Below are 72,089 nucleotides of genomic sequence, written 5' to 3' on the forward strand. Positions count from 1 at the left end.
GGGTGTGGCCACAAAGGAGTGCTGATGCCCGCACTGTCATAAAGGATTTGAGAATTTTTGCATGTTGTACCTTTCATTCGGACCAGGGTCCAGCGTTCGCCTCTAAGGCGTACAAGGATGCCGGAACTTGCTAGGCCATCTCTATAGAGTGCAACGTGCACTTAATAATCTCGATAGAAGGTCTCTGGGTGGGCGGACCCCATACAAAATGCTCTTTGGCATCAAAATGTTTGTACCGGATCGTGAGGGTCTAGACATGGCAGCATCTGCCGCATCCTTTGAAGTAGATGAACATTCCGATGTTTTGCAGAATCTACAAAAAAACAGAGACAGTGTTGCAAAGGAACATTTGCCCTCCCCATCTGATGCTGCACTTCAGATTCCGGTAATTGGCTGGCTACCCCAAGTTGGTGATCTTGTCCGTGAGAAGGAGTTCGGTCTCTAATATTGAGCACCAGTTCCTGTACTTGGCGTGCAGGGCACAAGAACAGTCATTTTACCCCACTTCCTGGTCGCAAGGAAAACGGGTACATCTCCATTGACAATGTCAAATTACAGCGAGTGGCCGATTCTTCTTAGTATGACACCTACAGTCTCTTGTCAAGCGATGCTGAGAAATTCTGTTTTAGCTCCGGCAAGTAACACTGGACCTGACGTTGCAATTGAGATGCCTACAGTTACAAATCCTTTACTGAGTTCACCGGCTGGTGATCCCTTGATGATACTGAGTATATTTACCCCACAGATTTGTCGATTCCTGATTTGCAAACAAGTGCAGTTAACCAGTCACGTTTTTCATTTGACACTGACTCTGAGATCTTTGTTGCTGCCACTGTGGATAGAGTTACCCTTGCTTACTGGCCAAAGGAGGAGGGCTGCTGAAGGACGCTGCCCTGCTAAACCTGCTGCAATATCAGCGCTCGAGGCCACAACACCCGAGGCGAGGACTTCAGCCCCCAGGGAGCACCAGGCAATCTACAACTGCTGCAAGGGAAGGGGAGGCATGATCATCGCACTTAAAGCGCTGTCTCTCCCCCCGCGGCGCAGGAGATCTTTTCTGCTGCCACCGCGGATAGAGTTACCCTTGCTCACTTGCAAAAGGAGGAGGGATGCTGAAGGATGCTGCGCTGCATTGCCCTACTAAACCTGCTGTAATATCGGCACTCAAGGCCACAACACCTGGGGCGAGGACAATCTACAGCTGCCGCGAGGGAGGAGGAGGCGTGGCCATCGTGCTTAAAGTGCTGCCTGTCCACCCGCGGCGTTGGAGGTGCGCGGGAAAAAGCGCGGGAAAAAGCACGGACGAAGCCCAGACCAATGGCTGAAAGAGGCTGGGCTGGGCCACCTCTCTTTATTCTGGGTTTTGTTACGAACTAAGAGTAACATTTACCATGTACAGGGTACCATCGGTCAATTGGGACTGGGATACTATTAGTTCTAGGCCTGCTAATACACAGAGGTGTACAAGTGTGGTGCTATTTTTTAACATTGTGGGTGGAGCATCATATTAACGGGTCGTATTTTAACCACTGTAGTCATACGGTCGGGGACTATCATGGGAGCACTTTATTAATCTGGCATATCTCCTAGTATTCAAGGTTTTTGTGTCGTGTTGGCATCCTTACGTAACGTGTTAGTGGATACTTACTAATTATATTTTGAGGGCTTGGTTTGTTTCCGAACCATGGGGAGACAGAAGATCTGAGTCACCCAAGAAGGACCTAAAACTGCTACGAGGGCTAATGTTGCCACTATGGACGCTTTTTTGTTAAGAGCCGCATCGTTCATTGTTAGTTTTGGGGGTCTCTACTTGGCACAGGTAGGTACGTGTGACAAATAGGGACCATCTCCTCTAGTCAGGGTCAGGGGATTACACTTCAAAAATAACCCCTGCTCACCCCTTTGGAAGCGTGGCATGAGCAGCAAGGTGTTGTAAGTTAAGCAGTTGTGAGCACATACAGTAACCCAGTGACAACACTACAAATGGACACCACACAGTTTTCATATAAAAAATAAGTACACTTTATATAGAGTTACCACAAGACCATAATCAACAAAAATACACACTATGATTACTTTAAGATGGTAGATTTAAGCTCAGTTCAGTTCAGTTCTTAGATGCAACACTTTGCGTCAATGTACCTTAGGTTGCATTGCGCTTCAACGACAAGCAATGTCGCAGCGATGGGAAATGCGGTAAAGTTCAGATACAAAGAAATAAAGATGTGAAGCTCTTCCAGATGCGGCACGCTTCTCGGGGATGCGAGAAGCTCTCGGTTCGATGCATGGACTCCAGCGGCGACACCCTTACGATGAGACTGCACCAGCTCCAGCGGCGACGCTCTTCTCCCATGATGCGTGAAGCTTCCGCTCGATGCGACAACTACAGCGGTGTCATCCAAGATGCGACGGCAGCTGCTCCGATGGCGACGCGCTTCTCGGGATGGGAGGTGCTCTTGATCGATGCGGTGCAGTGTGACAGTTCCAGCGGTGACATGACCTTCATGCATCTTTCCTCTGCTTTCGACTGTGTTAATCGGGAGAAGCTGTGGCAATCCATGAGAGCCATTGGGGTAGAGGACAATTTGGTCAATTTCCTGAAGGATTTGCAACCAAGGCTAATATTAGATATGCCCAGGACCCATGGCGATTCCGTATTTATGTGACACACTGGGTTTGCGTCCATTGTTGTTCTGGCTTAAATGTTGGTTAAATAATGACTTAGCTCTTAACCATCAGATTTTAAAGGAGTGTTTAAGTCTTGATCACATGCTACGTGTACCGAGGCTGAAATACATCAAGGGGTGTTTTGAAGAACTGGGGCGCCCGGATCTCTTCTCAAAGCCTGATTCCATTACTCCGGAGCCCTTGTTTGTTTGTTTGTTCTTTCCCTTACCTGCCACACTTGTCTCAGTCATCGCCACGGACTGCTGCCTGACCCCCCTGGTACTCACTAGTTGCTGTTTGACGCCGGTTGCTCCAGGAGGGCGCCATTGTCCTGATGTCACCAGGGACTTCATTTCCCAGCGGCCCTAGCGGCGGGCAAGCTGCGGCTACGTCTGAGAGCGCCAGGAGGCGTATAAAAGAGGGCTTGGGCTCCAGCAGCGTGGGAGCCCGTGTTTGTTTGTTCTTTACCTTACCTGCCACACTCGTCTCATCGCCATGGACTGCTGCCTGACCCCAATGGGACTCGCTAGAGGCTGTTTGACGCAAGTTGCTCCAGGAGGGCGCCATTGTCCTGACATCACCGGGGACTTCATTTACCAGCGGCCCTAGCGGCGGAGAAGCGCAGCTATGTCTGAGAGTGCCAGGAGTTGCATAAAAGGGGGCTTGGGCTCCCGCAGCGTGGGAGCCCATGTTTGTTTGTTCTTTCCCTTACCTGCCACACTTGTCTCATCACCACAGACTGCTGCCTGACCACCCTGGGACTCGCTAGAGGCTGCTTAACGCCAGTTGCTCCGGGAGGGCGCCATTGTCCTGACGTCACCGGGGACTTCATTTCCCAGCGGCCCTAGCGGCAGGGAAGCCGCAGTCACATCTGAGAGCACAAAGAGGCGCATAAAATGGGGCTTGGGCTCTCGCAGGGCGGGACGCCCGCGGGCTTGCTCGGGCCAAGGGCGGGCCCGTTCACGCCCATCAGAGCCAGGAGGAGGCAGGGCTGGACCACCCCCTTAACGGCCTGCTATGGGTAAGTGCAAGTATACAGGAAGTCAAGATCAGAGTGGGCTAAAAGCCAAAATCTCAAAAAAGACACCGTCCATTATTTCATACCTGACTTCTGCGTTGGGTGCTCTGAATGTTGAGATAGCCAATGCTGAGCATGAACTGGGACTGGCAACTAGTCAGAATCTAGATGAGGGGAGGATGGCTGAGATTAATGGCCAACAGGTCGAAATCTCCGGTTCCGTTGGAGCCGATTGTGCTGATCAACAATCCTAAAACCAGTATTGACAGCCAGAATTCTGGGCATAAGGTTTTCCCTCTGTGGGTGGGAAGAGCACATCGGGGGCTGGCAAGGGGGTGCCTCTGGAGGGGAAAAGTGGTGCTAGGAAAGCCAGCTTCCGGCAGAAAGCGGCAAAAAGACATCCTCTCAAGGCAACGGCTAAGGTTGATGAATCCACACAATTATTACTGCGGAACTTGATAGAGGATGTCTTTAGTGTAAAATTTGAATCTATGTTGACTGCTATAGCCAAAACAATTATAGACACTCTGAATCTTTGTGTGGCGGAACTGAAGGAAAAAATGTGAGAAGTTGCATTCATTTCTAAATAATGCAGTAGCTTTATCTCATGTCCCTCCTAGTCCTAATCCAGTTTCCCTTCCTATCTCTTGCTCAATAAGTGTGTCTAACCCTAGCGGGGCATGTATTGCAACACAACTGTGGGGAGTTATAGAGGGGGGAATTCCGCCCATAATATCCCCTGCCTAGCTAATGCTCTAATGCCGGAGCAGTCCCTGTCGAATACTAGGAGCGGGCCCTCTCACGACAATAATTTAAGTCATAATGACCGAAAGATAGATCTTCCACCAGAAGCTACTCCTCTGGTGGCGATTCTGGTAGGGGTCCCGTCCCTTTGTAATTCAGAAAATAAATCAACGGCAGCCTTGTTACGCAAGACAAAACACTGGTGTGATAATTATTGCAGCGGCCGACTTGAGTTGTCTTCCCATATTATAATGGCCCGACGGGTAGCTTGGGGGGGCAGTGGTCCTAAACAAGTACAAGGTGATTGTATTATAGTAAACTTCAATAGAAGGGATATGGCGGATAGGTTGTTATGGGATGCCTCTGGGATAGAGAGGGGTGTTATTAGGGCAGTACCTCTAGTTTTTTTTTATCCCCCAACACAAGGTTATAATGTAAAAAGGGGGGTAGGTCCAAGAAATCGCTGTCCATTCTCTAGGAGGTTTCTCTTGAGTAATGACCCAGTAAAACGTTCTGTTCTACCTAGGGGGATAGTGTCTTTGAATCAAAAAGTGTATGTAACCGTGGCTGTTGTAGATTCTATACCCCTTTCTAATAGATTTTCGTCTTTGAGTGATATGGACGGCAATGATTGACTGGAAGAGAGGTCAGAGTGTACACCTGAATTGCCCCCACAGAGTTTAGGGACTGAAGTTAGAGGTATAGAAATGCTCTATATTAAGTTGGAACATTGCGGGTCTCAGGTCAAAAAGAGATGTTCCCATTTGGCTTGATTTTATTAGACCCTGTGATATAATTGCGCTTCAGGAAATATGGGATACTGGTGAAAACTTTCGGTTGGATGGCTTTAGCTCCCATTTTCAACCTGCCCGGCCAGCATCTGCCGGTAGAGTTATTGGTGGCCTAGTTCTTTTACTTTCTGTTAGTTTAAAGGGCTCCCAAAAAAGACTTGAAGTAGACTACCCAAACTGTCTGGCGGTTGAAGTAGTTCTCACTATCACTCTAAGTTATTGCTTGTTAATTTTTATAATCCCGGGGATTCTGTGACTATAGGAATGAACATGTGATTTTAATATACACTTGTGTGGCCTGAATTGTATTACTGAGGATGAGTTAGGACACAATCACTCAGTGACCCCCCATTTCAAACACTCCTTTCAAGGGGAAGCCCTGGAAAATGTATTGGCACTAGCCGATCTCTAGGAACCCGTTTTTTTTAACTCGCTAGACCGGTGTCCAACATTTAAATCATGGAGCAGTGATACTAATATTGACTATAAATGTTTGTCTCCTCAGTTAATAGATAAAGTAGAGTATTATAACGCCAGGGTGTCTTCTAGTGATCATAACCCTGTCATACTGGTACTTGAGAGTACTTGTGGTTTTATTGATAAAGGAGAGGTAAAATGGGATAAAAATGTATTGGTTTCTCTGGGTCAAGGGAGGAGGTTAAAATGGGCTCAGGTCACCCCACACTCTTTTTTTAAAGCTTTGTGTTCTAAGGTGTCAAATGAGCTTGTAATCTGTGCAGACTCCTTAAATTCAAAAAGTGAGGTTCTTAATGCTTTTGGAGTCATCTGTAATCAGATTGCTACAGATCTGTCTGTTGTTGGCAGATCTAATAGAATACGCACAAAAAGGTGGTTTGATGAAAAGTGCTCCCGTTTACATCGCTCCCTAATTTTAGCTTTGAAAAGCGTCCCACGTGACAAGGTCCGGATAGCGAGTCTACGAAAGCAGTAAACTAGCTCTTCAAAAGCGTAAGGCTGAGATCAAGACAGAGGCTTGGGATGCCCTTTTATCTGTGGAGGTGTTGAAGGATAGTTCCAGATTTTTGGCAATAGTTAATACCCCGTTCTTCTCGGAGTTGGAAAACGATAACCAGGATAATAATATTACTGAAGATGAGTGGTTGGCTCATTTTGAAGGAATCTATGGCTCTGTGGAGTCACTATATTCCCCTCCAATGCCTTTTCCTAGTGTGGAAATTGCACCATTTATGTTTTCTGTGGTGGACACTGAGAGAGCTATTCAGGAGACCACTAGTAATAAAGCTCCGGTTCATGACGGAGTGCCTGCAGAATTATTTAAATCGGATTCCAAATTCTGGGCAGTAATATTGACAAATGTCTTTAATGCCTCTGGGTCACAAGGGTTCCCTCTTTCCTGGTCTCATTCAACTATTATCCCTGTTTTAAAAAAAGGCCAGATAGGGAACCCGCGGTGTTACAGACCCATATCATTGATTGACTCAGCAGTAAAGATCCTAGGTAAGGTGATTTTAGCGAAGATTTCTGACTGGTCCGAAGATAACAAGATCCTATCTAACCTACAATATGGTTTTAGGAAACGCAGAAGCACCATGGACCAATGTCTTAATCTGTATCTATTAATTAATAAATATTCAATACCTAAAGAAGGATCCCTCTTGATGGCATTTATGGACTTGTCCTAAGCGTTCGACCTGGTTAACAGGTTGAGGCTGTGGAATATCCTGTTAGAAATGGGGATTGAGCCGTGCCTAGTTTATTTTCTGGCTGATCTCCACCGGGACCTTTTAGCGTCTGTCCGGATTTCGCAGGATGGCAAAAGTACTAGGCCTTTTAAATCAGAGAGGGGCGTCCGGCAAGGCTGTATATTGGCGCCCTTGCTTTTCACCTCATACATTTATGCTTTGGAGAAATCTCTTGTAGAGGCGAGTCCGGATATTCCGCGTATAGGAGATTGTATGATACCGGTTCTCCCATACGCGGACGATGCCGTACTCCTAGCACGGACCGTGATAGGCCTACAGAGGCTTTTGGACGCTTTTGGCGCCTACATGAGATCACTGGATTTCATCATTAATACTGGGAAATCCCATTTTATGATTTCCGGTAAAAGACATAAGAAAACGAAGGCTTTTTATTGTTATGGGGTGGAAGTGACCAGGGTACCTTCTCTTACATACCTTGGTGTCTTATTCGATGAGAGAGGCTCCTGGGTTTCCCACGAGAAATTTGTTTAAAAAATGCAGTCTCAAGATCCACATCATCCCTCTTAGGATTTGCCCAGCCTTTGGGAGTTTGGCCTGTGGAAGCTATCCTTAAGGTGTACTCCTCAAAGTGCCAGCCATTGCCACATATGGTTCCTCAATATGGGGTTTTAAGCAGCAGGAGGGGTTGCATCAAGTAGAAAATACGTTTTTGCGTAGTCTTTTATCCGTTCCCCAGTCTACCCCAATTTTTTCCATACATCAAGAACTGGGGCAGTGTTATGTTTCAGATGTTATAAGAACCGTCCCGTTATTGTGCTGGCTTAACCCATAATTGAATCATCAAATCCTGCGGGACTGTGTCAAACTGAATAAAGCCAGTAAAATTAAGTGATTGTCCTATGTTAAGACCATGCTACATAAATTGGGGAACCTGGATTTATTTGAAACTCCTGATAGAATCTGTAAGGCTGACGTGAAGTGGGTCAAGATCAGTTTTATGAACTTATTGTTGATGGAACGGGAAGACCAGGAGATGAAGAAGCCCTTAGTTAGGGCAAATTTTTTAACTAAATCTACCCTGCTTATTGAACCCTATCTAAAACTGGTGAATCGGGTCTTCCATCGCTGGTTATTGATTAGGTTCAGTTTTAATTTGATCCACTTGACTTTGGGTGAGTTTCCTGTGTGGTCTAAACCAGAGGACGCAGTTCCCTGTCAATGTCAATGTGATAATTATTCCGTACAAGACACTATGCACTTTATGATGTTCTGCAACCTTTTTAATGAAATTCGAAGGACATTTTTAATCCCTATACGGAGTGGCAAGGGCTTTTTGCAAGTTAGACCTGCCTTTCTCTATCTTCAAATGTTGAGTAGTCCCATGGATATGTTTGCCATTTCTAATTTTCTTGTAGCTGCTGTTCGTATAAAACAAAAAAGAAGTGCCAGTTTAACAATATTGTATTTACTTGGTCTATTTCGTATGATTTTTATTGTTCTTAAATATTCAGGCTATTTTATGGTCATAAAATATTGTATATTGATTATATGAAAATGTTTTTAAAAGTGGTTTCGTTTAATTCTGCTCAAATTTTTTGTGTACTTTTATGATTTTAATTAATCGAATAAAGTGGATTGTTTGTCTGTCTGTCTGCTCCGAAAGACGTGGAGTTTGTAAAGAAACTTTTAGCAGCTTAAAAAAGTTTGAAAGAGATGAGTCAGAAATTGCAAAATCGAGTGTCCGTAAATTTGTGATGCTTCAAACAGCACCTTTTACAGAGCCATATCTTCTGGGGCCACTGTCGACCTATGAGCATTTTTTACTGTCCAGCTTTCGATTGGATTACTTTCATCGATTACTTGCTGTTCCAAAAGGGAGCTGTAGTGGTCAGGTGTTAGTATCCTGTGGCTGCGACGGCCTGTCTCCACAGGATTTGCTACACTTTTGTTTTTTCCAAAACCTTTATTGAAGAATGACAAGTCAGGTACAGTACACTGTGCAACAGATAAATGCAAATCGATCCATTAGAAGCCAGTTCAAGCAAAGAAAATGAAATCAGCAGAACCACACACGGGCCCCTGAGGTGCAAAGGCATGTTACACAGACATCATAAAAATAAAAGAGGTGTCCACCTCACAGGGGGGCACCATCACCACTCCTTTGTTGAAGATGTGAGACATGTGACAAGGCCTAATATGGACCAGAGGGTGGCAGTGATGAACCAGAGGGTGACAGTGATGAACCAGAGGGTGACAGTGGTGAACCAGAGGGTGGCAGTGATGAACCAGAGGGTGGCAGTGGTGAACCAGAGGGTGGCAGTGATGAACCAGAGGGTGGCAGTGATGAACCAGAGGGTGGCAGTGATGAACCAGAGAGTGGCAGTGGTGAACCAGAGTGTGCTGTGATGAACCCGAGGGTGGCAGTGATGAACCAGAGGGTGGCAGTGGTGAACCAGAGGGTGCTGTGATGAACCAGAGGGTGGCAGTGAAGAACCAGAGGGTGACAGTGATGAACCAGAGGGTGACAGTGATGAACCAGAGGGTGACAGTGGTGAACCAGAGGGTGGCAGTGATGAACCAGAGGGTGGCAGTGGTGAACCAGAGGGTGGCAGTGATGAACCAGAGGGTGGCAGTGATGAACCAGAGGGTGGCAGTGATGAACCAGAGGGTGGCAGTGGTGAACCAGAGGGTGCTGTGATGAACCAGAGGGTGGCAGTGAAGAACCAGAGGGTGACAGTGGTGAACCAGAGGGTGGCAGTGGTGAACCAGAGGGTGGCAGTGATGAACCAGAGGGTGGCAGTGGTGAACTAGAGGGTGGCATTGATGAACCAGAGGGTGGCAGTGATGAACCAGAGGGTGGCGCTGCTAAACTGCCCGGGAGCCCTGTGGGTGTGAGCCCCCGCGCTGCTGAGCTGCCCGGGGTTGTGAGTCCACGCGCTACTGAACTGTCCCGGGGCCCAGTGGGTGTGAGCCCCCGTGCTGCTGAACTGTCCCGGAGCCCTCTCAGTGTGAAAATCATTCATGCTCAATTGCCTGGGAGCCCTCTGGGTGTGAGCACACATTGTGCTAAGTGCCCCCCTGCCCACAGTACATATATACCCGTACCGCACAGCACCATTATGCTCTTGCATCATGAAGTCTGGTGCCTGGATGCTCCTGATCCGTGTAGGTGGTACCACCGTCTGGTGCAGTCAAAATGTAAAGTCATAACTTGCTACACAGCACCAATAAACACGTGTCCCCCCTGGCACCGGTATGCGCATGTATTAGGCGTGGAGCACCCGCATGCCACTGCACCCTACTGCCCAGCACCAGCATATGCCTGTACAGGGCAGTTTAGTATGAGATGGGACATTGTCCAGCAGCAGCAGCTGCTTGCGCCTAAACCCACTGAGCAGGATCAGAAGGGCTTTGTACCAACACGTGCAGCAGAGCTATCTTGGACATCTGAAGGATTCTGGGGACCTGTGCCAAACATATTTTTGCATCCATGAGTATCCCGAGCTCCATCCCCGTGTAGCTCCTGTGACTAGGAGGCTGCTTTCTCCTCATCTGCTGCTCTGCTTAGTCTCTGACCCTTTATAAACAAGATGCATGTGAACTCGCATAGAAGCCCCGCCCGTTTGGCCCCGTCCACCACACACTAGCAGTATGAAACATCTTCCCACCCGTCCCCACTATAATGGCCAGCTCACTCAAAGGACCTCGGCGCCTTTTGGCGCGCTGGCAAAGTTACAGGCACACGTGGTCACATATTTGTGCAAATGGCACAAAAATCTGCGAGTTCGCTGGAAAATTCACAAACTCGCGGATTTGTTTTGCCATTTCGCACGAATTCACGGACCATGAATTCGCAAATTTCACCCATACTTAATTGGGTCCCCATGGCCTAAACGGCCCAGGGAAGGGGGTCATGTGCTTTCCTCCCCTTCAACAATGAGCCGAGCCTCAGGGGATGGGGTGACCTGGACTGCAATTGGCCCATGGAGGTGGGCCGCATGCCCCTTCCCCTTTAAAAATGCATCAGGGCCCGTAAATTGGGTCCTCGGGAAAAATAGGCCAAGGGGGGATGGCTTGCATATCCTCCCATCCATAAAAATAAATGTTTCCTCCCTCAGGCACTGTCCCACCCTGTAGAGGGGTGTGAAAAACAAGTACTTTTTTATTTTTTATTTTTCAGCAGATTCCCAGGTCACAAAGCGAATTTGAAGCAAAATTTAAAAAAAACTTTTGGCCCTTAGGGTCTTATTTTTTTTTATTCCTAAAATGGCTGCCACCACTTCCTGGTTGAGATGGTGGTAGCTAATCAGATCTCAGTTTGAGATCTGTTGGGATTTGCGGAGACTCAGTCCCGAGCTATATAATGTTTTTGAGCATTAATTGCTCAAAAATTACTGAATGGTTTTACGGTGAATTACAAAAAGCACTTTTTCTTGACCTAGATCTAACTTCCTTCCAAATATGGTGGAAATCCCTTCAGCGATTTGGGCTAAAGGTGTCTAAAATTTTTATGGGAAAATTAATGGGGAAAATGGTTTTTGGGACCCCTTTTTTTACCCCGTCCCCGCTTGATGGATTAACCCAAAACTTTTCATGGGCAAACAAGTCTAAAAGTAGTAGTTTTATTAGAGTTTCATGGCAGATTCATCAAATGGTGCCAAAATTATAGGCAACACATGAGTATACTGCTTTGTTTCTGTATGTATATATATAAACCTTTTGGCACAGGAATGGATACATCTCTTAAAAAATAACTTGGAGGTAAAAAGGTGTTTCTCCTTCTTACGCCATCCTCTGGGAGGCACAGCAATTTCATGCAGTTCCAAGTTTACAAACCTTTGTAAATCTGGGATTGCATGAAATCAATGGGTGGATGCATGGGAACGCCCATATTCCACCCATGGAATGCCTCTCAAAAAGAAATGTAACTCTATGCAGTGCAAGTCACTCGAGGCCTCTTGAGTGACTTTGTAAATATCAACTTGAATTTTGTGCCATGGATGTGCCGCAAAAGTGGTGCAACCATGACAAAAAAAAATGACCATATCTCACCCATATACTCAAGTGTAATAATCATAAAAAATGTGAACATTAAGAAAGGACTAACTACCCTGCTATAATGAAGTGCATACTGCATCGCACATAAACACAATTAATCTGAAATTCAATAAAAGCAGAACAAAAATATACATTAAACATTATTGACCAAGGGCACTAATGCTTGCAGATACAAACAACTAATGTCCGTAGAGGCAAACAAGTTCCATATCATTCATGCTGCTAACAACATCTGTAGAAATTAGATAAAATAAGGCTAATTAACTGAATGTATCAAAAGCAAAGTGTAAGCTAAATCGTACCCGCCCATCATAACTGGTAACCGAAGCACGGAAGCGGTTAGGCATACACAAAAACCACATCATTTACATACGAAGTCCAAAGGGCTGATAAACAAATTAACCAATGGAGGAGACATGTTGACAAAATGTTAATTTTTTACAGTGTCAAGCCACAGCCCCAGTGTGCCTTTCTCACTTTACTACAAGAAGACTGGAAAAGTCTCTGGCCACCTTAATAAACTATATAATATTTCTCATTTCCACAGCGTTATAAGATGACAAACCCGCAAAAGCTAAAGTAACAAAAACATCTTGTTTTGCTCTTCCTCAAACACTGCCCCTTTCAGCAAAGAGATTTCGCAGACAATAGGTAGCTATGGTGCTAGTTCCTAACAGGAGAATCAAAAATCAGGGCAAATCAAGTATGAGAGCTCAGCACTTGGCTATCAACAGCTTTCGTGAAGCAGTAATCAAAAACAGACAGCAAGGAGACTTCCTCACCTTGAACATCAGAATCTACAGATCCTTCCCTCACCACAACCATCTACTAAATAGCAGTGTGCAGGAAGAACTAAACAGAAGCTTATGTGCTAGTAGAGTCCTTGCTGAATTCTTAAAGTCAGGCCTGCCTTCATCCTCCCTCACTTTAGTGTTTTATCTCCACCTTTCAGCCTCATGATTGCAGACAATAGACTTCAACTGTCTTGGAAAAATTTATCATCACCCTCGTAGGCCATGATAAACCAGGGCCATCCAAAATGTATCTATTTTCTTCATATAACCAGACTCGTACCACATAGAGAATCATACTTGACTTGTGCTAAACGGTTCTGAAGGGCCACATAACAGTGGAACTTAACATGAGTGGCATCTGTAGAGTTTCCTCTCCCTGACATAGAGAAAAACATCTGGTCAAACTATTGATTCACAAACCTTCATACAGTGCCAGCAGCATGTTAGGCGAATATCATAGGGTATGGCTGATAGTCCAACACCCTTTATGAAGGAAAGCTTTGTGTTTACCTCCACGTTAAAAAACTGTTTCTGGGATGGGCCTAGGCCTCTTTGTGTTTGCTGGATTGGTATGATGCAAGGGCCACAAAATATGGTCTTTATAACAGTTATTGACACTTAGGGAACAGTCACATTCCCATCCCAAAAAATAAATAGCCTCCAACTCAAACACGCATTTGCAATGCATTTTATTTATGTTTTGGGTTTTAAAACCTAAATAAAGGCATTGTTATTTACAATGCCAATAGCTTAAACTCTCTTAAATTCGAGACCTATTGCATTGCAAATGCTTGTTTAATGAGGAGACTGGACCAAACCATGACAAAGACTTACAGGAGGAAACAAAGAACTCTCCATTCCCCAACACTGTCCTATTACATAGTTCAGCTTTTCCCGCCCTGTCTTGTAAATCGGACGCACAAATGAGCCAAAGCTGCAGGCCTGCTAGGCCACACCTGGAGTGTGGGGCAGCCTGCTGCCAGGTCCCTAAACTGCGCTCCGCCAATCTAGGTTTGTCGGCACTCACTGTTTTAGTCTCCTCTGTCTCCCCGCCTCCACAAACCCCCAAACTCCGCCCCCAGCTATTCCTTTCAGAAAGCCCGGGCAATCTGCCCTTCGAGGAAAGCAGCCACTTATTAGGGATTGGGCTAACTGAAAGAGCCAGAAAACAGACCAGCATGTGCCGCTTCCTATCTGCGCCATCTCTAGAGCCTATTCCATGGTGCTTAGGCAACAAAAAAAAGTTAATGGATTTAACTCTCATTGGCTTCCGTGCAGCAATTCAAACAAAAGAGCAAGCAACAAAGACCTTTTCCAGTGTGGCAGGTGTTGGTGTCAGATTCCGCCCGAAGCAAGCAGAAAGGGAACAAAAACGTGTCTTTTCCCTTGAAGCCAAGACATGCAGGGGCAGGAGCATGTTAATATTATAGCAGTGTGATGTTAGTGCCAATACAGTGCCAGGCAATTTCCAGAGACACTTGTTTCAGGGTGCTTAATGGGGAAGTGTACGTTTGGAAGAACAGGGTGTTAAAAAAAAGACATAAAAAAGACTTGACACTAACAAAAATAAACAACATAAAAAAGCTGGTTAGTACAGCTGCAGTAAAATGAGCTAGCAGGCTGGTCCAGGTACCGACTGCTGAAAGAATAATTCTTACCTTTTTCAATTACGATGAAGTTACCTATATGTATTCTAACCTAAAGAGAAAGAACAGAAACAGCATCCAGTAAATAAACACAAAGCATACCCACCAGTTACCAATTAGGAGAAAATCTGACATTTTTGGAAAACGCTCCAGAAAGAGACCATCTAATTTGAATTGTAAAACAAAGAATACTATTGATTATATAAATGTAAATACAGTTGCATGCTACATACATTAAATAGTTATTAAAATTAAAGAAAAAAGAACCAGGCCTCGCCTCCTCAATGGTAATGATAGGGGATGAGGGAGCACGAGTGACCTTTTGGAATTGGTCAGCTATTTTCAAGCACTCGTGTTTGTGGTCGCAATCATCCACCTTGCTTGGAGAGAGCAGACGCGTGTGTGGCCACGCTAATTGGAAACAGATAGCCCCTGCGAGCCGCTGCGAGCTCCCGCAAGGTGGATGCCGCCACAAGCAGGAGTGCTTTAAAAGAGCTGACCGATTCCAAAAGGTCATCTCCTAGAGTAGCGCATGCGCGCTGCCTAGGCAAGACCTAAAAACTACTCAGTGTTAAGGATGCATCTGAAATATTTTGGACATGAAACAGCACTCTTTAATTTAAAAAAGAAAAGTTACAGATTTTATACCATCTGGAAAAAAATACTTGACTATTCATGCAAGGGATTTTTCATTTCTTTCTTTCCATATAAAGTAGAGAGCTCTACCTTTCTTTATTTTATTTGAGGGACGTATTTGAAGGTCCAGATGTTTTTATTAAGTGGATTCTTGAAAATCTCTGCAGAATTTATAGGGAGCAAATGCTCTAGTATGAAAATAATAATATTTACATAGTATATACGGCAACACTTAACCTTGGAATTCTGCAGGAGCAGTGGTATGGTTTTGTTAGGGGATGGAATGATTAAACTGGGCAATGCTGAACTGATTTTCTTGAAGCAAGGTACAGGCTCTTGGTGGACACTGTTATTTGTACAGCAACTTGTCATCTCATTAAAACTTCAATAAAATACTGTTTGAAGAAAAAAAGAAACCTGTAAGTGAACATGAATTTCAGCCTTTAACAGCGCACCAGCGAGTCCTAGTCACAGGAAATGCTTTCTACACAATGTAAAATCTATGATGCTTATTGTTATTTCTGCATTACCCACATTAAGTAAACCACATCATAAGAAGTGCTTTATACACCATGCAAACTCTTCTATGTATGTTTCTTCAACAAGGTGTTCCATAGAGGTACCAAGCTACCCGGCTATTGTCATGCCTTACCCACATTTTGTTAATGGACTCCATCTTGATGCCCCATTATTTGTACTGTGAAGACCGCAGGGAATGAAAAATATCACTGCAGGACAACACATTTATCTTTGTATTTAGGACTATGTCTCATTCGTCTTCAAAGCACTTATCTGGCTACCCACAGCCAAGCGTGCAACCTTCAAGGCTTTCTGCATTGTACTGGAGTCATCTTTAGCAAGAGTTTTGCCTACATCCAAGTTAAATTATAAAGAAACAGAAACTAACCTCTTCCCCAGAAAGGGGGCTCTTTGCCGTTGAGCTTCATTTTTGCCGGATGTGAAGCGAGGGTACATGTGTAGGGGCTCTCGTGTGTAGTTTGGTGTTGAAGTTAGTGAGTTCAAATAGGCTAATAAGGAGTACCTTAACCGCATGCGTGCGGGCGGAATTCCGCTCGTACGCGGAGTTTTGCGAAAGCGCATTTTACGTGACGAGCTGGGCTCGTCATCAGCGTAGCAGGAGGCTACCTCATGACGAGCCCAGCTCGTCATCAGCGTGGAAGGGGTTAATATTTTTATTTAGTGGGTCCCCTTGTCTAGGTTGATATCAAAAGTAATGGCAGTAACCCGAAGTGGTGGTCTGTATCAGCTCATAAAATAGTGCAAAGGTTGGTCAACATGTTTCTTGCCATAGTAGTCGAAATTGATCAAGGGCAATTGATCAGGACTTTAATTTCTAATCTACACAGTGATTGGGAATATCATCTTGATTATTCATCAAATCACTACCATCAAATTGTAGCAAATAGATGATACTTTCACTATTGGTAAAACAGTGATCTATAATGGGAATATATAAATTAATAAACAACATTTAAATAGTTGAAATATAGGCATGCATAGCCAAAGGAATACAAGTGCTATCCTTTTTTTTTTTTTTTTTAATATTTTTATTTGCATCAAAAGTACACAAAAACCACAGAAAAAAGAGTAAATCAAAAAATATACAGCAGTCACATGTAAGCATCATAATAATCCCAAACGAAAATACGGTCATGTAACAGAAAAAAAAAGAGAAAGGAGAAATAAAAAGAAAAGATGCCAAAAAAATTTAAGACATAAATGTTCCCCAAATTTTGTCCATTTTTTGTTTAGCCCGAAGGCCCTTGGGGTTGGCAAGAGTGGTCTCCATAGCATAAATTTCTTTAACAAAGCTCCACCATTCCATAACCGTGGGTGTATTTTTCTGAATCCAAACTCTAGCAATAATAAGTCTTGCACACGAAATTAAGATGTTCAACAAATCATTAAATTCATTTTGACCCACGCATGTACCAATCATTACATCAGTTGAGGAAAAAGAGATTGGTTGATTAAGTCTATCGGAGACCACCTTAAGTATACCACTCCAATATTCTTTAAGCATAGGGCAAAGTAAAAACATATGAGTGATATCAGCCCCGCTTAGATCACATTTAGGGCATTTCGTACGTTCACTAAAGTTTTTATTCCTTGTCCATTTAAGAATTCTCTCTGGGGTATGATACAGTTGGCATATAGATTTAAACATTTGCAACTTAAGGCTAGAGGAATGAACTGACATATCTAAGCTCTTAAAAGATAAGGTGATTAGATCAGGTGGTATATTTACAGCTAGCCTTGTATTCCATTTCGCAGTTAATTGTATTAAATCGCTAGTATAGAAGGCCGCAAATAATTTGTATCCTATACTAATCAAAGCTTGGTCTGATTCTCTATAGATACAATCCCAAAAGTCTGAATCTATTATCACCTTAAGTTCTAATTTTTTCACTAAATAATCCTTAATTTGAAGATATTTAAACCCAGCCAGTTCAGATAAATTATAACATTGCCTCAATTTTTCAAATGTCATAAACCCTTGATGATCATACAGGTCTCCCAGTGATCTAATACCAGATTCTGCATATAGTCTGCATATTGATTCATGAAAAATTGAAGGGAATCCTGGATTACCCCAAAGAGGTGTTTTATAATGAAAGCAAGAGGCATTACATTTCATCATGATGGAGCGGCAAATATTAACAGTATCTCGTATAGTCTTAAACTTAACCCTTTTAAAATAATTAGGGTCATTTAATCTGTATATAAACATAGTGGCATCTTGTCCTAACAGAAATTTATGAAAATACAAACATTTATCCCGGATTGTTAAACTGCGAAAGCGAGTTAGAAAAGCCGACAAATAATAGAGTTTGAAGTCTGGAAGAGCCAAGCCTCCTTGACTAAAAGGAAACTTAAGTGAGGAGATTGCCCGTCGGGCCTTTTTATATCCCCATATAAAGCTGCTAATAATCCCTTCTAATCTGACAAAATAAGAGTTATTAACACGTAGAGGAATTGCCCGAAATAAATATAAATATTTAGGCAGAATTTTCATTTTAATTAGATTTATACGTCCGATAATATTAAGGGGAAGTTTGTGCCATTTCTTAAATTGCAATGTAGTCTCTTTTAATAATACTTCGTAATTTAGAGCCACAACAGAATCAATATCTGAAGAAATTTTAACACCAAGATATGTTGCGACTTTACAAATACCTGAAATAGAGGTAGGAAGATGATGATTAGCAACTATTTGAGTTTTAATAGTGTTAAGCTTGTAACCAGAAACTGATCCATATATGTTTGCTTTGATAAAAATACCTTTCAAAGCTTGAGGTACATCCGAAGAAAACACTGCTACATCATCTGCATATACCGTGATGTCCAATTTATTTAAACCATTAAAAAATGGATTGCTTAACGTCTGACGTTGAAGAGCAATTAAGAAAGGTTCCATACCCAAAGCGAAAAGCAGGGGTGATAAAGGACACCCCTGTCTTGTCCCCCTCTTGATTGGGAACATAGGAGAGTATTTCCCCATGTAAGATATTTTACCCATTGGGTTGTCATAGAGTGATTGAATCCACATCAACAGTTGACCATTAATGCCAAATGCCTGTAGGGCTGGCCATAGAAAGTCCCACCCCACTCGGTCAAATGCTTTTTCTGCATCGAGTAAGATCATACCGAGTGGGGCGGACTGTACCCGTGCAGCATCAAAAGCAGAAATGGCCATATTAATGTGTGCTGTTGTGTCACGTTTTGGTATGAATCCATGTTGTTGGGAAGATACTAATTGAGACATAACTGGTGCAAGCCTAATGGCCAATATTTTAGCAAAAATTTTGGCATCGCTATTGATAAGTGAGATGGGTCGATATGATCCCCTCTCATGAGGTACTTTACCCTTTTTTAAGAAAAAAATGATTTGAGTTAAATTCCAGGATTTAGGTGCTTGTTGTCCATTACCAATTGCCCGGATCACTTCTAATAATAAAGGTATTAATTCCTCAGCAGAGCATTTGTATAGTTCCAGAGGAATAGAATCCTCCCCTACTGCTTTCCCTGTTGCTAAGGAGTTAATGGCCTCTCTAATTTCTCTTACTGTGATGTCTTCCTCTAGTTGTTTCATTTGTTGTGGATTTAAAACATTTACTGTGTTAAGTTCTATATACTTTTTAACGCTATCTTCCGAGGTTGCATATTCCGGAGTATATAAAGCTTGATAGTGAGAAGCAAATTGTAGCAGTATAGATTTAGAATCGCTAACCAGTTGATCATTGTCTCCTTTGATTTCTTTAACTATATTCTGTGCGCGATCTTCGGCAACTCTATAAGCCAGAAGTTTACCAATTTTATCTGCATTTTCATACTGATCAAGCTGATATTTTTTTAATTTATTAATACTTTTAGTTCTAAGGAGATCTTTGAGTGCAACTTTGAGTGCGATTAATTTAAGATTAAGATTAAGTATATCTGAAATCATTGCCTCATCAGACAAAGCTGTTGATAACTGAAGTTCAATATCTCGTATTTCACCAAGCCTTTTCTCATTCAGAATTTGGTGTTCTTTATTTTGATGCCATATGTATTGTTGTGTAAAGCCACGTATGCTAGCTTTACAAGCGTCCCATACTATTAAGGGTTGACTCGAATGGATATTTATATCAATAAATTGTTTCAGGTGTTCCTTAAGTTGACTCACAAATCCGTTGTCAGAAAATAAATATCTAGGAAATGAGAAAAGTCGTGGCGAAAAATCTTCAGGTGTAATCTCGAAAGTAATAGAAATTGGGTTATGATCTGAAGTAACCCTTGGGTAAATTGCCATTAAGCATTTATTGCAATTGAGGATAGAATCTGAGACCCAGATCATGTCAATGCGTGAGCATAGTTTATGGGGGGCCGAGTAGTAGGAATACCCTGCAAGTTTATGATTTAGACATCTCCAAGAGTCTTTTAAAAAATGATTAGAAGCTAAGTCCAAAATTGCTGCTCTAGTTTTCCGCATTCTTTGAAAGGAATTTCTCCTAGTTGTATCCAAAGCATAATTCATAATACAGTTGAAGTCACCCAAAACAATAAATTCCCCTTCCCATCCAAGCAATTCTATATTAAGATTATCAAAAATTTGTGGTTCATCTTGATTTGATGCATAAATTCCACATATAGTGTATTTCCGTCCCTCCAGTTTTATCTGAGCAATAGCCCATCTACCAGCTTTGTCAGTTAGTGTCTTAAGTATTTCGCATTTCAGCCCTTTTTGCTTTAATATCGCTACTCCCCGAATTGAAGCATTAAATCTAGTACAAACGATTATGTCGTATCCTAATTGTTTCAACAGATGTTTATCTTTATAAGGTATATGAGTTTCAGTTATAACCACTATTTAAGGATTATACATTTTCAGCTCTTCATACACTAAGTTTCTCTTTGTTCTACTATTTAATCCTGAAACATTCCAAACTAGCCATTTTATACGATGCATTGTAGATGATAGAAATCCTTATCTGTATGACCGTCATAACAAATCAAAACATTTTTATAAATCATATTATTTTCGTATATTTTGTATTTTTTGTGCCTTTTGATGCATTTTTTTCCCCCCAAAAAAACTCTCCCTCTTCCCCTCCCCACACTTCATAACATCCACCCCCCACCCAATAGTTACCTGCTGGTCCCCCCATTCGATTGACTGCCGTTCCCCTGGCAGTCGGAGAGCGGGTAGAGCGCTAATAGGGTCCAGGTAATCAGTACTAATCATATCAACAAAAAGATAGAAAAAAAACCATGCTACACCGTGATCTTTATCTCAAATATAACCTAGCCAGAAGGACAATCGCCCAAATCCCGCAAGAAATTAGGAAAAATAGTAATATATCAAAAAAATCCAGGAAGCAATATAAGCAGAGCATTAGTCATTAACTTAATCATTTCCCCAATCGCCAAGAGGCAATAGCTTTTTCAACTTCATTTACTTCCAAAAAGAGATAGGAACGGCCGTTTTTAATCACTTTCAGTTTTGCAGGTTCCTGTAAATAAACTTGACATCCAAGTTCTTTAATCGGGTCAATGAATTGTTTCAGTTTCCAACGTCTTTCTAACGAGAGTTTGCTTAGATCTGACCTCACAAAAAATAGTAGAATCAATGGTAACTGGAGTATTCGGCCGTGCTTTTAGAGAAATAGCTTGTCTAAGCAAATAATTACCTATGTAGATCAGAATTGGTCGTGGGAATTTACCACTCTTATCCCTTTGAACTAGGGGTAACCGGTGAGCCCGTTGGATCTGTGAATCCCAATCCCAATCTGAAAGGTCGGGAAAGGCCTTTTGGAATAATTGAGTAATATATGCTCTCGGATCTGCCCCCTCGGCTCCTTCAGCAATACCAAAACTGCGGAGATTCTGTCTCCTTTGTCTATTTTCTAAGTCTTCCAGCTTAGCTTGCATCTGAAGAAGATGTGAGGCATGTTTGTTCACTGCTATTTCGGAACGTTGTGATTTCTCCTCCGTTACCACCACTCTTTGCTGTAATTCCTCAATATCTTGAGTCACAGCCCCCAATTTACATGCCATCTCTTGTAGTGTGGTTTGAGTTCTATTATTGTCATCCCTCATTTGCTGGTAATGAATTTTAGCTTCTTGTTTCTGTTCATTTAAAAGATGTAATATTGTCTGAAAAGAAGCAGATACCTCCCCCTGAGGAATCCATTCAGTTGGTACACTAGATGAAGAAAGAGCTGTATTTCCCGGGTGTGTTTCTGGCATAATCTCGTCTATCGGAGCTGGAAGAGCATCGCATATAGACGCCTTAGAAGTATTAGGCAAAGCTTGGGTTATACTGGTACTGCTGTTATTACCGCTACTGCTACTGCTACAGCTAATTAACATGGAAGCAGAATTGTCTTCCACAAGTATAATAGAAGGTACAGAAGGGTGTGGGTGATCCAAAAGAATTTCCTCAGATGATTTTGTAGGCTCCTTAATCATGCCAGACAGATCAAGTCCATCAGCTTCGGCTGGGGTCTTCGTAGTAATAGAACTAGTAGACAGAATGGAGCTAAGTGGTACATTGGTGACTTGATTTGAGTCCATTAGCCCAGGTCTATTCGTATTCACCATAGTAGTAGCTCCGTTTACCTCTTTTGTAGTAATATTTTGATCGTTAGGGCTATTACCGGACAGTCTCATCGCCATTGATTTTACGCCGCCCTTAGCCTGCACCCACTGTCTAATTGGACTGTTTTCGGCAATCGCTTTCAGAACACTTGTCTTGGATTTGCTTGTGGTTTTTGTGGTCTTATTCTTATTTTTAACCTTCGATTTTTTGGTAGTAAAAGCTTTATTTTTATCTTTAATTGATCTTAAAGGCGTATTGCTCCCTTGATCATTAAAGTCCATGTATTCTTCGTCTGTTTCAGCCAAATCCGTATTATCAGTAATTTCTCCGCCCTCACCACCCTCACCTTCTTCCACGCCCTCGGCATTCCCCTTGTCTGGAGGCATATTAGTTATTTCACTCTGAGGGGCTCTCGTATTAATATCGGTATTAGTCACCCTGTTCATAATCTGAGGCTCTAAGGGCTCTAAGGGCTCTAAGGGCTCAGTCGTTCCTTTAGACAGACTAATAGAGGCATTAGTTAAATCTGTAACCCCTTCATCTGCAATAACCATCTCCGTAGTATCTAACACTGACGAGGTATTTGACTCAGTTAAAGTGGCATCGCTCTGAGCTACTGCAGTAACACTTTGACACATTGTCTCAGATTCTAATACTTCTGTTTGAATCCCTCCGTTTAACAGCATGTTATCTTCTGTGTTACCTTTTGCTCGAGTTAATTTTTGGTACTTGCCGGGGTACATTTTATCCACATCCACAGTTGGCTCCAGAGCGTTGTTGGCAGATAAGGGCTTTTTACATGCTGTTAAGTCATTCATAGCCGGCACAAACACAGATACCGGTGTGGTCGTTGCTCTCCCGCTAGCTGTTGTCGTCCGGGTAGTCCGTGCAGGAGGTTTCGGTGCCATCCCACAAGAGCTCGCCTTCTCTGTCAGCGCTACTGCCGGTGCCGCGGGAGAGCGCTGAAGCAGTCGCAGACCAAACCAGTTGACTGCCGTCAAGCTCGCTCAGCTCGTCCAGCCCTTCGTAGATTCTAGAGCAAAGCGTGGTATTTTCGAAAGTTTCTGTATGCTAGTGGAGCGCAGCAAGCTCCAGATACGGCTCTCGATCAGCCGTAGCTGCCGCATTCAACTTTCAGCACTTGCGGTCTCAGTAAGTTCCCAGCTCTCCGTTTTCTTTTTTGTGAGTTAAAGCATTGTAGCTTTACAGCTTTACACTTCTGCGTCGTGTAGCATATCAATCGTCCATTAAACTCGCATCAGCCCGGACCCATTCAGCGTTCCCCACTCCGGCGGTGTCAATCCGCCATCTTGGACCAATGTACGTACAAGTGCTATCCATGAAACACACATACTTGCGAGCCCACCCTTGGTAGTGAAGGTGCATGGATCACAAGAGTGAAGACCAATCAAACCACAGAACAAACAAACAAAGTGATACCACATGATAATTTAAACAAGCACTGCGTCTGTTAGTAAAACTCACCCAATTAGGAAAAACAGAGGGCCACCTTAGGTGGATGGGGAGACCAAGCTAAATTTTAGCTAGCTGGAAATACAACTCTAAAAAGTGTTGTAAATGTAGGAATTTGCTTGGGACAAATGACGGGAACGGCTTGATAGAGACTTACAAGGGGAGAGAAGCAATCATACTCACTATATCCTAATGTGAAGGTAGGATGAAAACCTATGGTGGATAAAATATGTTAACACTGTTTGGGCAGCAATTGGCCTCCCTAATGAGCCTGCTAGCTTTCCACCACGGTACTAAAAGGACCAGCTAAAGGGTCAATATAGGCTATGGGAAGAACAGACCACCTATTCGAGGACTCGTCATGACTGGTTAACCTATGTTTTTTTAATCATAAAATCCTCGAAATACCTTGAGAAATATCTTGTTACTATCAAAGTGCCTGGGGACAGGAAATTGTATACCCAGTTTAGGTTTGGCTGCTTACCCATCAATGCCTTTACCAACCTTTGGCTAAACATCACCAGCCAGCCCAAGGGATGCCCCATCCTATCTCGACCCAAACGAAACTGTGGGCCATGTCTTTTTTGCAATGCCGGCCTACGACAGACCAAGAAGGAAATGTTTGGTTACCACAATGCAGACAGTTGGGGACCCATAGCCATCTTGACCCACTACGGATTTTAAGATCGGATACAAGACCATCCTTTGTATGTGCCATTGCAAAATACCTTGGCTGGTTCTGGGTCATTAGGCGAAGGCTCCTGTCCACTTTTCCCTGTGCCAGGGACCAGCTGTAGTAAAAATCTTACGACTCAAGGGTGCTTTAATCCCCAGGATCCTGTTGTTAACTTTCTTCTCAAAGTTTTTATCAAAATCTATTTAAATTGTGGATATTGTTAGTCATTATTGTACTCACACTTTATTCCTGTTTTATCCTTTTTACTTAATTTTTAATTGAGTACACACATAGAAATGCTGCATCTTAGCGATTTCCTTGGTGTTTACAATTCTCATTACGTGATACTTGACTGTTTGAACCTGGTGTACTAAATATCTACTTTTACTTGTATTAACTGTATCATGGGCTTCACTGCTACATTCCCAATTCAATATACGAAAATAACAAATACAATCCTGAGGTTTGAAAATAACACACAGAAGAAAGGACGACAACACTGACAATATCACACAGATGTAACTGTGGGATAATCCTTTTTTAGGATGAAATCCCTCACCCACCGAATGTGGCATGCTTCATCATTTGGGATTCCCTGTGCGTCTCTCTCGCAGAGAGGGGGTTGAAGCCCTCAGAGGAACTAGGTTCCTCTGAGCGGAGAATCCCAAATTATGAAGCATGCCACTTATGGTGGGTGAGGGATTTCGTCCTAAAAAGGGATTGTCCCACAGCTAGATCTGTGTGATATTGTCAGTGTCTTCGTCTTTTCTTCTGTGTGTTATTTTTAGACCCCAGGATTGGGCTTGTTATTTTCAACTTATTACTGGCACCATATTGGAAGGGGGTGAATGGACTGGGCCTCCATTGGGGAGGTTGGATAATCAATCAATCAATCAATACATTTATAGAGCGCACTTCTCACCCGTGAGGGTTTCAATGAGCTGAAGGGAGAGGGGGGGGGGGCGCTACTGCTCGAATAGCCAGGTCTTGAGGTGTATCCGGAAGGTGAGATGGTCCTGGGTCAGTCGCAGATGTGAACCTCCCTTCATTATTAAAAGGTCATGCAAAGTAACCTCCCGAAGTACATGGGAGGTCAGTGGGAGGGTTGCAAAGGTCAAGGTCATAATACATGGATTGCCATGGCCAGTGACCGGCGCCACATAGGGCAGTGAGTACGATGGGCGCCATCTTAAAAGGGGCCAAACTAATGTGGGGGAGCCTCTAGTAGAAGTAATCTTGTGTAGAGCCTTACATGGAGAACTCGTTAGGCAGACATGAAAGGCTAAGTATCAACTCGCTGAATGGTAGGAGCTATGTCAATATGTCATAAGAGAACATGCTGTAGTAAACTTCATTGTATGCTAATAAATATAGTTATCATATGAGTTAAGGCACTGAATCTGGTGCCTGTGTGAAAGAGTAACCAAAGAAAGTTGTCAGTACAATGTACATAGGTATATTTTACTGACAACTTCCATAGGTATGTGGAGAGGAGGCAAGATGGCCACTCGGCTCTGTGAGCTGGTGTTGCTTGCTCTCCTGGACAATTCCTCCTATTCAAGGTTGCTGTAATGGTGGGAGCTGAAGCTGGAAGAAAGTGATTTAAATCTAATGAAAAAGAGATGGGGTGTTATCAAATGACATGCTTTGGCGTTTGACTCCGTTACAGAAACGGTTACCGGGCAAAATACCCTGGCTCGGATTACCTCCAAACTGTTTTGGTCTCCTGTGTTCATCTCAGTGTCCACTTGGAATACTGGCTCCGAAAGTGCCAGTTAAGAACGTGAAAGCCCACACGCTGATAGCGCTAGCAGCCAGTCCCGGTAAAGGTGCCAGCGGGGCAAGGAGCTGCAAGCTGCCCGCGGAGTAGATGAGATGGCGGCAGGAGTAGCTCGAAATCTGCAATCGACTGTCGCCGGAGTAGGCAAAGGGAAGCAGTTGCTGCCCTTACTATTCAAGGTACAAGCGGGGAAAGTGAAGAACCCAGTGAGTTGGGAAAGGAACAAGCGGGAGCAGCTGGCTGCATTCAAAACGGCAAGCGATACTGTATCGAAAGTGACAAGCGCATCTTTCATTTCTGCTGTATGCAGTGAGAGTCTATTTGTTCAGCCCCTCCAGCGAAATGGGTCCCCGCATCAGGAGCAGGCTGGGGCTAGCGTATTGGTACCAAACGGGGATGGCTCAAACAGTAGCATGATGCTGGCTGGTGGCAGTGAAAACGCTATTGGAGGTGAAGGCAATAGAGAATCCCAACCAATGGTACCTCTGTCGGACAATGGAATTATGGGAACTGTAGTCCAGCACTCGGTAGCTTTGGCCATTTGTGCTCAACATAATCCTGAGTCGCCGAGCCAAAGTGCTGATTTTGTAAGTACAGCAGCTCAAGGGGCTCGTTCTAAGGATCCTTCTGCCGGTAATGGGTTTCTAAAGGAGCCCGAAGGGTTAGACAAATTCTATTCTATGTCAGACCATACAGGGTCATTGGAGGATGAAGGCCCGGACAAGAAGTAGACGGATGACGACAGTAATCTCGCTGATTGGTGGTGCAACAAAGCGTCAAAAGATGAAGTTTCACCCCAAGGGGTCCGTACTGTCCGCAAAGTTATGAAACTGAAAGATCAATGGGCTCTTTTGTCAAGTAAAGACCCGGGGTCTCTGGGATTGATGATATGGGATTATTCCTTCTCTGCGCAGCCTGGTTCAACTGGGAATGCTGCTGTTGCTGATGGAGCTAGTACAATAAAAGCTGCTCAGATGTCTCCTGCAGAAATAACACTGTCAACTATTTATCAGACTATCATGGTGCACCATGAAGAGACGGGTCAGGAAGAGTGCTCGTACACAGGGTGCATGTTGCAGGATGCAGAATTCAATCTGAAGAGTGGCCAAAACATGCACGGATATTGCTACCAGAATCGTAGAAGCTGAAGAAAGGATCCCTACGTTGGAGGACGATTTGGCAATTCAGAAAGGCCTTACGGATTCAATTAAGGCACAAAGGGATGACATGTTGTGGAAATTCACAGATCAGCAAACCAGGTCCAAGGGGAAAAATTTAAGAATCTTAGGAACTCCGGAAAGCAGAGAGGGGTCGGACATCAGACACTTTGTCGTGGAACTTTTTTCCGTAGCATTTCCGGACTTAAAGCAGTGGGACTGGCAGCTGGAGGTTCAACAAGCACATCGTTTTCCCTTCAAGCAAAGGCAGAAGTCTGGCTCAGCTGGGGATAAGCCTTGGGCAATAATAATTTGTCTAAATAATTTTTTGGCTAGGGAGAGAGTTTATGACCAAGCTAGGCCAGACAGGAAGAGGGTAGGGAAAGATTGTGAGTTTTTCATTGGACCGGATTTATGTCCGGCAACAGTTGAGCGGAGGTGGCAGCTCCGCCAGCTAATAGTGGCATTTCAAGCGAAGGGGGTGCAAGACTTCTTGTTCTACCTCTCAAAGCTGAAAATAATTCAACAGGGCCAGACGAGATTCTTTCTAACGGAAATCCAGGCAAAGGAGTTTTTGAATTCTATTTAGCTGAAAATTCCAGCCTTGGTGGCTCACCATTGCAGGGGTCATTAGATTTCTCCGGTATTAAGACGGGGCTTGAGCTAATGCAAAGGTTTGTTTTTCTTCTCTCATTTAGAATTTTTTTAGGTTGGTATTGGCTCAGATCCTCTGTGGTGTGCAATAATGGGAGGAAGGATCTAGGGGAGAGTGGGGGAAGCCAGCTTATCACAAGGACCTAGGTCCTGTTGCCTCATAAGGGGGGGTGAAGGTTTGGGGGGCAGGGGTTGGGGTTGGGTATGGGCAAAGGGAGGGGTTAAGCTTTGGCTGAAGAGTGGGGACTGGAGGGCTAGCAGGGTTTTGGTCTTAAAATATAGTTGTGACAACTGCAATAACATTTTTGGTGGTATGTTACTGTTTGTGAGTAAAATTTTTATTTTTTTCTGAGTTGAGATTAGGCCTTGTGCTCTGTTTAAATGGGGCAGGATAGGTTGCGTACAAGTACATGGAATATTTGTGGCCTAAATGATGGGAAAAAACGGGCATTGCTATCCAAAATTTTACAAATCATGCAAGTAGATATTCTGTGTTTACAAGAAACACATATACCATGGGACAAGCCGGAGTGTTTGAAAGTCCCTGGTTTTGATTTAGGTGCTTGCTCTAGACAGTCATCTATGATTAGAAGTGTGGCCATACTGCTAAGGCGAGGAGTTGAGCTCTGTAAAATATCCAAAAAGGACAGTGCAGGCAGATGGGCAGTAGCCGGAATTATGATTAATAGCAGACCTATTTCCATATGCACAATATATGGCTCAAACTTAGAAGATCCAGAAGTTATGAAATGTCTAAATCTTGAATTAGCAGCATGGCTGCACCCTATGGTTATGTGTGGGGACCTAAATATTCATCTGGCAGGCAACTTTAATCTTATAAGTGATAAAAAAGTATCTGGGTAGGAAACCCAGAGTCCTTAAGACTCTTCAGACTTTAGTCTCAGAGCACAGATTGGTTGTCGTTTGGTACAGGCATAATAAAGATAATGATGGGTATACATACTATTCTGCCCCCCACAATAAAATGGTCCGGTTGGACTATCTCTTTATCTCTGATCAGCTAGTAGGGGGAAGCCTCTGTTGAAGTACCCCCAAGAATTATATCTGATCATAAATCGCTGATAGTGAAGTGCCCCTGGTGTCGCTTGGTCAGAGCTCCCAGACCGTGGACATTTGAAGGAAAATTATTGTTGGACCAATCTTATCGAGATCACATGCTTAAATGGATGGCAGAATTTTTAGGTATTAACAGAAAAACTGCTTCTGATTGTATGGTGTGGGACACATTCAATGCTGCAGTGCGGGGTGAGACTAAGAGCTTTGCAGCCTATCGTTGGAAGACTCTACAGGAGCAGACCAAGGGACGCGTTGAGGAGTTACGGGTTGCAGAGATGGAGGTAAAGCGGAATATTAAGGATGGCCTTAATATTGATCAGAGTCAACAGGCGGTGGCTATAATCAAGTCTAAATTATTGGAATTTTTTGGTGAAGATTTGGCTGCGAAGTATGTTCAATATCGTACAATGATGTATACATTTGGGGTAAATTTGGGCAGCGTTCTTGCTAAAAGGCTACAACAGAGAAGTTTGGCAAATCGAATCACTAGAGTTCAGGATCAGCAAGGTTGTATTCAGGACACGCAGGAGGGGGTCATGGAAGTGTTTGAGAAGTTGTATACTTTGCAGTACAAGGAGGAGAGTACCAGATTGATCAGTGAGTCTTTGGCTGAGGGCTTTCTGCAGGATATTGATACACCTAAAGTCACAACAGGTCAGAATAAGGCTCTTTCTGCTCCAATTACTTGGGAGGAGGTTGAGCTGGCCAAACAGTCCTTGGCCAATGGAAATGCTGCAGGCCCGGATGCTATTCCGCTGGAGTTCTATAGGGCATTTTCCCAAGAAATCCATCAAGACGTTTTATCAGTCTTTAGGGCGGCACAGAAGGGTGTCATACCTGAATCTTAGCGACAAACTACGATAGTACTTTTCAAGAAAAAAGACAAGTCAGAGCTAAACACCTCATCTTATCGGTCTATCTCATTAATTAATACAGACAGCAAAATATACTCTAAAATGTAGGCACTAGACTCACGGAGGTTATAACTCCTTTAGTGTCCATATGGCAGCATGGGTTTATTCCAGGCAGGGATACGCCCGACCATGTTCGGCGGGTCATTGTCCTGTTGGATTGGGCGCAGGTCATGGGGTCTCCCCTCGGAGTGATCCTGTTGGACGCCGAGACAACAGGGTTTCCTGGGGGTTCTTATGGGCAGGGCTCCGCTGGAAGGGCTTTAATATCGAATTTATACAGGCATTACAGGCATTATATATTTCTCCAGCTGCAACAATTTGTATCCCAGGGCAGGAGACAGGTTATTTCATATTGGCAGGGGTACCAGGCAAGGTTGTCCGTGTTCGCCCTTGCTCTTTGCTCTGTACATTGACCCTTTTCTTAGTAAAATCGAAGGAAATCCGAATATTTTGCTGGTTAGGGTCAATGGTACAGAGTATAAGACGCTGGCCTATGTGGTCAATATTTAGCTTCTAACTACAGATGTCGGTCCTGCCTTTGCAGCTCTAAAGACTCTTGCTGAGCAATTTGGCCTACCATCAGGCTATAAGCTGAATGTTTATAAAACTCAGGTCATACAATCAGCCGCTATGTGTCCCTCTGATGTTCCTGTTGTTACAGAAGCAATATATTTGGGGGTCAAAATCACTGCTTCAGTGGCCAATATCACTGACTTGAATATCCTTCCAGTGGTTGAATCTAATAATAATTATTTAGAAAGATTAGATCATCTGCACCTTTCGTTGTATGGCCATTGCAACATACTTAAAATGTTGGTCCTCCCAAATTTTTTATATTTATTTAGAACTATCCCACTAGAGTTTTTGCAAATGAGTCTGGGTAGGGCAGAGGGGATTTGTTTTAGATTCCTCTGGGGATACCATCGGTCACGTAGGGCGGCAAAGTGGATGTGCCTCCCTAGAGACCGTGGAGGATGGGCGGTCCTTAATATTTTATTGTATTATTGGTCAGCTATGCTGCAACATTTTGGAGTATTGTTGGTAGGAGATAAGGCAGAGGTTCCGTTAGCCAACAGACCGACTATTTACGAGATAGGTTTGGGAGAGGCGGCTAAGGGTATTCTAATGTGGATACTTGAACCAAGTTACTTCAAAAAAACAAGGTTCAAAGTAATCAGGGCTGTGTTTTCAATTTGACGGAAAATTCGCCATAAATGGGCAATTCCAAATATTAATACCTATACGCCCTTTACGGCTGCTGGAGTTTTGCCATCTATTTTTCAGGACCAGGTTATATTTAGATGGCAGCTGCTGGGCCTGAAGGATATAGGCGGCCTATGTTCTGGTGGGCAAATGGCTTCCTTCTTCTTTTTAAGGGAGAGGTTTCATTTAAATACTCATGATTTTTTTAAAATATCTCCAGATCAGAAGTTTCATTGATAAATACCATCATGATACTCCCACAATGTTGGAAAAGGTTATTTTAATCGAATTAGTTTGAAGGAGAGCGAGAATAGGTACAGTTTATCAACACCTGTTATCCGGTCTCCCGGACGATGTTGACGTACAGAATACTAAATGGAAGGGAACATTTTGTAAGACTGGGGTTGATATTAGGCCTTCATTGGAACTGGCAAGCCATATTTTAGTCTCTGGTAGCTTACAGACTCAAAGCTATATGGCAATGTTTGATCTATACACACACCGGCAAAGATTGCAAAGTGCGTGGGGTGCGGAAGGGTGATAGTTGTCGTAGGTGTGGGCTTCGAGCGTCCAATACTATAGGGGTGTTTTATTTGTGTCCAAATCTGAGGGAATTCCTCTAGGAAGTTGAGTATTTTATCAAAATGGCGCTGAAAATTCTGGTTGTAATCTCCTCTGAGCGAGTGATAATGGGGTGCGAGGATACCTGGATGGGTGAAAGATCTAGGTATGTTTCCGCCTTCCTGTTTGCTGCGATGGCAATGATTCGGCTGTGTATTACGTCTCAATGGTTAAGTCTGGAAGCCCACTCATTTTTTAATTGGAGAGCTAGGATGTTGGCAACGTATAATTTGGAGTCCTTTGTTGTTCTTCTAAGGGGGAAAAGTAGGCAGGAGTTGGCCACTAGAATATGGGTCCCGTTAAAGGAGTGATCTAAGCATTGAGGTATATCAAGGAGTTGGACCAAATGCAGTCTGCGTGGATGTGTAGATCTCTGCCTTAGTATGTCTGCTTTGCTGTCTTCATCCTGCCCATCTGGTCTCACAACTGATGTATAATTCCATGTTTTTTTCCATTCAATTAAAGAAAATAAAGTTAAAAAAACATTGCACATAGGTATAGTGTATATCAAAGTCAAGCTTGACATGAGATGTGATAGGTGTGGCAGTCTGTAGGTGGCCAAACAAGAGTTATCAAAGGGGAGTAATGGAGCTAAAGATCAGTTATCCAATATGCTCTACGGAATAACCTCATGGAGGCCAACTTTATGGGTCACAAGGTGGAATATCCAATTCTGCTCTCTTCTGAGCAGTAAGTATCATCAGGGGTATGAATTAGATTGATAAAGTGTGTGCTCAATTTTGTGGTCAGCTTTTTGCAGCAGATGCTGCTGCGTGATTTTCCATGATTCTTACCTTGACGGGTGATCAAGTAGACACTATTTTTTAAATACAGTTCATGTGTGTCTTTTGGGCCCATGTGTTGGTTGCGTCATGTCTGATTTCCTTAGTGGGTTCAGTGAGTGGACAGACTGTGCATGACCCAGTAGCATGCCTGGCTATGAATAAACATGAAGGTTTGAAAAGCGTTAGGTTAGATTAGTAAGCAAGGGCATCCTAAACAGGTTTGATGGAATAGAAAGCAACTCTTCTTCCATTGGGCATGACACAGAGCCCTGCAGACCCTGCTGTGCCGGGGAGGAGGCACAACCATTCAGAGGTTCCCTATTCAGCCAACGCCAAATCTGTAAGACCTGGGAAACTTAAGTGCCCCTCTTCATATTCTGCAGGGAGGCCCCATTATTTTGCATTACTCTACTGTTTTCTCCATTAAGCAACACTTGACGAGCCACTAATACCAGCTTCAAAGGAGTAGCACCCTGAAGACAGGTTCAGGAAGGTCATTGTATTGTATAGCCAGTGCAAGTGAAGTGTTGTCGTCCTGCAGAGTCAACTTACAAATTGAAATTGGACATTTCTGCAGGGATGTCTCCAAGGACCTAATGCAGATTTTATCAGCAGTGTAAGAACTTTAAAGTCCACATTGCTAGGAGAGAGTAAATGAGTGTTCCTGAGAGAGAATAGCCATCAAGCCAGAGGAGACAACTACTTTGTGAACAATATGCGTTTATGTAAAGAAAGAAAGACAACTATATAAGATTGTAACATATTCTTTCTTTTTTTTATTGGTAATCATGATTGTTTATTTGTTTGAATATGTTTATTGCATTTTTTGTCATATGACAACATTACACATATGAAAAAAATGATTAGTTATGCCGTAGTACAGAAGATGTGTCATAGGCCGCTTCGGTCGTTCATACACATGAAGGAGTTCGACCGTAAGGATCAATTTAAAAGCAACTTAGTTAAAACAGCGTGTCAACATCATTAGCTACAGGCATATCAAAGAGAGAATATTGATCTACATTGGTGATGATAAAGCAAGTGTTGCTTCCCAATGTCACATCAGAGATTTGTTCAGTTCGGAGCACAGGCTATGCCATGGCAGTAAATCAAAGTAGGTTGGGCACATCAGCAATACAACATATATCCAAAGCTTTATTACAAAACTAACAAGTGTAAAGGACAATCTGAAAGTTGCGGAAACGAGAGACTGGGCGGTGTCCAACAGCGAGTATGTGTGTTGCTCTCAGGGCAGGCGGGGAGAACAGGCATGTACTGTGTTATATCGACAGTGAGGATCCAACTACAAGATCTGCCAAGTGCGCAGCGGAGGGGTTCCGGGGGGGGAAGAGGGGGGAGAAAAAGCCCAGCCGGAACCATGCAAATAGAGGCACCAGCGTTTAAACAATGCCACTCTGCAGGCACACCTGATGGTAAGTCGTCAAGGTGCTATCACAGTCCAGTGCTATGGGATACTTGGGGAGCCCCGCTGTCTCTTGCTGTGTAGCACTACACTTTCCCCCCTTGCCCAGTTGTCAAACGAATTACGCCAGTGTATCGCCTGGGGGGGTGTACTATTCTTCCAGCGCTTGGTAATGAGGCGCTTCGCAGTTATCAGCCCCAGGTCCCAGAACCTCTCCCGGACTTTTGTCTGTTTCGTTCTTTTGAACAAGCCCAGCAAGCAAGCTTCCCATGTAAGCGGCAAGCTGCCTCCCGTCGCTTTTGCCAAGGTACCTGACACTGTAGTCCAGTAGGTATGCAGAAATGGGCATGTCCAGAGTGCATGTAGGAGTTGTGCATCCACAAGTCCGCATCTGGGGCAAGCTGATGTAGTAAGCCCGAAGTATCTATTGATCTTATCAGGGGACAGATAGGCACGGTGCAAGATATAATATTGTATAATCTTAAAGCGTGCATTGCGCGGTATGTGTAGTGTCCCGGCTAGTATCTGCGCCCATTCCCTGTCAGTCCAGTCCCGGCCTCTATCAGCTGTCCATTTGTCTCGCAGCCGCTGTGACGAGAACTGCGTGTGTGGGTGTAGCGCCTGGGCGAGCCAATGTACTATGTGAGAGCCGTTCCCCATCACATGCAGATATTGAATTAGCAGATGTGTCGGGGGCTCCTCCATTAGAGTTCCCCAGGCTCGCGTCAATATATGCAGAAGCGTTGCATGTGTCAGGAATTTCCCAGCCGGTAGGCCTGTGTTGTCCGCTAGAGTCGCAAAAGGAAGCAGTGAGCCATCTTCAAACAAGTCGCCCAGGCTCTCCAAATCAACTGCCGCCCAGCTGCTCAACGCAGGCACCGCGAGCGCTCCCCCCTCCCAAGGTGTACCCAGTAGTGGTAGGTTAGGTGCGTATGGTGTTGTAGCGCCTGTAAGTTTCAGACTCCTCACATAGCACGTTCTCGCCACCACGAGGTGCAGTTGATTAGGGCAGCGGGTCTTAGTTAAGGGATGAAACAATGCGTTTCCAGTTTCCAGTTCCCGGAAAATGCGATTAGGGACATATACCGGTAGGTTTGCATAAAAGTACAGCAACCGAGGTAGGGCGACCATCTTTGCCAGTGTAATGCGACTGGGGACGTTCAACGGGAGAGAGGCCCAAAAGGACACTTGAGCTGTAAGTGACGAAATTGTTCTCGTGAGGTTACCTTCCAACAGATCAGCGGAGTCACGATAAACTTGAATTCCTAGATATCTAAAAACGGTTGGATACCAGAGGAGTCGTTCACCTATTACCATGATTTCGCCCAATTAACACGAAGTCCCGACACGTCTTCAAAGTTGCTAAATATGGCAGTCAGCACGCACGGAAAATGGGTCAGGTCTCTAACGTGGATCAGTAGATCGTCAGCATACAATGACACCAAGTGCACCCCGTCTGCCAGGGGGATACCCCAATTCGCGCCGAAAGCACGCAACTGCGCAGCTAAGGATTCCATCATTAGCGCAAAAATCAGGGGGGTTAGGGGGCAACCCTGTCTGGTGCCTCTTCGCACTCGGACCAGGTCAGAGAAAAGTCTGCCTGTGCGTACACGCACCACAGGGTCAGAGTAAAGGAGTTCCACCATTCGTAGGTAGGCAGCACCCAGCTCAAACTTTCCCAGTACTTGCATGAGGTAGGGCCATTCCACTGAATCGAACGCTTTCTCAAGATCCAGAATTACACAACCCGATCGAGGCCACCGGGACACAGCCAGACTCTGCACACGAAATAGCCGCCTGATATTATAAGACGTGCTGCAGGTGGGCACAAAACTGTTCTGGTCAGTGTGTACTAGTGCGGGGACCAGCGGCGCCAGTCTCTGAGCCAGTGCAGACGCTAGGATCTTGTAGTCAGTTTCAAGGAGGGCAAGTGGCCTGTAAGATCCCATATTGAGCTCGTCCATACCAGGCTTTAAAAGCGATATCACCTTCGCCTCGTTAAGAGTGGGTGGGAGAGTGGCATCTTCTATCGCCGCCTTATACATCCGTAAAAGCTCAGGGATGAGGATAGTAGAGTAGGCCTTATAAAACTCCGCAGGCAAGCCATCAGGGCGTGGGGTCTTACCGTTAGAGAGGGAGAATATAACAGCCCGAAGTTCCACCGCCGTAAGCGGCCCGCCCAGTCCGTCGCGTTGTGTATTAGTGGCCGTTGGTAGTGGCAACTCCGATATTTACCTGGAGATATCATCACCAGTGGCTCGCAAACGGGAGCGGTACAGATTCACATAGTGACTCGTAAAAGCCTCGTGTATGGCCCTCTGTGTGTATACCACGGTACTTTGTGTGGTATGGATTGACATCACCGGTAACGTTTGAGTGTCTCGCCGTATCAGCCAAGTCAAGAGCTTGCCTGGCTTGTCCCCCGCGTAGTGTGTGCGTGCCGAGTGTGCGGCATAGTTCAAGTGCCTCAGTCTATCCAGAAGTTGCGCATGTTGTTCGCGGGCATTCACTAGTCTCGTATTGTCGCCCTCCGCTGCCTCCTGCTCGCCATCCAGTGGGGTAGATTCCACCCTCGTCAAATCCCTATCTACCTGGCGTCTCATTCCCGCCTGCGTGCCCAGACAATGACCACGTATGACCACTTTAAATGCATCCCACTCAACTTGCGGGGTGGACGCAGTGTCAGTATTATCCTCAAAATATTGTAGAATGTGATACGAGAGTAATTCCCGGAATGGGGCGTCTAGTAAGATATCCGTCTGGAGTCGCCACGTGGGGATCGGTGGGTGTGGGCGTTCCCAGGTAAAGTCAAGAGTGTGAGGGTTATGGTCTGAGTGAGTGCGACCCAGATAGCAGGAGTCCGTGACATCGGGTAGCAGGTCACTAGACATGTAGCGTGTGTGCACCCAAGTAATACGAATAGATCCTCGTGTTGGGATTGTGACTATGCCAGACATCGTGGAGATCCCACTGTGCTGCCCACTCAGCGAACGCTCGTGATGCTCCGATCATCGGCGCATTTGCCAGTGGGGGAAATGAACGGTCCAGCTTGACATCCAGCATACAATTGTAGTCGCCCCCCAGCAAGAGTGGGACGCCTGGCCATGGCGCTAGTGCTGTCGATAATCATGTAAGAAAACGCCCTTGTTCAGTGTTAGGGGCATACACAGAGGCTATGACTATCTGTTGTCCATCTAGTCTACCCTGAAGTATCACATATCTGCCCTCAGTATCTAGTGTACTTTGAGCGAGAGCAAAGAGGACGCCTGGGCGAATCCATATCAGAGAACCACGCGCATATGCTGAGAAACCTGTGGCATACAGTTGCCCCCTCCACCGGCGCCGCAGTGTGTGCGTCTCTTGTTCTGTAAAGTGTGTCTCTTGTAGCAGCGCTACCTGCAACCGGTGTCGTTTGAGATATGAGTATACCTGGTAACGTCTCGAGGGGGTATGCATGCCACGCACGTTCCAGGTGAAAAATTTAACAGTAGACATTGCAACTCCATCTCCCCACCCCCCCCCCCCACCACCCACCCGCAACAACCCAACCAGCAGCACAACAGATAAAATTGCCATACCATGCCCATTGCAACCTCTGCACAGTCCCACCGCCCCGCAAGCACACATCAAAGGGAAAGGAAAAGATTATCAGTCTCATAAACTTGGGAAACATAATCATAATTCCAAAAGGACAACAGCGGAACGTGCTGTCGTCCAAACGCTCTAGTGAGCACTAACAGTCCGTAAGTTCAAGGGGGGTGCACTGAGGTTGTTGTATCAAGTGTACCAAGGATTCATGCAATCAGGGTGAGGGTGTAGACTCCCCACCACAGGCAGTCATTGTTATACAGCCCATCAATCAATCAATCAATCAGGAGTTTGTTAAAGCGCGACTACTCACCCGTAAGGGTCTCAAGGCGCTAGGGGTGGGGGGGAGTTGGGGGGGTGCAGGTTCCATTCCATCAAGGAGGGGGTCTGTCAAAGAGCCAGGTTTTGAGGTTTCTTGCGAAGATGGGGAGCGATGTTGTCTGTCTGAGGTGGAGCGGAAGGGCGTTCCATGCTTTGGCCACGAGGAAGGAGAAGGAGCGGCCTCCCGATCTGGTCTTTCTGGTGTGGGGGACCACAGCGTAGGAAAGCTGGGCTGATCGTAGGGTCCTTTGGGGTGCGTGGAATTTGAGTCGGCTGTTCAGGTATGCTGGTCCGGTGCCGTGGAGGGCCTTGTGTGCGTGGGTGAGCATCTTAAAGGTGATTCTCGCCTCGACGGGGAGCCAGTGGAGTGTGCGCAGGTGCTGGGAGATGTGGCAGTGTTTTGGCAGGTTGAGGACCAGTCTTGCGGCCCATCAACAGCGAAAGTTTCCAGTGCATGGGGCAGCTAGTCCGAGCAGGCCAGGAGCCAAGTAATCGGCAGCTGCGCTGGGCGGGGCGCACATAGGCACTCACCTCTGGGGAGGTACGTCCACCCCCTCTATACAATCCTGGGACTCACCAGTAGTGGGATCATCCATGACAGGGTACAAATGTTACGTTCGGCACTCAGGTTCGCAGCAAGCAAATCTGAACCTCGCTGTTGCGCCAGTGTAGCACCCCCAGCAGCTCACCAGCAACCTAAGGATCCAGTAGTACATCGGCTGCAGATGCGCCTTTGCATCTCAATTGCGGGCCGTTTAGATTAAAGCATTGTCAATGGAGCAGATCAGCGGTCTGTGGTGTAACATCTGGAAGATCCACTGACACCTGGGAGTCTGTAGGTACTCATCATCGCTCACCTGTCTTTCAGGGTTAGTTCCTGGGGCAGGGTCCCCCGACAACGAGCCACTGATCTCCGCCACCATGCGGAGGGCCTCTTGTTGTTCATTTTGCCGATGTTCAGGAGTAGGGCCCACGTCTGTCTCTGCACGCATTGAATTCGATATTGAGGGTCTCCTGCGCCGGCGCCGTCGAGCTCCTCTGTCTTGGCGCATCCTCGGGGGCATCCCGCCAGGTTCTTTGTCAACGCCCTAGTCGAGCTAAGCCTCAACCGCTTCCGAGGTGTTGAAAAAGTGTGTCTTGTCCTGAGCTACGACTCGTAAGCGAGCAGGGAACAGCAAGGAATATTTGAGAGCCAGGCGACGGAGGCGTTGTTTCACTGCGAAGAATGAGTGTCGCTGATGCTGTACTTGGATTGTGTAGTCCGAGAAGAACATAATTTTCGCGTTGTCAACCCTGACTTCGGACAACTTCCTAACTTCACGTAGAATGGTGTCCCGATCACGATAGTTCAATACACGGATTAGCATTGGCCTCGGGTTTGAGCCTAAGGGGGAGGTCGGGTCGGCACACGATGGGCTCGCTCTACAACAAAGTGCTGCGAGAGGGTGTCCTCCGGGAGAATGGCTCTGAGCCACCGCTCCACATGCTCCGGTGCTTCTCTAGGCTCCCATTGCTCCGGCAGGCCCACTATGCGGATGTTGTTCCTTCTAGCCCGCCCTTCCGCATCCTCTGCGCGATCTTCCAGGAACTCCACCCTGTTAAGAAGATCTTGAACATGTTTGTCTATCTGAGTGATCTTGGGAGTCAGATCTGTCATTGCGGTCTCCAGGGTGGTTGTCCGTTCCGAGAGTTTTTTGTGGTCAGCTCGGAGGTGCGTCAGATCTATGGCCACGCTGTCGATTTTAGTCTCTAAAGAGGCGCGGGTCAGTTGCATCGACTCCTCCAGCCTTTCCATTGCTGCCAACATCGTGTCCAGTTTGGAGGCGGTTTGTCCTGTTTAGCCTGCTTCGTCATCTTACCCTTCACCTGTGCGCCGCCGGTTACAGCTCTTGTTTTAGGCCCCTCAGACATGGGAGGCTCCGCAGTGTGTAGCCAAGGGTATGTTTCGGAGAGCCTTTTTACGCAGCCCACGGAGGAACAGCTCACCGAGGGGGGGACGCTATTCAGCTGCAAAGGAGCTTGAGTCTCTTGTGTCCTGTAGGAACTCTGTGGATATGCCCACGGTGGGATCGGGTTCAGCTGGAAGATGGTTCAAACCCAAGTCGACCGCGCCATGTCCCAGGCGCAAGAGAGAGTTAGCGGTGCCGCCAGCCGGCGAGCAGGTATCTGGCGTAAGGATCCCATGCAGGGGGGGGTGCAATCCAAGAGGGGTGACCCTATCCGCCAGGTACACACCCGTCCGTCACTGCAGACAGTGTTTGTAACGCACCAGGGAGACCAGCTTGTGATCCCCTCCGCCTCTCCTCCCGCTCCTCAGGGCATACGCCGGCTTCCCCGTGCACCTCGTAGTCCCATCTGTGTTCGGGCCCACGATTACCAGCGTCGCGAAGGAGATCTCAGTGTGGATGGGCAAGCACCTCAGCAGAGTTAAAGCAGCCTCAGGGTCCGTCTCTGCCACCACAGAACTGTGTGTAACGGATGCGGCGCTCAGAGCACGGCCATGTCTCACTGGCAGGGTAGGCCTTCAGCATTCACCTGGGCTCAGGGCGGAGATCCATGCGATGAAGTGCCCCAAAAGCACATCAGCATCAGGGTGGGGCAAGCGGCAGGGCAAGGCGGCGAGTGAGTCCCAGCTCTATCCCCCCAGCCGTGTCGCCGACCACGGCGTCAGTGCATGCGGGAATCTAGTCCCGTATCTCCTCGTTGGTCAATCAGAGGGGGGCCAAGCGCAACTCGCTCCGTGTCCCGCCTCCTATGGCCCAGACTACAGGCGGCCCTGGGTCTCTGCCTCAGCATGGAAGTCAGCAATCGCCCACCGACGAGCTCAGCATCCGGCAGGGTCCCGGCCAAGGCGTCGTGGTGCCTATCGATCTCCGTCGCACTTCGCCTCCACAGGGCCCAGCAGGCAGGCCGCGTCCCCAGACTCAGGTAGCCTCCAACGTCAGCCGGAAGCGGCCTCCGACGAGGGCGTCGTACCTATAACCCAGCGGTGCAGACCGGGGCAAGTAGTCAGTTTCAGCTCCCGCCAGGTAAGGGAGACGCAGTTCGGGCACTCTCGTTGCAAACCCCAGGCTAAATCCAGCTGTCCCAATGCCGTGGGAACCCGCGATCAGCGGTCTCCGTCCTCGAACCCCTCCGCACAGCAGTCAGTTGGGGGCCAATCTCACCACGTCTCCATAGTCCCCTCTCTTGTCCTCTAGCAGCTTTGAGGGGTACCTTTAGCGATGCAAGTTGTGATTTGGGATTTTCCAACAGTGTTGCATTTCCGTAGTCAAACCTAGATATAGCGAAGTATTGGATTGCTATTTTGAGGTGGGAAGTCGGTATGAATGGTTCCAATTTCTTCAGGAGCATAAAATGTAGGAGTGCACTGTGTGCGTGCGGGCAGATGTGCAAATCTTAACTTCCATTTTGAGATTTTTGCCTAGTGTTATGCCAAGTCGATTCAATGAATGTGAGATTGCAGCCCAGCGCATCCAGGTGAATGAAACATTCTTAAAGCAGAAGACTTGTGAGGATTTTTCTCAGTTTAGGAGTAGTAAAGTTAGAAGTTCTAACTTTACTACTACTAAACTGAAATAAATCATAATTTTAAGACTTTCGGTATTCATAGAAGGTATTTAGGAGTCCTAAAGTTAGGAGTCCTAACTTTACTACTACTAAACTGAGAAAAATCCTAATTTTAAGACTTCGGTATTCACAGAAAGCATTTAGGAGGCGTACAGTTTGGAGTCCTAACTTCTGAGAATACAGAAATGAGTAAGTGCCTTCTGTGGATACCAAAATGAGTAAGTGCCTTCTGTGAATTCCAAAATGGTAGTAAGTTTAGGATGTTGTCTTAAGTTAGTTCTGTGAATCGGACCCTATATCATTAATTTTCTAGTATATTGGAAAGCTATGTCATTTTTACCTTATTGTTGGTGGATGATGGCAACATACACTGTCTAGCCTTAGGAATTAGCTGATCTGGGATGTATTTATTCACAGCCCTGATTAAGTCAGAGGTTAATACGAAACTATGAAAAAACATGTGTTGGCTGTAATAAAATATGACTTTGCTAGTTATACTGGTGCGTGAATTTAAGGAAGTGCCTATGGGTTCAATCAAGAGACTGGAATGATAAAATTCCTAATTTGTACAATCCTACCTTGTAACATATCTGAGTACTCAGGGTAATTTGTATTTGTTGGACCTTTTCCATTCTATAAGGGTTCTTTGGTTGCCATCCCTCACCCTTGAGCACCTTGCCTGGTCACCATGTGTTGGATATACAATGGAACAAGATGGCTTTCCTAAAAACCTTGGGGCAGATTTACAAGCCCCTTGTGCCTCTTTTACGCCGCCGTTGCATCACTTTTGTGATGCAGAGGCGGCGCAATAGAGGCGCCATGGTGCAGGGTATGTACAACGTGACGTATCTTGGAGATACAGTATATATGAGAAACAATATCCCAACCGGTATCAGTTTTAAGACAGTTTAACCATGTATGCAAGCAGCATTACATAAGTATGAAACAAGGAGACTCAAATGATTTATATAAAGCTTGTAATTCACCAATTCTAAAAAGCAGTTGCACATAGAGATACAGTTAAATCTGGGAGATACATCACGTTGCAAAGCCCTGCGCCAGAAGTAGGCGTTCCTGCGCAAGGGGAGGCGTTCCGGCGCAGGAGCGCCTCCTAAAAGTGGCTGAGGGAAATCTGCAATATTTCACTCAGTCACTTTTGGGGCAATGATGCGTCAAAACCCTGCACCTGCCAGAAGCAGGCATAAGGATTGAAGCAGCATTGTACAGATAGGGCCCCCCAGAGCATTGCTGGAGCTGAGTCGCGCTTGTAACGCAACTCCAGCAATGTGCCACCTTTACGGCACAGATGCGTCACGCACATTGTAAATGTGGCGCATCCATGGTGGCGTAGCCGCAGCTCACAATAACTGGTGCATCCCTTCTAATATGCAGCGATGCGCCAGTTATTGTAAATCAGCCCCCTTATGAGTTAGTAAAATCAAATGACCTAGCTAACACCAGACCCAATAAAGTTAACAATGTCAAATAGTAATAAACAAAATGGAAAGTGCTGCTTGTGTGAATAGAAGCATGACTGAAACAAAGAGGTAGTGTGTGAATTCTAAGAGAGGAGCTACCAGAACAAATAAATTGAAGGCGCTATGCACTGCTAGGTAAATGTCAGTTGATAATTACAGTTGCCAGACTTCAAAACAACGCACAAAAAATGTGCATGTCCTTCTATGACCAAAACAAACCAAGTGATGCTTGTCATGCATAACACAGAGAAAATAGGTAATAACAGGATGCACTCTGAGTCACTATGCACATAATAAACTACATTACAACTTCTACAGGAGACAGTTGTTTTCCAAAGGTTTTCTTAAAAGAGTAAACTTACCATCGCAAATTGCTGTTTCAAAGTCTACGGGGACATAAAAGAGAAAATGTTAATGCTTGCATGAATATATACTTTGAGAAGCGAATATGTTCTACTGTAATGAAAAAAAGTTATTACATTTGCTTTATTGTGTGCCTAGAAGAACAATTTCAACATCCATCTGTAACTCAGGGTTCATTCAAGGGTAAATAGTTTGATTATAGTATATTTAAAAAAAAAATACATTTCATATTATTGACACATTACTTTTTAACGCATAAATGACTTACAAAGTAATACGGAACATAATAAAATTAACTGCTTGAGGTGAGGAAATCATGATATTTGCTTCCCTTGACTCTAGCTGGTGGTTAATATGCAGAGGTCCATATATATTTAAACTGCTATTTTAATAAATATGAATAACTGGGCATAAAATATAAGAAACAGATAAGTGCTAGGTCCTGGGAACCGCCAGTAGAGAAGCAGAGCACCAGCAGCAGCCACAGCCAGGGGAGGACTCCAAGCCCCACAAAGATGAGTACCAGGAGGTGCTGCCGTCACCGTGTCCGTGCCCGGGGAGCTTTAAAAGACCATTGTGGCCCCTGCAGCACGGGAGCCACCAGTAGAAAAGCAGAGCACCAGCAGCAGCCACAGCCAGGGGAGGACTCCAAGCCCCACAAAGCTGAGTGCCAGGAGGCGCTGCCGTCACCGTGTCCATGCAGGGAGGCACTTCAAAAGTACATTGGGACCCCCGGAGAGCAGGACCCGCCTGTGGAAAAGCAGAGCACCAGCAGCAGCCACAGCCAGGGGGGGACTCCAAGCCCCACAAAGCTGAGCGCCATGAGGCTCTGCCATCACTGTGTCCACGCTCGGAGGCACTTTAAAAGTATATCGCGGACCCCGCAGCACGGGACGCACAACGGCGTGTCCGGTCCAGTCTGAGCCCTTCTGCTGATGTACGAGGTCTGGCCGGGCCAACTCTCTTGGCCGTAGACTAGTGGACCAGTGATTCTCATTTGAGGGAGGACTGACATGACTGGGCTGCCCACTGTTGATTGGGAAAGCATAAAGGAGCATGCAGGAAGTGGCTATCGATGAAGCCCATGTGAGTACTTTTTGTTTGTGTGCATCCTCTCTGTTTACGCCCGGTGTATAGAGGAGGGTTGGGGTGACTGAAGGATCAAGCACACCATGGGAAGAGGAAAGGGGCCCCCACATGTTCAAAACAGGATTTAAGTAAAGGTACTATTTACTCCTTTCTGATAAAAGCGGTGGGGGTAATTTCTAAAGAAATTGACAAAGCAGAGAGGAGGCTTTCTCTGGACAGGGCTGGATTAGCTGCACCGCGCTTGGATGGGAGCGTTGCCCAGGCGGTTGAAGAGGTAGCAGAGGATGATCAAGGCCAGAGGCAAATAGCGGAAGTAGAAGAGGTAGGGGGCCCTAACACGGGTACCAGCCTGAGTAACAACGCGGCTGGCCAGATCACACTTCGCTCATCACTCATTGTGCAGACCTAAGTGGTCCCCTGGCCCCGAAGAAACAACGGAAAGTACACAAGAAAACAATCCCTAAGCAGTTGGGGGTGGGCACTAAAGGCCCAGACACTAACGTTGCTAATGACTCTGAAGACCTGTGGAGGTCCTGAAACAAAAATTGTGGAGACAGTGTCTTGTCTTTTGAACATTTTTTTAAATGAATTCTCGAAAACTCCTATTGACATAAGGGCAACGCTCTCCAAAATGGAAAATTCATTGGCCTCTTCCGCCCAACTCATGCAGATTGCAGCCTCTAATACTAAAGTTGCGCATCAATTAAATACCTCAGTTGCTTCATCTGTAGTGGCACGCATCGCGACCCAGACCCTCTAGTAACCACCGGTGTGACATGTGGGACAGGCTACGGGGGCATCTACGCCGGCTCGACAGGGTGCCCCAACCAGTGAGCTATATAAAAGGGGCCTCCCCGGGGGACATCAACTCCATGATTTTCTGAGGGATAGAATTAATTTTCTGCATTTATTGTAATCTTTTGTTAGCATGATGTATCTATCTATATACATAATTTATCTACGTTTATCGTACTTTAGAATAATTAGTTACATCAATACAGGAATTCCTTTTCCGCTCTTGCATTGTATTCCTCTGTATTCGAACAGAGAACCCAACAGACGCCATTTTGTTGTACATGTATTAGACTCAGGCAGCGGTCACGCGGTGTCCTCCAGCAGTCGAGTAGGCCCCAGTTAGTTGAGTTACACAAGGCAGCTGAATTCACACTATTATTTCTTGTTCTAAGACCCAAGGTTGCATCTGGCTTCAGAGGTGATAAGCACATTCCTGGAGGCGCCGTGCCTGTGCTCCCAGGCACCGAGACGAAAGGGAGTCACCCCTCCTGACCCTCCCCAATAATAGCAGAAGCAGACTTCTAAACAAGCTTTGTGTGCCATATATGGTCTTTCCTTTAAGCTACTGTGCCAACCAGTATTTTTCCATGTACGGTGATCTCATGTAACGCAATGAAAGTATATATGCCATGTATTGAGTGTGAATTGGCGGTCTTCTCTGTGCCCTGGCTGGGTGATGTCGGAGAGGCTCCTCTATAGGGTATGATTGGTTTAATAAACAATTTACTTTTCTTCACTGCCAACTGACTGATTATTTGGTAAGACGAGATTTGGGGCCTTTTGGTAGGAATAGCTCCATAGATTATTTTCGTAATACGACAGTTGGCGACTGTGGTGGCACTTTGCGTTTGGGGTCGTCCTCCTGTTATACGGGGTGAGTAAGGACAAATGAAGGGGAACTCTGGTCGAGGGGGTGGACTGACTAATGATTCTGGCTGAACTCCGCTCTCGTGATCAGAGAGCCTCAGCTGCTAGTGACGGGCGTAACCCAGGAGCTGACCGTGTTGGTCTTCAGGAGTGGGCAGTGGAGAACACGCAATTGTACCTGTGTGCACCAGGTCAGTGTAATAATTTGGTGTTTTGGATTACGCTGTTTGAACGGTGTCTTGGAAACAGTTAACTGTATTTGGTTTTGGTGGTCTTTTGGGTAGCCTTTTGGACACATCTCAAGCGGCGCTAAGGCAGCAGGCTCAGTCAGAATAGTCCTGAAGGTGAACCATGAAGATTGCGGGATGGTCTGTAGGCCGGTCTGTGGGTAACCCCTGTCTGATGGCCTGTTGGTAGTCTTTGGACTGCCTGTTTTTGGTATCTGTTGGTCTGGTGTTCTAAAATCTGCGAGTTCTCCACGAGCGAGAGTCGACGGGCTCCGTTCTTTGGTTTCTGGTTCTGGAGAAAGACATATCAAGGTAAAATATTGTACTTTTGTTCATCTGTTCTGTGTGTATGACTCTGTTTGAGGAAAGATTGAGCATGAGTGAACATGGCCATGTTTGAGAGTTTGTACTATTTGAGAGCGGGTGTATTGTTGATAACCAAAATTTTGTGTTTTAGTAAACTGTGTTTCAGGTGTTGCTGCAGCCGTAAGAGCTGAAAGCCAGCCTGCCCCACCAGAAGGCAGCCTGCATTTTGATATGTATGTAAATCATGGCCTTTTGCCTATACTGTTTAATAAAGTATGGCACAAATACACAAAAGATAACGTGGAGTTGCAGTGGCCCTTAACTGATCATTCGATGAGAAAAAGATACAGTATTTACAGGATCGATTGTTCGCCAAAAGAAGACGCCTGCTATGATCGATTCAACCCTCTCCCATGCCTCCAGAACCCTTGGTGCCCGACGGTTGTATATCCACGCTACAGTGGGTTACCGGGAAAAGCAGATGGTATTAGATCAAGCATCCCAATGGGTACGGAACGCCATCTATACTGTTCCAGATATATGGGGGACCATGAAGGATTACGAACCAGTTATGCAGCAATATGCTTTAGAAACCATGGCAAATCGTTTAATTTCACTATGGGAACAGTGTTTCATGGATGGGAGAGACCCGCAGGTCCTATATGACATTATAGATTGGGCACATAAATTCTAATTAGGTTTAGACGATGTATATGGGAATCTCATGACTAATAATGAAGAACCGAGAACGGTTGTTCACCAAATGCCCGAATTGGGACTCTCAGCATCCCATGCGGGAAGTTCATTCCATGTACCATCCCGAAATCCCCAAGGTCAGGGATGGTCGGAATCAAATTGTTCAAGCCCGCGTTGAAGCCCGGTTCCAAGAGCAATGGGTTTACACCACTTTGAAAAGGAGTGAGGTTCTTTCCTTGAAATCACAGCTACCTGACCCTCGAAAGAATCCCACTGCTTATTTTAAAGAACTGACTGAGGCCGCTTCATCGGTAGTGATGACCTTAGCCGGTATAGAATTATTCTGTGGTGTACTGGTCCCCGTCGATGTATGGCGACAGGTGCATGATCATCTTCACGTTAATGAGTTAAGAGGAACTTGGGACCAAATTAAAGATTCGGACATGGACCGGAAACCTGGAGATAAACCGAGACCAGAAATTCTAGCCTTGCCGGGTGGGATTATCACATATATGCATTCTTTAATTCCAACCCGGAAGGTGGATTGGGATAAATTAACCGTTTGCAAACAGAAGAAGGATGAGAGTGTGTCTGATTTTTTTACTCGATTTGAGGGGGTGTTCATTGATTTTAGTGGGCAAGATTAGTCGGTGGAAGGTGGGATAAGATTATTCGTTAATCGTTTTGTGACTAATCTGTTGCCGGAAATATCTGCCCGGTTTCAGGCAGCAGAAAGTACTTGGACCACCTCCACTCCTTCTGTTATTTTAAGTATGGCCCAAAATCATGAGCATAGGGAAAATGAGAGCAAAGATAAGTCCGACAAGAAGACGAAGGATCCTAAGACCCGAGTAATATTACAGCAAGTAGCTAGAGGATGAGGTAGAGACGGAGTGGGAAAAGGGTTTGTCCCGAGAGGGGCGGGAGCAGGACGAGGAGGAGGTCCAGCTGTTACTTTGGGAGGAAACCAATGTGCTTACTGTAAACTGGAAGGGCATTGGCGAGCTCAGTGTCCTTTGTTCCCCACACAAAATGGAGAAGCAAGAGGCAGAGGAAGGGGACGAGGAGGAGTTGACCGGAGTGACATGAGAAGAGAAGAGGTGATACGAGGTGAGGCATGGGGAAATTGGTTTGATAATCTGAGAGGGAGGCAGTACTATAATGACGATTATGGAACTGACAGGACAGGTAGGTATAGTTACGCATAGGACAGCCACGGACAGAGTAGGGGCCAAGTGTCAGTACCCGTCGATCAGAGAGGACCTTATGTTAAAGGACAATTAATGGGAACTGTTGAGGATTTTCTAGTAGACACGGGGGCAATGAATAGTTTGATTGCTCGTTCACTGGTCCAAGGGGCTGCTCTGTCTGGGCAAAACAATGTCTTACTCGGGTTTTCGGGAATCTCGGTAGTGAGCCTCATTTCTAAACCTCTTCCACTTACCATAGGTCCACTTACGGGGGATTCCCAATTTCTGTTGACGTCACATTGTGGGGAAGATTTATTGGGATTGGACCTACTAAAGAAATTGCATGCAAAGATTTATTGTTCTCCCGATGGAGTGCATTTGACTATTCAATCACCTGGTCAGCATACTTGGCAGTGTTTTGCGAAAAATGAACCCCTCCCTCCTGTGTTTGCTGCCATTCCATCTACATTGTGGGCGTCTTGTGATACGGACGCTGGCCTTTTAAATATTCCACCAGTCTCCATCACCTTAAAACCAAATGCTCGTTTGCCAAGTATTTCGCAGTATAAGATCTCACCGGCTGGTGAGAAAGCATTGTTAGCGATCATACAGGATTTCATTGACAAAGGCGTAGTGGAAGAAACAGTTTCAAATACCTGTAATAGCCCTATATTACCAATATTGAAAAACGCCCCTACAGGGAATGGCCCTGATTATGCTGATATTTATCGTTAATCAACAAAGTAGCAGTACCCCAATATCCAGTGGTTTCAGACATTACTACGATTCTCACCATGATTCCCCCAACAGCTACGTTTTTTTCTGTTATAGACCTGAAGAATGCTTTCTTTAGCATCCCAATACACCCTGATAGACGTCATATTTTTGGCTTCTCGTTATCTGGGCGCAGCTTTAGATTTTGTCGCGCTCCACAAGGCTATACGGAGAGTCCTAGTATTTATAGTCAAGCCCTGAAAGTAATTTTAGACGAATGACGTTGCCCCCAGGAAACGTCTTCCTTCAGTACTTGGACGACTTATTAGTGGCATCAGACACTGAGGAAGGTTATAAGGAAGCCACGGTTAAATTATTGTCCCTTTTAGCAGCCAACGGTAACAAAGTGTCTCTTTCTAAGTTTCAATATTGTCGACAGGAGGTGACCTATCTTGGTCATCTACTGTCAAAAGAGGGGAGGAAACTAACCCCTGAACGAGTGCCTACTATTTTTAACATGTCTGTTCCTCGTACTCAACGTGATGTTCGTGCATTTCTTGGCATTATCTCTTACTGTCGCCAGTGGATTACTAATTTTTCTCTTCTTACTAAACCTCTCTTGTACCTAACCACTAAGGATCTGCATGAACCTTTACCTTGGACTGATGAATGTCAGAAGGCTTTTGAGTCTTTAAAAACTGCTCTTTGTTCTGCACCTGTCCTAGGAACTCCAGACTACCGAAAGCCTTCTGTGCTTTATGTACACGAGGTGGACGGTTGTTCGCTTTCTGTGTTAACACAAGGATTTGGTGGTAAGCAAAGGCCTTGTGCTTATTTTTGGGCACTGTTGGATTATGTTGCCAGAGCACTTTCTAGCTGTTTGAGGGCTACCGCTGCCGTGGCGGCGGCCATCCGACATTCGGAAGTACTCGCTTTGAACTCTGACCTCACTGTGATGGTACCGCATGATATGGATACGCTCCTGAACAAAACAAAAACTCAGCACCCTACGAGTGCACGTCTTACTAGATATGAATTGACTTTATTCGCTCCCCATATCACTATCAAAAGGTGTGCCACTCTGAACCCAGCCAAGTTACTACCCCTCCCTTCGGACGAGCCAGACAATGACATTCATGATTGTATATTTCGGACTGAGGAAGAGACAAAGGGACGGGTGGACCTCACAGGCATACCTCTATCTGAACCCCAAGGGGAGTTGTATGTGAATGGCTCATGTTTCAAGTTACCAGATGGCACAGCGACAGCTGCATATGCAATTACCACTCTCCGTACTGTAGTTGAGACTTTTCGAGTTCCCTATCATTCAGCGCAAGCAGCTGAGTTAATAGCATTGGTGCGAGCCTGTGGGTTAAGTGAGGGATTGAGAGTAAACATTTACACTGATAGCCAGTACGCCTTCAGTGTGGCTTATAGTTTCAGAAAATTGTGGGCAGAAAGGGGATTCCTCACCTCACATGGCCAGCAAATACAACATGGCCCTTTGATCTTAAGGTTGTTAACTGCTTTAACTCTGCCCCAAAAGGTAGCAATAGTGAAGTGTAGTGCATACAAGGCAATAGTGGATACTGTGGGAGAAGGGAATGCTTTTGCTGATCAAATAGCGAAGGAAACTGACAGATCTAAAATGTCTCCTATGAATGTGAGTTCGGCCAGATGGGTCGAGGAGACTGATATGTTTGATAACACCATGGAAAGTGTCTGAGAAATACTGAAAGAAGCTACCCCTGCTGAACTGTTCCGTTGGGAGAATAAGGTGAGGAGGTTGGATGATAATGGCTGCTGGATTGACTTAAGTGAGAAACAAAGGTGGGTGCTGTAGTGACTATCGCTCATGGAACAGCGCATGTTGGAGCAAAGGGAATTTGTGCCTTGTTAGATCTAGCCTGGAATAATCTTAATATTTCCAAAACTGCAGCTCATTTATTTCAGCATTGCATGGTTTGCTTACGACATAATCCAGGGGGACGGGAACCTGTTCTTAGTGGAAACTTTGCATCCCCGTCTTTACTTTTTGAAGTATTCCAGATGGATTATATTCAGTTAGAAAGAGTGAATAATTTGAAATACGTTTTTGTGGTGGTTTGTGCTTTCAGTAAATGGGTACAAGCCTACCCCACCAAGGAAAACACTGCTCTAGCGACAGTCAAAGCCTTGATCAAGGAGTTTTTCCCTAGATATGGAGTGATTTGGTCAGACAACGGGGGGCACTTTAATGCAGATCTTATCAAGCATATTTGTAATGGGCTGCACATAAAACAGAAATGTCATGCTGCTCGGCATCCCCAGTCCGCAGGGTTGGTTGAAAAATATAATGGAATTCTTAAACTGGAAATGGCCAAAATTCAGGAAAGCACCGTGTTGAAATGGCCCGATGTTTTGCCTTTAGCTTTAATGTCTTTACATATCACCCCCCATTCCCGATTAGGATTGTCACCATATGAGGTTATTTTTGGGTGGCCAGCTAATGTTTGGGGCATTCCACAACCAAGAAATTTTCGAGAGATTGATTATACAATGATGACAGATTACCTGTATGCTTTGACTAAAGACCTTTGTTCTATTCATCAACAGGTGCCAGATATGCTGCAGCCCCTGCCGGAGGGTCCCGGACATCGTTTGGAACCCGGCCAGTGGGTGTTGGTGAGGAATTATCAACGGAAATCTAGCCTGGAGCCTAGGTGGACCGAACCAGTCCAAATTCTTCTGGCTACTCGGACAGCTGTGAAGGTGGTCGGAAACATTGAATCCATGTTTCCCATCTAACTAAAATACCTTTTTCGCTTCCTTTTGATCAACAAAACCCAGAAAGAGTTTTGACCCAGGAGAGTGAGAGGGCTCCTTGTGTTGTCCCTTTTTCCAACGCCCAGGGAATAGAGAAAAGGCAAGAGGAAGAGCATCGGGCACGGAAGGGGTCTCATCATCAACAGTGGAATTGGCCCCGGAATCGGTTGCCCCTATTGTTGCACGAGGAGTTCATGATAAGTCAGGTATCACATGTGTCACTTCATCTGTTTTGTTTGCCGACCAGGCGTTACCTGGTCATGTTGGATACAACCTGCGGCCCAGAACACAACACAAACATGGTAGGAGATAGGGAGAGACTTGAGTAATAAGGCATTGCTAGACTAGTTTGGGGATACTGAGCGAGACACTGGACTGAACACGTTGAGAGCTGGAACATTATATTGCTCTGTTCAGAAAGAAAGACTAAGAAAAAGGAAAGGGGGCCCAGGTTGCAACTGTATGGAAAAGTCAACACAAGGATCTGTGTCCTTTTTGATGAACGATAGGAGCCTGCCTGTGAGGCTCTATACAGACACAGGAAAGAAGTACCCTCTGGCAGGTTGGACTGCGTCCCTTAGTGTAGTTTGAACTTTTAGCTAGAATGTACCCCTTTGGTTGTTTTATTCCTGAAGAGGAATGCCTCCTCGCTCCTCGATATATGCCTTCTTATATACCCATGTTTTCTTCTTGGATAACCCTTCTGAAAGTAGCTTTTGTGATTACTATTGCAGTTCTTTTCATCATAATAATGGGAGTATTTTTATATTTAGAACTTCATCATCCCATGCATACTGTACTAGGTACTCCTACCCCACCGACTGAGCATTTCTTCCTGATTTTGGCCCCTCATAAGGAAAGGCATCGCCAGACCTATGTTAAAAATGTGTTTGTAGAAATGTTGCATCTAACACATAGCGCTCCCAATACGACAAATTGTTGGGTTTGTGGCCTACTGCCGTTGGTAATGCATAGACATGATATTTTTATTTCACTGCCTTTATCTTATTTGGGAAGCTGTGAGGCCTGGTTTAAATTAAAATGTACATGCATTACGCAATAGATTCATCTTGGTATTCCGAAAAGGACTACGAGATGATTCTGGCCTATATAGAAGTACATCAGGGGTTCGACCGACAGGGAAACAATGGAGAAGGATCACTTGACCCGAATGCTTGTATGAATTTATATACAGAATATGAAAATGTCACATGGCTGAAAAGTGAAATTTTAGGCTTTGCAGAATTTAATTTCACTCAGTACTTCCAGCAATTTCAAGATCGAAACGTTACTGATGACAAAACTATCCCGGTACCTATATTGAATAGTACTTCTACATTCTGTGTACAACGGGCTTGTCATCTTTCAGTGGGAGGAGACAGTCGTTGAAATTATACTTATCGACTACGTACCTTTAGTAGTCCACCTTTTTTGACCCCTCCGAATGTTTATTTTGTATGTGGCGGGAATGCCTACACATGGCTTCCCCGGGGATGGACTGGTCATTTTTATTTATCCTTTCTGTATCCACCCGTTTATATAGCACCCTTCAATTATCATAAGGATCATCGGTTAGATGGACAAAGTTTGCCTGTAATATGAGATAAAAGAGAACTTGATACATCTGAAATAGATCAGACTGATACTGCAGAGCAGCACTTTCTTGACATTGTGAAGGGAGTATTTCCTATTTGGGGGCCCATTATCACTAGTAAGGAAGTAAGGCGCCTGTCTAGAGTAGTTGAGAGAGTTATAAATACAGTAAGTCAAAAGGAAATCCCTGGGGAGCACTCGTTATTCTTTCATACCATTATGGGCTCACACACAAAACTGAATGTTAGAGGCCCGTTAGCCGTACTATAGAGAAAATATATCAATTTCCACAACCAAATTGAATCGTTTACAATCTATTTTTAATAAAACCATATACATGAAAAATATAAGCGCTTGGACATCCTATTCTAAAATTTCAACACATTTTTAAAAAAACATATAATAAAAAACAATAGATCGCAATATTTCATCACAGTGTGCAACTCAAAATTTGAATATATTTTTCATGTATATGGTTTTATTAAAAATAGATTGTAAACGATTCAATTTGGTTGTGGAAATTGATATATTTTCTCTATAGTACGGCTAACGGGCCTCTAACATTCAGTTTTGTGTGTGAGCCCATAATGGTATGAAAGAATAACGAGTGCTCCCCAGGGATTTCCTTTTGACTTACTGTCTTTGTACCCTGTTCCCTGGGAATAGGGGGGGTACCCTCTCTCTAGATACGTGTAAAGAGTTATAAATACCACAGCTGGTATATTAACTAATTTGACTGTGGAGCTTCAGGCTACGAGACTTGTTTCTCTTCAGAACCGTATGGTGCTTGACGTTATCTTAGCAGATCGAGGAGGAGCTTGCCAAGTGATCAGCAGCTCCTGTTGCGTATATATATATATATATATATATATATATATATATATATATATATATATATATATATATATATATATATATATATATATATCCCTGACTCCGCCCCATCTGTCCATTGGGCTATTCAAAAGCTGCACCATCTAGCTTCTGAAATACATGCAGATACCGGTACTTGGTCCCTTTCTTGACGGTTTGGGGGTTTATTGTCTGCCTGGGGTTGGAAGATCCTGATGATATTAGCTGGTATAGCGGGAATTATTTTTACCTGCTGCCTCTGCATACATTGTGGACCTCCGTGTTGCTCTTATTGTTCTGCAAAAATCACTTCCTCTGTGACAAAGCCACCCCCAACTAAGGTAAAAGCTCAAATGGTTCAACAAGAAATACGAGAGATGATGTAGATTGACGAGGGTATTTTCGAGGACTGATTCTTTTGATTAGCTACATCATGTTAAAAGGGTGGTTCTGAGGGATGGAATCGATTTTCTGTAGTTATTGTAATCTTTTGTTAGCATGATGTATCTATCTATATACATAATTTATCTAAGTTTATCGTAGTTTAGAATAATTAGTTACATAAATAAAGGAATTCCTCTGTACTCGATCTGAGAACCAAACAGATGCCATTTTGTTGTACATGTATTAGAATTGGGCAGCGGTCACATGCTGTCCTCCAGCAGTCGAGTAGGCCCCAGTTAGTTGAGTTACACAAGGCAGCTGAATTCATACTATTCTTTCTTGTTCTAAGACCCAAGGTCACATCTGGCTTCAGAGGTGATAAGCACATTCCTGGAGGCGCCGTGCCTGTGCTCCCAGGCACCGAAACGAACGGGAGTCACCCCTCCTGACCCTCCCCAATAATAGCAGAAGCAGATTTCTAAACAAGCTTTGTGTGCCATATATGGTCTTTCCTTTAAGCTACTGTGCCAACCAGTATTTTTCCATGTACGTGATCTCATGTAACGCAATTAAAGTATATATGCCATGTATTGAGTCTGAATTGGCAGTCTTCTCTGCGCACTGGCTGGGTGACGTCGGAGAGGCTCCTCTATAGAGTTTTATTGGTTTAATAAACGATTGACTTTTCTTCACTGCCAACTGACTGATTATTTATATAAGACGAGATTTGGGGCCTATTGGTAGGTATAGCTCCATAGATTATTTTTGTAATATGACAGGGTGCTAAGTGGGGTCACTAAGTTTGCCCCTAATATCCTGAATTAGCCAATTATAGATCTTCCTCCAGCAAGCTTTCTTTATACTGTGGTTCTGGTGGGGGTCCCAGGACGAGATCGCTCACAGGATGAGTCATCCGTCCAGCGGATTATTAAAGTCACCCACTGGTTAGGTAAACATGTTGGGTTTAATATCTCCGAGCAAACACACATACTGATGGCTAGAAGGGTGGCATGGATTGGTAGGTCCAAATAATTATTCCATGGGGATAGTGTAATTGTCACCCTCAGGTACCCTGAACTGATTCATAAGATTTTACATCCCCGTTCACAGTCATCCCTAGTAGAGTCTGGGAATAAACCACTACCACTGGGTTTTTCCTACAGACCCCGTCTAATCCCTCAGCTTTTCAAGGTTCTACTATGCAGGAATTGGGCTCTATTCGGAACAGGGCCTCGTAAAATTGAGAAATGCCTCTGCACCATTGAGGGACATGAATGATATAGATTGAGTGAGTAAAGGGAGAGCAGTGAATAATAGGGCTGAACCCTCTGATAAATTATGTGGAAGGGTGGAGAATATTATTGGTGCAACACCACAATCCACCTATAAATATATGGCTCACACTGAAAGGGGATTGGCAAGTGTAGAGAGGGCTACCATCACCCCTTCCTGTTCAAAGGAGCGGCAAACTCTAGGTGATCTAAAAATAGTTTTGTGGAACATAGCAGGCTTAGCTAGCAAGTTCCGGGATGAGCATTGGCTCCAAGTGGGGGTTAATCATGTTTATAGATATATGGATACTGGGGAGGTGGAAGCCTATGTTGTGGGACTCGGATGTAGCACAAGGACTATTTTTTTTTAAGTAAGACTTATCGACTGGCACTAATTAATTTCTACAATGCACAGTTGCAGGCACAGGAAGTGAACTCCCTCGATGAACTAATGAGACGGTTGGAGGATCTGCAAAGTGAAGGTCTAGCACAGTCACATTTAATTGTGGTTGTAGACTTTAACTGCCATCTGTGCCCCAACTTGAGGGTGACTTTTTGTGACTGGTTGACCTGCACGTTAAAAAAGGGACCACACATGGAACACACAGGAAGAGAGGAAGTTGAGTGTCTTGCTAAATATCTTTGGCCTAACCCATACCATGGACTTGATTGCCACCAACATAGGTACAACTGTGCCCCCGACGAACAAAGGTAGAGGCTGTTTGTCATTTATTGATTTCATTTTTGTTTCACATGCAGTGAGGAGATTTATAACCTTTTTTAACATTTGTTTTAGTATTTTTAGTGATCACAATCTTGTGACCATGTCACTGGTTGCCCCTTGACACCACCTAGTATCACAGAGACTTCCGGGGGGAATGATATCTGCTACTGACTAAGGTAGATGGCTAGGCTGGGCACAGGTTGACACTGCTACCTTTAATAACTCCCTTTTTAATATAGGCAAGCAGGAGATCCTGAAATGTCTTGATCTAGAAGCACAGGGTCTTAAACTAGTGCAGGCATTCACGGCCATTGCACAATTAGTGGATAGTCTATTAACAGTTCCAGCATATCCCCCCCAAGATGGAGGTTCCAAGATGGTTTGATAGGCAATGCTTGCAGGCCCTGAGAGCCCTAAAGATGTCCCTCAAACAATCACCTAGAGATGGGGGCCATGTGGTGGTTTGCCACAAAATGTAAAGACGCAGAAACGCCAATTGCAATTGTAGGCTTTGGAGGATCTTGAAGAGGCCTCAGAGCTAAAGGATTCCACCTGTTTTGGGAGGGTTATTAATAATCCATGTTTTAAAGATTTGAATAACCCAAGGGTAAGTTACAACATCTTACCAGAGCGATGGCAGGCCCATTTTTAGGGACTGTACAATCAGCCCCACAAGGAGGATGAAACACAGGCTCTAACTATTCTCCAGAGAACGGACCCCGTTACCTTCACCTTTGGATGAGATGAGATCAGGCATTGATGGTCTTTCATGGAACAAAGCTCCAGGACCAGATGGGATCCCACCTGATCTCTTTCGAAGTAACCCAGAGGTATGGGCACCCCTCCTAGTGAGTGCATTAAGAACCTTCCTAGTGAGGGTTCACAATGCAGCAGTTGCAACAAAAATGCCCTCATCATGGCCAATGGCCATGATAGTCCCGATATTTAAGAAATGAGATAGGGATAGCCCACAGTGTTATCGCCCGATATCCCTCATTGATGTGACAGTGAAGGTCTTGGGTCGGGTGGTAATAAATAGGCTGGCTGATTGGGCATAGACCAATCGAATAATAATGAATGTGCAATATGGGTTCCGCCCTGGTAAATCCACGTCAAACCAGTGCCTTAACCTCTATCTTGTTATTGCTAAGTACACCATAGCCAAGTCAGGGTCACTCTATTTAGCCTTTATGGACCTCACCGCAGCTTTTGATCAAGTACATTGCCGCAAACTTTGGAATCTTCTGGAAGAGCTGGGGGTGGACCAAGCATTAATTAACATCCTAATGGTACTACATATGAACACCACTGCTGCAGTATGATACATGCACAAGGGGAAGATCACACATCATTTTAAATGTTCGAGCAGGATTAGACAGGCCTGCATATTAGCACCATTCCTGTTTACATTATATATCAACGCCCTTGATTCCACCCTGATCTCACCACAAGTAGATACCCAAAGGATAGACTCACAAACAGTTCCAGTTTTGCTTTAAGAGTACAATGGGATTCTCCTTGCCCGCACACCTACGGGCTTACAACTTTTATCAGATGGGTTTGTGGCATTTATGAAAGAGATGGACCTGTCCCCAAACCTATCGAAATCCTATATAATGGAAGTGGGGAAGAAGTTCAGGAAGTCTAATAGCTATACAGTTGGCACACACACTCTAGGTAAAGTACCAGACTTTTCATATTTAAGTATTTTATTTGATGATAAATTGAGTTTTAAACATTTATTAGAGGTTAAGTGCCTGGGTCTGACAAAGTCCACTGGAGCAAGTGCAAGCTTCGCCCATAAATGAAGCAAATGGTCACTTGGGACAATTTTAAAGTTATACTACTCTTCCTGTTGCTCCAAAGTTTTATATGGAAGGGAGGTTTGGGAATTCATGATGACCAACAAGTTACAAAGTGAAGAAGATGGCTATTTTAGATGCCTGCTGAAAGCCCCACATAGCATCCCCGCATCTACTGTCCATGAGGTATTGGGGTCGAAGTACATCTCAGATATGGTGGCGGTGAAATCCCTATTGTGTTGGTTGAACATTTGGTCCAACGAGGAGGTAGGATTTAATAGGCTGGTAATCCAGGACTGGCTCTCCTTGGACCATGCGTTAAAAATGTATGAGCTGAAATATGTAAAGGACACCCTCACTACGGTGGCCAATCATATTTGTTCCTAAATCATGATAAGGAGGGAGGAGGAGAAAAACTTTTTATTAAAGATCTGTCTTTTAAACATGCCATGGCACAAAGGGAGGAACGGCAGCTGAAATAACCCACGGTGAGAGAGAGCATACCTTAGTAGTGTTGGTACAAGGCATGGAACCTTATTTATCCCTTATATCCAGTCCACATGATAGATTTTTTTTTACACGTTTTAGGCTGAATATATTTCACCATCTATTGGCTGTACCTGCTGGTTTTACAGCATATATAGAACAAAAAGGTCCCTGTGGCTTCTACAATAGGTCTCCTCAGCGTACCTTACACTTTTTTCTATGCCCGTACTATTCAAACCCGAGAAGAGTGTTTCTCAAGGGGCTTTTAAGGAAACTAAGATTTAAACAGGCCTGTGTTGATTTTTTGTTTTCAAAAGCTGTCCTCAGATGTTTTTATGCTCTTTTGTGTCTCAAACTTTTTAAGATCAGCCCTAAAGCTAAGAACTACTAGGGGTACATAAAGGCCTATGACTCCCTGTTAACCGCTGTATTTTGCACATAGTTACTTTGGCTCTTTTATGAGTTTATGAGTCCAAGAAGGACAACAGTCTTGTCAAGATTTTGCACATTCTTATCTTTTTTCTTTTTATGTCTCACTGACTGTTTTTATGAATACTGTCTTTGTTGTTATGCTCCTGATAATGTCTCTCTCATGGTAATATATATATTTTTTTGTCCTCATTTTACCTTAAGCATCTGCAAATTCGCATAGAAAAGTCCACCTTCCTGACTGGGCGCCCTGGGTCTATGCTCTTGCATTCGCTTTTTAGGCCTACCAGGCCAGCTTCATTTGTGCGAGGCTTGGTGTAATCATTGAACCATATACACTTAGACTAACCTCATTTCAGTACCCCAAGTGATTAATGGCCCCCAGATGTTTTCCTCCCCTTGCTCTAATCTCGCCATACACAACACTGCTCTTAACCAGGTCTCATATTGCGGTGGCTCAGGATCTTTCCACAGCCTGCAGATCTCTCTACGGGCTGCTATTACTAAACACAAGAATAGACCAGTCAACTTATTAGATAGTTGATATGTAGTATTATTCTCAATACCAAATATAACTAGTGTCGGATTGAGATTGAACGTAACTTTAAAAACACCCTCCAACGCCCTCCCCACATTTCCCCAAAAGGTTCCTAGAAAAATACAGTAAAAAAACATATGTATGTCATCAGCCTCTATTACACAGCACCTAGAGCATTGAGAAACTGATGTTGATACAAATCTAGCAATTTTATGGGGGTATAGTACAATCTATTTACCACAAAAAAATGATTTTTCTTTAAAGAAGCTGATTTAACATACTTATATAAATTATAAAGAGAGGGATAAAACAAATCAACTGAGACGTCTTCCAGCGATGAAGCACTCCATAACTTATAAGGAGAAGGGAGAGCTACCTCCTCTGCCTCAACTACCGCTCTATACCAAATCCCTACTTCCTTTTTTTGCGAGTTTACATTTTGGAGGATATTCTCGATTTCCCAATTTCCACCAATAAGATCTCTCTCGGCAGTGAACCAAGAACATAATTGCAAGTATTTAAAGTGGGAGAGAGAGCTCCCTGTTTTAACACTTCCCATGGATGGACACCGTCCTGTGATATTAACTCGGACCAAATGTCAATTCCTGCTCTCTTAATGGGGATGGCCAAGGTGTCATCTAGGCAAGCAGGAAGTCCTGGAGAGTCCCAGATTGGGGCAAAATCGGAAAAATATTTTATTCCCTACTTTGTTTTTAAACTATGCCATACCCTGAGAGCGGACCTCATTACTTTTAAACTTACCTTTTGGAAAATCTGGGAGCACCAAACTTATACAAAAATCCGGTGCTGCCTCCCTCAAAAAGAACCATAGCATCCAAAATCAGTCCCCAATTGGAGCTAGGGGGAGAGGAGAGTAAGCAACGGATGTTTTTAAACAAAAAAACAAAAGAGTATAAAGAGATATCGGGGAGGGCAAGGCCACCCTTAATCAGCCTCCGTTTTAGCTTCTTCCAAGACAGCCTGGAATTTTTATTGGCCCATATGAAGCTCCCTATCTTACTTTGAATGTGTCCCAGTAACTTCCCAGGGAAATCAAGTGGTATAGCCCCAAACAAATATATCAACTTAGGCAGAATAACCATTTTAACCAAGTTTACTCTCCCGTAGATGGTTAGAGGGAGATTTTGCCATTTCATCAGAAAATGGTCGATTTCTTTAGAAATTTTCTTCAGATTAATAATGGGGATATCCTCTATATTATGGGTTATAATAATCCCTAAAAACCTAAACTCCCCAACATGTCTCCCGACATAATCTTCAACTCCCCAGCACATAACCTCGGTTTTAGATGTGTTAACCAAGTATCCTGAAAGGAGACCAAACTCTTCCAAGGTGTTTTCTACCCTGGGAAACACCTCTAATGGGTTGCTGGTGTAGACCAGCAGGTCATCTGCGTAAAGGGCTAACTTACATTCAAACTCAGAAACCCGAAAGGGGGTGATCCTCTCATCGAGTCTCAAAGCCTGAGCCAGAGGTTCAATGTAGATATCGAACAATAGGGGCGAGATGGGACAGCCCTGCCGTGTACCCCTCTGTATACTAAAGCTTGGTGTTTGGAGATCATTAAGCAGGATAACAGCAGAGGCCCCTTCATAGCATTTAATTAGCACACTAATAAACGGAAGACCAAAACCCATTATTTTTAAAGTCTCCAAGAGATATATCCATCTTACACGGTCGAACGCCTTGGCAGCATCGTAAGTGGCGACTGCCAAGGGTTCCGACCGTGCCACCGCTAGGTCAATACAACCTATTAGTTGTAGGGTCTGTTCCTGAATATATCTTCGAGGCAGGAAACCTTTTTAGTCCTCATGGATCAATTGTGCAACGACCCTAACCAGTCTCCCTGCCAAAATGCTAGTAAAGATCTTATAATCTGCATTTAGCAGGGAGATAGGCCTATATGAGTCTGGTCTAAGGGGGTCTTTGCCGGGCGTTGCGATCAGTTTAATTATTGCTTCCTTCCATGACGGGGGAATTTTACCCTCGGGACTGAGGATAAAGTTAAACAGCTCTCTGAGTCTGGGCACAATAGCATCTTCCAAGATTTTGTATAACTCTCCTGGGAGCGCATCTGACCCTGCCGCTTTATAATTTTTGATCTTTTTTAAACATTTCTTATCTCCTCAATTATTATTATTAGTAATATTGTGACTGATCTTTTTACATCCAAGCAAATGAGTTTGAGACCGTTTCTACTTCTGTTTTACAAGATCACATATTTTCCACTCTTGGCAAGCTATTATCGCTTAACCAAAGTAGTTTGCAGTTCCTGAGTAAGGGGAAGGGGAAGAAAAGGGCAGGGGGTGTGTTAAATAAGAGAGGGACACGGGTAGGGAAGGGGGCAGCTCCAAAAGAAGCAAGGGCCCCCCACACACCCTGAGGGGTGTCATACTTCATCATAGGGCAGCTCCTTGTTGGGCCGGTGCTGCAATGCCCAACGGGCCGCGCAAGGGGGCTCTTTGACGGAGGTCTTTTGTGTTTGTAAATCGGTAGGCCCTGTGTGATGAGGCAAGTGGGCAGTGAGATGGTAAGTAGAGTGATGTCAGTGGTGTGTTAAAAATAGCTGTTGGTGTCCCAAAAGTACATTAATGACTGGGCACTAATGCTATGGCTAAAAAGGGACTACCTGAGTCAAGGTTGGCAAGGACAATTATACCTGCTGCAGCACAGTGTGCGTGATGTGGAGTGAAAGTGGTTGGAAGTTCTAGTTAAAAGGTCGACATGTTAAACGCCTATATTCTCTTAACGGATGAGTGTCGTTTCTTCAGGACCGGGGTGAAGGGGTACTTAATCGACTTCAAAGGGAACGGTCAACATGTATTCCTTGGGTATACCGTCCCTTTGGTATGGACTCCGAGAATATCCAAAAAAGTGGCCAATATGCCGGGTTGGGAGTAAGCATCCTTCTTGTAAACCTCTAAGTTCTGGGAGAAGGGCTTCAGACTGTGCGTCCAAACAAACCGCAGCAGTGATGAAGGCGGTAGCATCCAATTTGGAGCTCCACGGAGTGGGACCTACCCCCATCCGGACACCAGAGACTATTATCGACCCATGATTGTTGTAGTGAAGGTTATGGGGGACAGTTGAAGATATAGTTTTGAAAGAATATTATTATTTCTGATCTCCAGAAATATATTACTGATGAAATCTCACATATGCATCATATTCGTTAAAGTTGAAATCAGATTTGGTAATCAAACCCAAAATAAGCTTTGTAAATACCTTCATGACAAAAGGATTCTTGTAGGCTTATTGCATAGCATGCTGCAATTAGATATAGATACTTGTGTGAAGGGTAGGTGTGGTCATCTGGGCGAGACTTACATTGTTTCCTGTAACAAATTTTGTCTGCCAAGGCTGAGTCTTGACTCTTAGTCTGTTTTCACTGCATGTTAACGGGGTAATCGTCTACTGGTCTACATGTGACGATGATACAAACACCCTTTATGGTCTAAAGATACTTACATTATTCTTTGCTGATGTGAACTTTCTAATCTCATATAAAACCAATAGTCTTCAAAACCTACTAAATAGCATGTTTCAATATTTTGATCACTTCTATGTCTTACTATGAAAGCACAACTAGATTGTCAGCTTCCAGTAAATTTTGATCATATATCATTCATATGGTACTAGATGATTTGAGAGTAAAAATGTGGGGCACAAAAGTATCTTTAAGTTATAGGAAAATAAAAATAAATACTTCCTGATAGTCTTACTGAAACTCCCATGTGGCACTTCAGCTGTTCTTCACCTTGAATGAGCATCACTAAGACTAAATAATGTTTTATAGTGGCTTACACATTTTTTGGTAATGTTTCTCACAACAGGGTCTAAAATAGGAGAAATTATAACCATTCACAGCATCACTCCACTATATATCATCTCTCAAAGGATAACCAAACTTCATGTGTGTAGAAAAAATGTGAATTGTGAAAAAAGCATTTGCCTTTAAAGACGAGAACCCTCACTCACCACGCAGGTGACATGCTTCATCATTGGGTTCCCTCTTGCACACAGTGGCCGCAAGGCAAACTGTGTGGGGTACAACTCTCCTGCAGGAGAGGAGGTGAGGTGTTTTCTACTCCAATGTGATATGAGAGTGAGGGGCAGAGTGCAAACATTATAACATAAAGTGATTTAAAATCATCTCAACTACGGAAAATATATTTAATCTCTATCCCTAATGGATAAAATAAAAAGCCAGTGTAACGATAGGAAAAAAATATAACCTGACTAGGTCAACATGTTTCTGCCAGGTATATAATTTGCGGCATTCATCAGGACCACTGTCATGTCACTCTGCTGTACTTTTTGATAAACAAAACATACTTATGTGAACTCTATAAGGACAAGCTTACTTCTGGTCTTGTCTCTGTAAAAACAAAAGCATATCTTCAGTAATACAATAATAGTTCTAAACACACATAACACATGTGAGTGTGCCTCCAGTGTCCGTGTCAAGTGCCAACACTCCATCATTGTGAAAACACGACCCATAAAGCTCAATGTCTCACCTATAAGCAGAGCAAATTCTGCCTCTACCTTACATAGGTCCTTTGTCTAAGTGCAGGTACCTACAGAGAAAAGAAAATATATACAAACACCAGAAATAAAATTACCAGCATGTATAAATGTTGTATGCAAATGTCTAATGAGAATAGGGAAAAGAGCCCAATCCTAAAATTAATCTGTGCATATGGTCTCATTACATACATGTCACCTAATCTCCTAGAAGTATATGCACACCATGCTTGGTATTAAATCTTAATTGTCCTCTAAACACTGTCCACACTATGTGTTCCAAATTATTCTCAACCGCTCTAAATAGTCTCAATGTACAAGCGGAACTCAAACAGTTTTTCACTCCATTTTTAACATAAACAGACAAGGCAAAAAACGTCATCAGAGGTATCAGTTTTCTCTAACCTAACCCGATATACCGTCTTTTCAGATGGAATTGGGCGCAGCTCACCTTAGACGCCGTCACTGTATCCGTGTATAGAAACAAAGGCCAAAGGGGGAGGGCCTCCGCCGATAGCCAGCGTCTTAACGCAGAACTCGCGTACCATGCCCTGGAAGTACTAAAACCCACTTCCGGTTCGTGGAGGGTGTAGCCAAGCGGTATAGGCTTGCCAAGGTGCCAGCAGAAAATGCACTTTGAAACTGGAAGCACTATTCATCACAGCTATCCCTAGAAAACAACCATGCAATAACGACATCTGAGCACTGGCTTCTGGGGCATGTAGTCTATATATAGAAACTCATCATCACACACTCTTCATAAACAAGTTCAACATGGAAACTTGTCTCCATCACACCCAATAGGCACCATGTGGAGTTAAAAAGGCAGCCGCCTCTTTAGGATAGTCTTTAGATATGCATTAAAGACCATAGCCATACTTAGAAAATATACATCCAAACGTGGTGTATATTCTCCTGTCTACCTCAATGTGCGATATTCAATGAGACCTAGTTTAATATCTAGGTTCAGAAGGCTATTGAATTACAGGAATCACCACTCAATACAGTACACAGTATCACAATCAAGAGCTATAGTGCATGCCAGCCATATGACAGACTATTAATAATGTGGTTGATGAATAACACTCCTTACTAATAGGCATTGTTTTTAGTGTCACGTGGCTATAGTGCATTCCACAGAATTTCTTCATTTAGACCCGAAATATGGCTCTTCATACGAAAAACCCATCTTTGTTCTTTACGAAAAAGGACTTTGTCTAAAGGTCCCATATTAATGTCATATCTTGGTTTATCTATGACCACGCATACTAAATCATCTTCTGTATGAGATTTCTCTACAAAATGGCGTGTCCAGCGTGTGTTGGTTTTTCTGCAGCGAAACGCACTGCGATGTTCCACCATCCTCTGTCTCACTTTACGGGTGGTCATGCCGATATAGACCAATTGACACGGACACTTAATCATATAGATAACACCACTTGTGTTACAGTTGGTATGTGAATTAAGTGCCCATGGTGTATTCAGACCTAAGTCCAACTGTGTAAAATTCCTAGTGAAAGGGCATACAGAGCACATGCCACACTGAAAATTACTTACTACAGGTGTAGAACCCCACAGCGTGCCTTGCCTGTTATCCTGTTCTGTGCATCTAGGTCGTGTATTTACTAGTAAATCTCGTAGATTATTACTGTATTTAAAAGCAAAGAGAGGTCTTTCCAATGTCAATGTACCTGTATTCAGAATGTGCCAAGCTTTGTTGACAGCCCTTTTGACATTATCTGACAAGTTGCTATAAGTTGTAACACACACCATCCTGTTGTTCTCAGGTTTTTCAGAAGTTTCTAACAGAGCCTCCCTATAGTTATTACGGGCTCTCCTCCCAGCTCCATGTACCAATTTAGCTGGATAATTCCTCACCAAAAGTTCTTGACTCAGATTTTTAGCATGTATCTTATACCTAGCCACTTCACTACAGTTTCTCCGTAGCCTTAAAAACTGTCCTATTCGTAGATTATTCAATAAGGCTCGGGGATGAAAACTATGATAACTCAATAATGAGTTCCTGGCCATAGGTTTTTGATATAATTCAGTATGTATTTTGCCTTCTTTAGGATATAATTTGAGATCAAGGTACGATATCGTGCTTCTACTGGATTCTCCTGTAAATCTCAAATTGGAATCCTGACAATTCAGCCATTGAGAAAACAGATCTAGAGACACCTGGTCACGTTCCAAGATGACCAGGATGTCATCAATATAACGTCCCCACAATTTAAGGCGTTGTACAAAGGGATTTCCGCGTTAAGACGCGGGCTATCGGCGGAGGCCCTCCCCTTTTGGCCTTTGTTTGTATACACGGATACAGTGACGGCGTCTAAGGTGAGTGGCGCCCTATTCCATCTGAAAAGACGGTATAGGTTAAAGAAAACTGAGACCTCTGATGACGTTGTTTTTTGCCTTGTCCGTTTATGTTAAAAATGGGGTGAAATACTGTTTGAGTTCCGCTCATACATTGAGACTATTTAGAACGGTTGAGGATAATTTGGAATACATAGTGTGGACAGTGTTTAGAGGACAATTAAGATTTAATACCAAGCATGGTGTGCATATAATTCTAGGAGATTAGGTAACATGTATGTAATGAGACCATAAGCACAGATTAATTTTGGGATTGTTTTTTTTCCCTCTTCTCATTAGACATTTGCATACAACATTTATACACACTGGTCATTTTATTTCTAGTGTTTGTATATATTTTATTTTCTCTGTAGGTTCCCGCACTTAGACAAAGGACCTCTGTAAGGTAGAGGCAGAATTTGCTCTGCTTATAGGTGAGACATTGAGCTTTACGGGTGCGTGTGTACACAATGATGGTGTGTTGGCACTTGACACGGACACTGGGAGCACACTCAAGTGTGTTATGTGTGTTTAGAACTATTATTGTATTACTGAAGATATGCTTTTGTTTTTACAGAGACACGACCAGATGGAAGCTGGTCCTTATGGAGTTCACATAAGTATGTTTTGTTTATCACAAAGTACAGCAGAGTGACATGACAGTGGTCCTGATGAATGCCGCAAATTATATACCTGGCAGAAACATGTTGACCTTGTCAGATAGGTTATATTTTATTCCTATCGTTACACTGGCTTTTTATTTCATCCATTAGGGATAGGATTAAAGATATTTTCCCTAGTTGAGATATTTTTAAATCTCTTTATGTTATAATTTTTGCACTCTGCCCCTCACTCTCAAATCACATTGGAGTAGAAAACACCTCACGCTCCCCCCCTGTGGGAGAGCTGTAGCCCACACAGTTAGCCTTGTGGCCACTGTGTGCAAGAGGGAACCCAATGATGAAGCATGTCACCTGCGTGGTGACTGAGGGTTCTCGTCTTTAAAGGCAAATGCTTTTTTCACATTTTTTGGTAAGCCAGCTCAGGAACGTATTCAATGAGAAATGTTAAGACCCTACCGTGGCTCAAATTTTTGAATGAAATTTTTGTTTAATTTGGGTTGAAAGCGGTTTGATAAAATCCTTTTCCAAGTCTGAGCCAGCAATAGTGATAGGGGTAATTTAGAAATTTGTGAAATGGTGCTTCTGCCTGAAAATGCAACATGCACAATTCTTTAAAATGTGCATTACACTTGGACAATTTACAGGTGGAGAATAACTGGGTTCCTGTTGGCCAAGTCTCAGGTGGCTCTGCCAGCATAAACTCTTAACTTGGAAGTGCATCCACCACAGGACCAACAGGTTGTAAATATTGTTGCACTACCACATTTATGTTAGGGGCAATAGGCACTTGTTTTCACCGTCGGGAGCTGACAGGCATGAATCCTAGGTATGGAAAGCAAACAATGACCTCCCAGACTTGGGGAAACTCCCCAGGTGTCGGGGACATTGTTTTTTGATCTGCAGAAACTAGTTTCTGCTTTTGTGTTTGTACTTACAGAACAATATATTTAGCCAAATAGTTACATCACTCCTGGAACCTACTCAGCAAAGACTCAGTGCTTTCAATAGCACTAGCACATGGCCAGTTTCACTGATGGCTCTGAGATCCCTGGGAGACTAGATGGATCTCTCCATCTGTTGGTAGATCCTGCACCAGGTGAATAGAGGCTGTAGCCTCTGCTGAACTGTTGGGAAAGTGGATCACCTTCTAGGGCCTATATTACTGTTTGTAGTTCTAAAATGGAAATATTTACCCAAACAGGTCCGTCTCGTAACAACACTGTCATGTTTGGGAGTAATTTGGAATGTATTGATCCTCCCCGAGCACAAACTGTGAGTTTAGATTTGGAACCCTGTCTTTAACAATTTTCCCTTAAATTGGTGCTTTTTTAAGAACCGAATCTAAACACTACTTAACCTGTCCTGAGACCAAAAAAAGACGAAACTCATATTATTCTTTGTACATTGTATTTGAAACAGAAGAAAAGATTGATAGCTCTAATGTTACTCAAATATGGGAATACATATTATAGGTTTAATTTACAAAGAAAACTTAAACCAATGTGTAATTTTTTGTACGTTTTCTACTTTTTGCTACTCACAAAATTTGAATGCAAGTTATTACTAAAAAAATACTAGCACGTTCTGTACCATTCATGTTCAACCATTGATGCTGCAACACCCATCTCATAAAAAATAATGGAGGTAGGGAATTAAATGAAAACCCCATAGGAAATAATATTACATAAATAGAGAAAATATATAAATAAATATAATTTAACATATAAAATATAAACACAGTCTATGTTGATTCTTTTATGATAAAACATAAATACCCTGGGCCTCATTTATGAAAAGTGACGCATCGCTGCGTGAAAACAGCGATGCGTCACTTTTCACTGCGCTCTTCCTGCGACATGATTGATGCGTCATATTTATAATATGACGCATCATGTCGCAAGGTGTTACAGATACGTCGTATTTCTGACGTATCTGTAGGCGCAAAAGTGACGCATTGCTGGAGTGTGTCACAAAAGTGACGCAACTCCAGCAATGCTTCCTTTCACATGGGGAAAGCCCCATGTGAAAGGGCTTGCGTCAGTCTTACGCCTGCTGTGAGGCAGGCGCAAGATTTTGACGCAACAGCGTCCTAAAAGTGACGGAGTGAAATCTCATAGATTTCACTGCGTCACTATTACGAGGCTTTTTGCGGGTGAACGCCCCCTCTGCATACATTATACCTGACGCAGGTATAATGTAGCGCAGGGGTTTACAAAGTGACGCATCTGCTTAGATGCGTCACTTTGTAAATAGTGCGCATCAGGAGGCATGTTTTACGCCGCCGATGCGTCACAAAAAGTGACGCATCGGAAGCGCAAAACTCACGCAAGGCCTCATAAATGAGGCCCCCTATTTTGAAAGTACAAATGATTGTAACAATAATGTTAATGTTAATTTAGTTTAATATTCAAAATGTATGTAATAGCGCAGTAGCATTTTTTGTAATACTTGTCTACATTTAAAATCAATATATATATAAAGAATTTACATTAAGGTTTAACAAAATAATATGTTAATATTTATTATACAGTTAAAAAAACTTGTATTTTTCCCATGCTTTACCATGCAGAGATCTCCACCCTACTCATAACACTCCCTATCTGCATTATTTATGAGGCGTTGATGTATCAATGGTTGGCCATGCGTTCTGCTGGATTTACTATTGCTTTTGGTTCATTAATAATTTGCACTTGGATTTTGTGAATAGCCAAAATGTACTCAAAACGGTAAATTACTCAACAGTTTAAGTTACCTTTATGACCCAGCCCCAAAAGTAGCATTTCAGATGATACGTTACTACTAATATTTTCTATAATCAGATATATTCATTCTACATGATATGTTCATTGTAGAATGTTAGAGTTCATAGCCGTATTTTAAATTGCGTCTTCTCATTGAGTAATGAATATGATCAACAAGCAAATGAATCACAATGTATCTGGTTGCCAGCTAAATAACAGAGATTACACAGGATTTGAATTACAGCCATAGAATTTTGAAAAAACGGGTCACTATTCATCCAGGAACTAGGCTCATGGCATGGATTATGTTTATGTCAGTGGCATTCAGTAAAAACAAAAATTACATTTTTTAACATATACTGGCTAACTCAAATACTTGAGTTTCTGTCAGATTTTGCTGGTGCCATGCAAATAGAAAACTTTATTCTGGGACAGCAGCTGCTATTCAGCCAAGGACTAGAAAATAAGTGAAGTGTTTCTTCTATATAATTGGCCACTAGATGAATAGCAGAGATAATATACTACTTGGTGAAAGCAAATAGAAACATTTACTTTTTGTTCCCCCTCCTTGCCGAAACCACATTGGCCATTAGACAAATAATACAAAATATCTGCTTTTCAGCTGGCTACTGGTAAATAATGGGGTTTCATGACTCTTTGCTCAAGCACCAACCATACAGTGCAGAATGTCTGCTACTTACCTTGTCATACACTACTGCTTAAGCGTACAAAATCTCTTATTTATGCAGGCGCCTTTACCTGATCATTAATTATTTCTCTGTAATTGCAATTCTAAATGTAATTGCATTTTAATATTTCTTTGTGACATATCTATGACAGTGAGCCAGCAGCCAGTCATACAACAGACATTCTGTTCTACTTAGCCAATAGCTAAGAACTCAGATAAACCTCCGATAGAGCAAGCTTTTTTGACTCTCAAATCTCTCCTCCAGTGGTCGTATGGACATTTGATTGTGGACTTGGAGTGTAAGAAAGGAGTTAACATTGGCAATACATTTCAATCATTTCAAATACAGTGAAACCATTGTGGATTCACAAGAATGTCAGAGAGGATGGTGTCCAAACCTTAATGGTTTTTATTAACAATTGAATTCAGGTTACAAGTTAAATTAGTCAACCAAATTGATGAAAATATATTGCAAAAGCATACAAATGTAAATGATCATGCAGTATGAATTTGCATATTATAAGGAAAAATATGCGGAATCAATTTGCATTCAATAGTCTTAATATCAACCAAGCATGTTCCATAAAGGAGCGTTCCTAATCTAAAAAAAAGTATAGAAAGTGGCAAGGGGAAATTCTATGAGGAAGATGTCAGCATCAGATAAACCAAGTTTAAGGTTCAAGGGGTAAGGTATGAATGGTAAAGCATGAAGCTCAACACGCTGAGGAGGGGAAATCAGCAGAGTCGAGAAGAAGGCTTCTTTCAGCAAAGTCAGGACAAGGTCCGATCTGCTATTCTAAAGAGAACTACATAGCTGCCAAGGTTTCAGATTGCTACGTGTGACATTTTCATAATTTCACTGTAAGTATGAGTGAACTTTCTATGACTATGAGTGACATTTTGTCGTGAGCAAAATCATGTAGTGAAGACGAGGCAAACATAAATATCAGAATTTACACCCATTTGAGGAACGAGAAACTCTAAGATCTTAGAACTGATGGAAAACACCAGAATTATGGAGAGCGAGGCACACATTATTGCCAACCAGGACACTTTTAGCCTTGACTATAGTACTTCTTGTTTAACCCTAATACAGGTGATTACCAGCACTGCTGAGTGGTGTCTGCTTCAGTAGGAGC

Source organism: Lissotriton helveticus, chromosome 2_1, assembly GCF_964261635.1.
Source record: "Lissotriton helveticus chromosome 2_1, aLisHel1.1, whole genome shotgun sequence".
Classification (NCBI taxonomy): domain Eukaryota; kingdom Metazoa; phylum Chordata; class Amphibia; order Caudata; family Salamandridae; genus Lissotriton; species Lissotriton helveticus.